The following is a 70,336-nucleotide window of genomic DNA, read 5'->3' as shown; positions in this document are numbered from 1 at the left end:
ACAGGCCCCAGATGGTGTCACTTAGACCAAGTTCCCAAAGTGGGTCTTAATACCTAATCTAACTGCAGTTTCAACCTCCCCCAGAAATGTAGTCTTAACTGGGCAGGGATTTTTCCGTCCGTGGCAAGGGGTCTGCCACACGGACGCTCTCTGTCCCCCAAAGGAAGATGAGGTAATTTCTATGATAAGACCCCTTGCTTCTCCCCCTCGGGGAAATCTTTGCCTGGAACAATCTTATTCTTCTGCTAATACCTTTCTTGCCCCTCCTCCGAAAACTTTCCATTTTGTACAACTCCTCGAGCTTCCTCTACTTGCTAGAAGGGCGGCTGCCTGATTTCATGCATCGTTTCTTTGATTACGTAGGCTTCACGCTCGGGGCAGAGCCCAACGCAGAGCCTGAACTGGTGACCCTGAGACCAGGACTAACCCTAACCCTAACCCTAACTGGGATCAAGGGTAGGACACTTAACCAACTGAGCTACCCAGGCCCCCTATGAATCATGTAATAAAGCCTGCTTGGTCTTTAAAATCTATTCAGTTGAGGTTTTGTTATTTGACACGGCTTTGTGGTTCCAAGTGTTGGGGAGACAGAGATGAGACCAGAATATGGTCCTGCCACTCTAATAATGAACAGTGGGGACGGACGCTGCGGAAATGTAGCCGAACTAACGGGAGTTCGCTCCTTGGTGAGTTCCAGGTAGAGACTACACCAGGTGAAATTGTCGTGCAAAGGACATTTTATCTGAGGCACATAAGGAGATCGTGGGGGATAACTTCCAAAGCAGTGACTCCCTGAGTAAGGGTGGGTGGGTTTCTTCTATTTAGGGTTGGGATGAATCTTCAGAAAGCGGGGTTTTGTCATCGTGTGTAAAAGCGGGTGTAAGGTTCAACAGGCGTGCTTAGAAATCATGCCTATGCACACATCCTATGTTATGTTAAAGAAGCTCGTGCTCCTTTTTGGGTGGAGATTCCCCCCCCCATTCTATTCTATTCTATTCTTTCTATTCTATTCTATTCTATTCTTTCTATTCTATTCTATTCTATTCTATTCTAGGGTGTACATGAGAGAGGGAGAGGAGGCAGAGGGAGGGATAGAGAGAATCCCAAGCAGGCTGTATGCTCAGTGTGGAACCTGACATGGGGCTCGATCTGATGACCCTGGGATCGTTACCTGAGCTGAAATCAAGAGTTAGATACTTAACTGACTGAGCCACGCAGGCGCCCTTTGGGTGGAGATTATAACATTATAATGAGGAATTGGTAACTGAGACACTCAGTCACCTGTGCAGCCGTGAGTCGGTGGTCGAGCTCAAAATGGTCCAGGCCACTGGAACCCTACTTGTTCTCCCCTAAAAGATGAGGTTAACACACACGTGAAGAAGAGGGGTCGGCGGGGGGTCTTGCTGGTGACAGGTTTGACCTCATTAACCCTACGGGGCATGGTTTCAGAAAGACTGTTACAAAGTGCAAAACTGCTCTGGAAAACAGTCTGGCCGTTCATCAAGCAGCTAAACATAAAACTGTCGTATGACCCAGCAGTTCCGCTCCTGGGTGTCTCCTGAGCTGAACTGAAAACACGCGTCCACACAAACACCCGTACGCAAATGTTCATAGCAGCTTTATTCATGGGGATCAAAAAAAAAAAAAAAAAAAGAATGGAAGTGTCCCGATTGCTCGTCCGCTGGTGAACGGACAAGCAAAGTGGGGTCTCTCCGTACAATGGAATGACAACCAAGCAGTAATAAAAACAAATGAAGTTGTGACCACACACTACAGAGCTTGGATGACTCTGGAAAACCTTGCGCTAAGTGAAAGAAGCCGGTTACAAAGGATCCCGTAGTGTATGATTCCTCCTGTATGGAATGTCCAGAAGAGGCGGATCCATTGACACGTCAAGTGGATTAGCGGTTGCCAAGGGCCAGAGGGGAGGGGAGAATGGGGAGGGGCCGAGAACGGGGAGGGGCCCCCCCTTTCTTGGGGAGATGAAACTGTTTGGCCGTGGATAGGGGTGTTGGCTGCCCAACTTTGTGAATACGCTGAAAACGTTTGCCCCGTACGCTTAACGGGTGCGATGTATTGAATTACATCTCAGGAAAGCGGGTATTACTGTTATTTTTCAAAGTGCTGAGATTGCAGTACACACAGGATGCGGAGGCGGGACCGAGGGGAGCCAATGACTCCCTTGAGGGTTCACGGAGAACTTCCTGTGCTCTTTGCACTGTTATTAGCATTGGGTGTCTGCGCGGCTTCCTGGAGGCCCTCCCAGGTTGTCATCAGCCACGGGTACGTCCTCCAGTTTCCAATAGGAACCCTCCGAGTATGAACGTTCCCTGGTTGTATTTGGCAAATGCAACCTGTTGTCCTTTCTTAAGACTGAGTTCTACACAGAATGTCTGGAAGGCTAGAAAAAGACAGGGAAAGCAGCGATTCTTGTTGAGCTGTTCTTCCGCAGTATTTGATCCTCCCTCATCATAGCTCTGTTTTTGGCGAGAGTGAAGGTATAAGCTAAATGGCGTGTCTGGTGACCGAGGCTCGAGCAAACACCAGGTGATGATGGTCGTCTCAGGATCCCGTCTTGGGAGGAAGCTTCAGAGCCAATCTTTGAGGAAAAAACAAACTTGGGGGGCACAGCAACACCTTATTCTCACATCTGCCTCTAAGGATGATCAGAGCGTTCGACGTGGCCTGAGAACGCTTGACTAAACACTGACTCTAGAGAACTCCTTGACACTGGGCTCATCTTAAACGGCCAAAGCTTAAGGATGGCTTTTAATACTAAGACAGAGTTTACCATGGGGCGCCCGGGTGGCTCAGTCGGTGAAGCGTCCGACTTCGGCTCAGGTCACGATCTCACGGTTCGTGGGTTCGAGCCCCACGTCGGGCTCTGGGCTGACAGCTCGGAGCCTGGAGCCGGTGCCTCCCTCTCCCTCTGCCCCTTCTCTACCTACTTACTCTCTGTCTCTCAAAAATAAATAAACATTGAAAAATAAGTTAAAAAACAGAGTTTGGCATTGAGGGCGTGATTCCTAACGACTTTACCGCTTCTGACTACAATACAGGCTACATTTTAGCCACAAGCAACAAACGGATGAAAAATGGGGAACGGAATGGAGCTGCTGTAAACTTCTGAGTGACTTCCGATACGCAGCTGGACGTGACCAACGACTCCGTTTAAAAGCAGTCGGGGTCCCCTGACAGAACACCACCCTCTTCTTTCACCTGGAACATTTTCACTGGTTTTGTTGGGCTCTTTGACGCGTTTTATGGCGTCTTGTTAGCCTCTTTCATGTGAGCAGAGTCAGCTCTGTTTAACCTGCGTGTTTATGACACGTGTCATTGTCACGTACTCAAGAAGGCTTCAGGTTACCACTTTTTATTCGCCATTAATTCGATAGAGGTCGCTTGGTCCGAGGCTCCGTGACGGGTGCTGGCCCAGAGACAGGGGTAACAGCCCCAGAACTGCTTCCCAGGTGACCCCTGGTGAGCCGATCAGACACCTGAAGTGGGGCTGGAGTGTGGGCCCGGGGTTAAGGTGTCGGCTTCCCAGAGATGCTCACGACCCCAGACCCCAGACGACTTCTGACCTGCCTACAAAAGCTGGGTAGTAAAAGCAAGATTAACCCTTTTGAAGGCTGGAGACCAGGAAGACAAAGGGAGGTCAGCGGGTACGCAGGTCAGCGGGTACGTAGGTCATACCGTTAAATAACAAGAACTCCACCAAGTAAATTGGAAGACCTAAGCGGTGTTATTAAATGATTCGTGAATGGTGCAGCATCCCATCTAGCGAGCAGGAGGGTGCTCTGGGGATTTTATAGAAGGAGGCGGGGCAAGACAATTATTAGCAGAAGCAAAGGACTGTTCCAGGCCAGGCTTTCCCTCAGCCGGGGGCCGGTGGGGGAGGGGGGAGAGTGGGGGGAGAGCATGGGTTCTTATCAAGCAGATTACCTCATCTTCCTTTAGGGGATGGAGAGGGCCAGGTGGCAGACTCCTTGACACTTGGTGGAAGAACTCCTGACTGACCAGTTAAGACTGCGTTTCTGGGGGAGGTTTCTGCAATTGGGTCATGTATCAAGCCCCAGCTTGGGGACTTGGCCTAGGAGACGCCATTTCGGGCCTCCTTTTGAACAGTAGTAGCATAAATGCTCTAAGGGAGCCGCTCTTCTCCATCATGGTTGCGCACTGGAATAACCCAGAGGGGAGTTTTATAAAATAGAGACGCCCGAATCCTGCCCCAGAGAGCTGGAAGTAACTGGTCAGGGCAAGGCCTGGGTATTGACATTTCTAAAGCTCTCCAGGTGGCCACAATGGGCAGCCACAGATGCCAAGAGGGGAAACAATGCCTTGGAGGCTAAGGGCAGCAGGGTAGCAGCCCCCTGAGGAAGTGCAGTGAGTTCCTTTCCCACAAGGTGGGTCTCCCAGAAAGAGCTGGCAAGGGGAGGGATGGGGGTGGGGAGGGGAAGTGGGCTGGGCTGGCTTCCCTCAGGGGAGCCTTTTCAACAAAAACAGGACACACGTTTCTGCCATAGGGTCTTAGAATTATCTTGGCCCACAAGATGATCTGATGACTCCCCTTCTGGTCTCAGACTTTTTGGACATTTTCCTCCCAAGTGGGATTCTTCCCTCCTTCCTGACTGTGAGGTTTGCAGCCTCAGCAGCCTCGGCCACATCTGCCCCAGTACAGCCGGGCTCCAGACCCTCGACAAGGCAGCAAACCCCCCCCCCCCCCGAACGACCTGCAGGGCTCGGGCCACAACCCTTTCCGCGCATCCTGGAGGAACTCCTTCTGTCACATAGTTTCAGAGGGTCCTGCTGAAGGCTCAACCACAAAGGATCCGTGAGATAATAAATCACAAAGCCTGGCACGCAGTAAGTCCTTAATACACGATGACTTGGTCAATATTATTTCTTCGTTACAAAGAAAAGAAAAAAAAAAAAAGAAGGTTCAAGTCCGTTTGAAAGGAAGACCCCTCAAACGGTTCCATCACGGGAGAAAAAGAGATTTGAACAATTCTGGGGAGAAAAGCCTCTGGGGGCCTGAGCCAACAAAAAGCAAGAACGCAAGTAAAAAGGAATCGACCAGGGGCGTCTGGGTTAAGCGCCTGACTCTTGATTTCAGCTCAGGTCATGATCTCATGGTTTGTGGGATGGAACCCCGCCTCGGGCTCCACGCTGACTGCTTGGGATTCTCTCTCTCTCCCTCTCTGCCCCTCCCCTGCTCACACTCTCTCTCTCTCAAAATAAATAAATAAAACATAAAAAAGGAGAAAGGAATCAACTGGACAGTTAGCTAGGACCGGACTCGGTTGCCCAGTGTCCACACCTGCATCCGTGTGGCGTGTGAATGTGGCGTGAATGTCAGGAGCCCCGCTGTTTTCTGGGACTCCACCAGAAAGCCCAGAAGGCTCTGCAGGGACCCCGGCTCAGCCCCTCCCCCTCACCACCAGTGTGGACCCTTCACATCTCAGGGTGTGGTATCCTCTGCTTCTCCCAGTTTGGGGGCCACCTCTCCATACAGGCAGACAGCAGCCCCTCAAGGAAGGTTCCCAGCAACACCTTCCCTGTCAAACCTTCCCTGTTACCTATCAGACAGGAAGATACTGGGACAGAGTCACTGATAAGATTAAAGCCTCCAGATTTTTTTTTTTTTTTCTGAGACAAAGACGCATTACCTCATTCTGAGCAAATTCTATGTATTTTGAACATATGTGGAAATCGAATACTTGATTTGTAAGTATTTGTATATTTATTATAATTTTCCCCAACTATGTCTCGTGAAAACTTTTAAACCTACAGAAAAGCCGAATGTCTAGGCACCCTGCATTCTATTAACACTTTGTCACATTTACTTCCTCCCTGTCTCTCTCTCTCTCCACACACGCATGCACACACACACACACAGACACTTTTTTTTAAAAATTTTTTTTAATGTTTTTATTTATTTTTTTGAGACAGAGAGAGACAGAGTGCGAGTGGGGGAGGGGCAGAGAGAGGGGGGAGACACAGAATCCGAAACAGGCTCCAGGCTCTGAGCCGTCAGCACAGAGCCCGACGCGGGGCTCGAACTCACAGACCGCGAGATCATGACCTGAGCCGAAGTCGGACGCTCAACCGACTGAGCCACTCGGGCGCCCCACACAGACGCTTTTAAAAAAATGTTTACTTATTTATTTGGAGAGTGTGTGTGCACGAGTAGGGGAGAGGCAGAGAGAGAGGGAGAGAAAGAATCCCAAGCAGGCTCCCCACTAGCCTGACACGGGGCTTGAACTCACAAACCGTGAGATCATGACCTGACCCAAAACCAAGAGTTGGATGTTTAACTGATTGAACCACCCAGGCGTCCCCCATCCTCTGACTTTTCAACTCCAACTATTATAGTTTGCATTTCTAGAGGGTCTATTTGCACGATGCCCTCCCCCCGCCCCCGCCCCCGCCCCGTCCCCCCCAATCTGGTCATTTCTCAGTTTGTAGCAGATTATAATTATTGCTCCCAATTCTCTCCCTTCCAAGAGGACTGTGAATTCCTGCTTGTTGCTCTATGACTCACAGTTCCCCTCAGGAGGAGTCCTTCCCCAGTCTCTTGACCTTGGCTTTGGCCACGTCTTTGACCAAAGGAATGTGGACAGAAGTGACATGCTACATGTCCAACCAGAAGCTCTAAGAACTATTGTAGGGTTGGCATTCCTTTCCCCATTTGGCACGTCCGTCAGCCTAGATCCTAGAATGAAGCCACTGAGATTGGAACGGACTCACAGTTGACCTCTAGCCACACATCAAATGAGTGAGAAACAAGTCGTTGCTGTTACAAGTCACTGCGGTTTGGGATTCATGTGTTACCACAATAAAGCGGAATGATCCAGCCTCTTGCGGTTCCTGATATTATCAATGCCCTCTTACTTGCATTTAACTATCCTGTAATATTCTCTGCTGTATATTCTCTGTTTATACGATGATCTGAATGGAGTCTTTGTGGGTCTGGCTCAGCTGCTTGTTTGCTGGTTCTTGCTCATGATGCTTTCCTTTTGGGTTTCGTGATTTCTAACGAGTTTTCCTTGACCACCCAGACAGTGTGATTTGGGGCTGCGAAGCTTTGGTTTGAGATGATAACCTTTCAGGGAAGAAGTGTTTTGCCCCTTCACTCAGAAAACACAACCAACACCCAAAAGGTTCCCTTGTAATCCCTCGTAGGGGTATGCGGTAGGCTGAATAATAACGCCCAAAGATGCCGGGTCCTCATCCCTGACACTTGTGAATGTGACTTTATTTGGAAATAGGGTCTTTGCAGAGGTGCTTAAATTAAGGACCTTGGGGTGGGGAAACTGTCCTGGATTATCTCTGTGGGGCTTGAAGGCAAACACAAGTGTCCTCATACGAGAGAGGCAGAGCGGGGACCCTGGGTGGCTCAGTCGGTTAAGTGTCCACTCTTGGTTTCGGCGCAGGTCACGATCTCACGGTTCTGTGAGTTCAAGCCCCACTTCAGGCTCTGCACTGCCCGTGTGGACCCTGCTTGGGATTCCTTCTCTGTCCCCCACCCCATTCTCTCTCTCTCTCTCTCTGTCCCTCCCCCCCACACTCTTTCTCTCTCTCAAAATAAATAAACTTAAAAAGAGAGAGAGAGAGAGAGAGGAGGAGGAAGACACACACAGAAAGGGGGAAGGTCATGTGGACACGGAGGCAGAGACTGGAGTAGGTCTGCCATGAACCAAGGGTCACCGGCATTTGCAAGAAGGGATGGATTGTCCCCCAAAACTCTGAAGCACGTTGAATTAGGCCTAGTGATACTGATTTTGGGTTTTTGGCCTCCGGAACTGTGAGGAAATACGTTTCCGTTAAGTCACCGAGTTTGTGGTACTTTGTCATGGCAACCCCGGGGAAACAAATATGGCGGTGGGATGGGATTCATTTGTTCCTAGTCACCCTGACACAGAAGGCCGGCTCTTTGGGATTTCAGATTCAGGGGAAGGGCTCCTTTAGACCCCACCCTGGGTAAGCCCCGATCTTTGCCTTCTGTCCCCTGAGGCTTCGTGAGGAGCTGATACCTACGGGGCTTGTCAAACGCCCTCAAAGGGAAAGGTGGCACTAGGTCAGATTCTGTGGGTTTTGGTCTCTGAATATTCCTTCCTTCCTTGTTAGGAAAACATTTGAAACGCTTTTTTAAAACATTACATCCAGGGGCGCCTGGGTGTTTCAGTCGGTTAAGCGTCTGACTCCTGATTTCGGCTCAGTTCATAATCTCACAGCTCATGAGTTCAAGCCCTGAGTCGGGCTCTGCGCTGGCAGCTGAAAGCCGGCTTGGGATTCTCTCTCTGCCTCTCTTTCTGCGCCTCCCACGCTCTGTCTTTCAAATACATAATAATCTCTAAAGCAATAAAAAGTAAATAAAGTATATTAAAAATACCCATTACATCCAGCATTTCAGTTGATTTCATCTGAGGGTCAGGGACATTGCGTAGTCAGCCATATTGCGGGAAATGGAAGTCTAAATGGGCATTCTTTATCACCAAGATTGCCAAAGGACAGATGTGTCCCCTATTTACTGTTGCAGAGACGTGAGCCAACCGCATCATTAGCGAGGTGGACAAGAGATAAACGGAGCGCTTAAGAGGATGGGGACTATGTGGGAGGACTTTTCAGCGCCAACCAAATATCGACCAGCAGTGGGGTTGGGGCGTGTGTGGAGGGTCCGGGGAGCAGACAACAGGGCTTTTCTCAGACTGCTTAGAGTCCTCGGTCCCAGAGATGCCTCTGGTTCCACCGCCACCACACAAAATACGCGGGGGGCAGGGTGGGGGGCTCACCCAGCAGCGTGGGGCAGAGGCTCCGTTGTTAGCTCTTGGCCCAGGAGAACCCCCGCTTTGCTCTCCCTTTGTCCTCCCTCCCTGTGTCTCTCTCCCATTCGAGGTAGGAGGCTGATGAGCCCCCCAGACTCCAGCTAGCCAATCTTGGGCTTCAACTCCTTCCCCTGAAGCCCTTCAGGACCTCCCACCTCTAGAGGGAAGGTGTTATTACCGTCAACTCCCTCTGCTGAGAAGCCAGACAGAGAGAGATTTCATTCCCACCTGCCCCCTGCGCTTGCTCGGTGGATTTTCAGGACTGGGAAATCGACATCCAGTCCATTTCACTCTTGGAGGTCCCCTCCGGGTCTTAGATGCGAACACTAGAAGACGATTCTGGCCGATACAAGAAGGAAAGGAATTTCTCAATATGATCTAGAGGAGCTCACAGATTCTCCGGAAGGCTTGGGGGAAACAGACTTAGTGGGGACCCAGGCAGGAACAAGGTCCAAATCAGACCCAGTCTGATGGGCACGTCGCTGCTGATGGTGTCAGCTCCCCTGGCCACTGGCTACGTCTCCCAGGAGGCCTGCCTCTTTCTGCTGCCCGTCTCCTAGGTCAAAGCTGGGCTGGAGCCGGGCTTGCGTGCCCTGTAGCCCAGCGGCGAGGGAACTAGGAAGCAAGCGTGCGGCATTTAGAGACCCCAGAAAAGGGGAGGCGTTCACATTTGCAAGGTGAGGGAGATTCAGGCGTCCGGTGGGCAAAAAGAATCCAAGTGTCCGCAGTAAGAGAGGGTCGACAACGGGGTGTCTCATTTCTTCCCTCCTGAGCCAGATGCCTCCACCCGTGCAGAACTTGGCAGTCGCCCCCTCCCCCCTACTCCACGTGTAGGGAGGAAGAACTCAACCGGGGAAGAGAATCAACGTCTCCCCTGTCATGAGACTAGCCTCACACCAGAGGAAGATCTTTGGGGGCACCGAGAACTGAGAATATATTGCTCGCTCCTTCACAAGGCTATTGAAAACAATGAAATCACACTGAAACGTCAAGTGAGAGCCAGGAAGGTCAACAATCCTCCGATCTCCCTCCGCCTCCCCCCATGATGTTTCTTTTTAAAAATGTCGAGTTATTTGAAGAGTTGTTTCTCTTGTTTGTGGCCTTCGACACAGCTGTTTATTGGGCAGTCCGGCACAGAGGAAGGGACATTTGTCACTGACCTAAGTTAGGAGTTAAAGTCATACCCATGACTGGTTATGTTGCTGGTAAGAACAGCTACCATTTCCTGAGTGCCTACTATGTGCGGGCACCGGGAGCAGCATTTTTTTTTAATTAAAAAAAATTTTTTTTAAATTGTTTTTATTTATTTTTGAAGGAGAGACAGGGCATGAGCAGGGGAGGAGCAGAGCGAGAGGGGGACACAGAATCTGAAGCAGGCTCGAGGCTCTGAGCTGTCAGCACAGAGCCCAATGCGGGGCTCGAACTCACGAACTGTGAGATCATGACCTGAGCCGAAGTGGGTCCCTCAACCGACTGAGCCACCCAGGCGCCCCCCTTAGGTCTTTTCATCTCCATGTACAGATGAGGAAACTGAGGGGTCACAGGCTAGAAGTTGCCTGAAGTAGAATTTAAAGCTTTCTAGACTGATAGCTCCCAGATGCCATTAGACCCTCACACCCGGCACAGCTCCCGGATGATGGCAGGAAGGGACGAAGGATTACCTGGCGAATGAATGGACACCAAAAATGGCAGATGAAAGCCTCATTCAATATCTGACGATTACCCAAATGTAGTACCATTAATGCAGACAGACTAAACAGAGAATAAAACTTTAATAGAGCACCAGCACTATAGAAAATGTATACAGTAGAAAAATAAATCCAGGCCAAGTATCTCTGAGAACCCAAAGTTTGCTGACCACATTTGAGTTGAGGCTGTTTTTTGGAGGCAGTCTATCGGCAGTCTGGTTGGATTTTACAGCACCTCGGTTTTTATTCCTCATTTAAAATATTTTTGTTTCTTATAATTAAAACTTATTCCTTATATTAGTGACCCTAAGAGGCTGAAAATTATACTCCCAGTGGTCAACAATTTTTTTCTTAAAGTTATTGAGGTCTTTATAAAGCAGCAAATTCCCAACGTGGAGTTATTTTTGCCAAGTGAGTCTTTAAAAATCTAGCTCTTTCATTGTTTAGATGTTGTCTCGGAATCTTCGAGATCCTGATTTGGGGTTTGCCCAGGTGGTTTCCCGCTCCATTTACCCTCAGACGCAGGCGAGAGAAGCAGGGGGGTGCTGTACTCAGCTGGGTGCACTTCCCCTTCGGGGACCAGCCTGGAGGAGCCCTGTCCCGACAGGGTCCCCGGGGTACAGCCGTTGCCTGGATTCTGCGTGCTGCTTTCAGAGACTGGTGTAATGACGCTCAGTTTGTCAAAGACTTCATTGTCATCAGAGGGCGGGAAGGAGAACAGAAGTGTATTGTGATGAGGGCAGCCCAAAAACTGCAGGGAAAAAAAAAAAAAAGATAGTTAATGATCAAATTTTCCCATTTCTTTTTCTGGGCTTACACAGATTTTATACAGAACTCCTGGCCAAAGAATGCGAGTTTAAAGGATGTGACAATCGCAGAGGGAGAGTTCCTCAAAACGTTAAAAATAGAATTATCATATGATGCAGCAATTTCATTTCTGGATACACGTCCAGAAGAACTGAAAGCAGGGTCTCAAAGAAATATCTGCACACCCATGTTCACAGCGGTATTATTCACGAGAGCCAGGGGGAGAAGCAGCCCGAGTGTCCGTCAACGGTGGAATGGATAAGATGTGGTCCGTTCATACAGTGGAACATTATTCAGCCGTAAAAAGGAATGAAGTTCCGACACATGCTACGTGGATGAACCTGGAGGGCATTACACTGGGTGGAAGAAGCCAGGCACAAAAGGACAGATGCTGTATGGTTCCACTTATGCGAAATCCCTAGAGTAGTCAAGGTCATGGACAGAAAGCAGGACGGGGGTGCCAGGGGCTGAGGAGGGGGGGATGGAGAGTTCCTGTTTAATGGGAGCAGAGACTCTGTTTGGGATCATGAAAAAGTTCTGGTGACGGATGGTGGCGATGGCTGCCCACCAATGTGACCCGCACTGTCAGAGCAGAACCTGACCCGGGGCTCGATCTCCCGAACCGTGACATCATGACCTGAGCCAAAACCAGGAGTTGGCTGCTTAACCGACTGAGCCACCCAGGTGCCCCCGATGGTTCCTCTTTTAAACTGGGATTTAGAGCAATCACAGCGCTGTGGCACTAACACAGGCCTGAGTGTCATTCCCTCTAGGAAGCAGGATGTCGCAGGCACAGGATGAACGTGTCTTGGAATAACGAAGAGAATCTCCCGTCTGTCTTCAGGCAGGGTTAGGGGCTCTCTTTGGTGTTTGCCAGTACCCGATGAGCCCCTAGTCTCAGCCCTCAGCCCTGTGCCGCCTGGCAGCCACGAGTCACATGTGGTTTCTGGCCACCTGAAATGCGGCTACTCGAATCAACACGTGAGAAATGCCAGATTTCGAAGACGCTGTATGAAAAAAGAATGCAAATATTTCCAAAATTATAAAGACCATTGATGACCGGTTGAAATGATATTTTGTAAATACTGGGTTACAGAAAGTATACTGTCAGTGTTAATTTCGTCTGCCCTTTTTTACTTAAAAACAAATAAACGACAATGTGGCTACTAGCCAATTCCAAATACACGTGGCTTGTGCTATCTTTCTGTCTAGCGCATCGAATGCACATGGCCTTGTTTATTTCTCTCTCCTAGGGCATGGGGCTAGTTACGAGCAGGAACCCTGGTCTAACCATCCGGGGCTTTCCTGCCCTTTGAAGCATGAAAGATGCCCAGGTGTTTCCTGGAATATCTGCCGACTTCACGTTTGCCGTTTTCCTCCCCGTAGGTCCACCGATGCCCTTGGATCTTCAGGATGAGGTGGAGACAGTCTCAGAGCTCTGCAGTTTCCCTCAACCCTTTGATGGGACTTGGTTTAATGCCGCAGGATTTCCACCTCCCACCTGATGGAAGGGAGGGGAGGGGCAAGAGGAATTACACCCAGATCTCAGTTTGTGCAAAGGAAGACACTGCGGAGAGGAGTAACTTCCCCAAACTCTCAGATCCAGTGGATTCGTAAGAATGGGCCAGGGCCACTCTTGATTCTCCTGGGAAAGGGGACAGGAAAGAACAGAGGAAGATGGGCTGAGTCTCAGGAGAGCACATGTCAGGCTGGTGTCCAGGCGGGACACATACAGAAACGCAACAGATTGGTGTTGGATAAGCCTCCGTGTTGCTCTAACTCCAAGTCCCTGTCCCTGCTGAGTCCCCCGAAACCCAGAATTGCTCTCTGGGCCGCGGTTGGCGAACCTTTACATCACGCATCAGGCGGCAGCATCCCATGATGCAATGATCCCAATCTTTGTAGTTTCCCGGTGCTTCCTTCGTCCCTCTCCCCGCTGGCCCCCTTCTCCAGCTCCCCTGCCCGCATTTCTCAGCCATCCCAGGGGCTGCCTCAGCAGGCAGGTGGGGCAAGTCTTTCTAGTCTTGGAGCAGGGGCTCGTTCCAGCAGATCTGGCTTTGATGTGCCTTGCGGCAGGTGGTCCCAGTTGTCCTTTCCTGTCTGACCAGTCTGTGACGACAAGCCACAAGCAAAAACAGCAGGTGAATAGTTTTGCTTCCTTCTGGGTCTCCACTTAACAAAATGCCTTCTGCCCAGAACAAAGGGCCTGCCCCTCTTTGTTCTTCCTGCTTCTCAGGAGCTCACAGAGGCCTCTTGGCTCTTTCTGGCTGAGGCGGTCTTGATGAACTGATTAACGATCTTGAGAGAAGGTTCTAACTGCTCGGAAACACTTGGTGTCTCACTTTCCCTGCACCGTGGACGGCGTGCGGCCTGGACCAGCCCTCACGGTGCTTCTTCCGCAGCTTCTGGCAACACTGGGGCTGGCCTGGCTCACAGCAGCGTCCGGAAACTGCCCTATACAGAAGGGCGCGGGACGCGAGGGACCGCGTCCTTCCCAGGGGCAGTTGCCACCAACTGACCGGGTGGTGTGGGGGCGGGGCCTGACACCAGCTATCACGACAATATGGTAACGGGACCAGAAGAGAAAGAGATGGCGAGGCCTCGGTAAGACACATGCACCTCGGAGCTTGGGAAACTCACCGCGTGGACATTCAGGGACCCGCCATATCAGTGAAGTTTTAGGGGTCCCCTGGAGTAGGACCCGCTGGACATCTTCTCTAAAGTAGAGGGCCAATGGCTGTGTCTCACCCCTCCCACCGCTAACAACTGGCACCATTGCTAAGTGGGCCTCTCTGGGTCTGGAGGCAGCACATTCCATACCTGGGAACCCAACTCCAGGGTGTTTGTAGAGGGACACAGGACGGCTGCCAAGGGCAGGAGAGGCCCCCGCAGGACGAACGGGCTATAGAGCAAGCCGCCCTGGCCGCATCTCGTGACCGGCCGACGCAGGAGCACGAAGGCCCGGCATTATCTGTCAGTGATGACGTGTTCACTGGACCCAACGAACACGAGGTGCGCGTGGCCCGGCAGATCCTTGACGGGTCTGTGGTGGGGAGCCACGCCGGGTGGGGTGGACGGCAAATCCTACAAGGAGAATCGCTACGCGGATGACTGCCGTTTGGGGGCCAGGCCCGGCCACTGCCGCAGAGAGTTATGCCCGATTTGTAAGACGGCTCCTGGACGTTACAGGGACCCAGCAGGGACACGGCCCGTGGCCAGAAGCGAGGTCGGAGGCTGCACGTACCCGGGGCCCGGCCTCCCACGCCACCCACCCCCGCTGCACCAGCGCCTCCGCCTCGGTCCGCACCACGATCGCGCGGGGGGCCGGCCGAAGGAGGAGGAAAAGGCCAAACGCGGTTCACAGGGCGGCTGGCGTGGCGCGTGGGCACACATCCAAAACGGCCTGTGGCGGCACTGCGGCCCGAACCGGGGGGCCCTGAACGGCAGTGGAGAGGAGAAAGCCCTCCGTCGGCGGAGTTTCGGCCGCGCATCTGGTCGTCCTCTCGTGTTGGAAGAAAAGCGGCCCCGAGACCGGGCTCCCCGTGGACTCGGGGGCGGAGTCGATGGCTGGTGGTCAGGGACCCAGAAGGGGCGAGCGAGCCCGCGGGAGAGGTGTGTGTCTGGGCTCAGGGGAGCGGCTCCAAGTGGCTCCGTGTCGTGTGTGGACTCTGAGACCGCCACGGGACCCCGTGCCAACCGAGCCCACGCTCTGTCAGACCTCAGCGGCGCTGACCCAGGCCCTGGCAGTCAAGGACGGCAAATCATTCCTCCCACAAGCGTCCACTACAGTCAAGTGCTTTACGGCCCCTTCTGGTGTCACCACTGCAGAATGTGACCCGATTTGGAGACGGGGTCTTCACGGAGGTATTCAAGTTAAAAAGACCTCCTCAGGGTGGGCCTCTAATCCGTATGCCTGGGGTCCTCATAAGGAGAGGCAACGTGGGCACGGGCACAGGCACACACCTGAAGGACACCACGTGACGATGAGGGCAGAGGTTGGGGTGACGCATCTACAAGTGAAGGGATGGTAACGACGGCCAGAAACCACCAGAAGCCAGAGGAGAGCTGGGAACGGGCTCCCAGTCACAGCCGCAGAAGGCACCCACCTGCCGGCGCCCCGCTGTCAGGCCTCTGGGCCCCACAACCGAGGCACAATAACCTTCCGTTGCTTAAGCCACGCAACCTGTGGGGCTTTGTTACGGACGCTCCGGCAAGTTAACACGGCCCCCGCCTAGTATCGCGTGAGACCGGGGGCCCGCTGACAGCAAAAAAGGCCTGGAGCGGGCACACGTCTAAGGGGCCCACTGGTGATACCACGCGGCACATGACCCAGCCGCGGCCAGCCCGGAGGGGCGGCGGACCGACCGGCGGAAGGGGCGGGTGACGCGCCAGCTGGGAAAACGGTGCCCTGCGAGAACGGGGCATCGTCCCGCGGCACCCGGGGTGCACCCAGAAGCAAGGACCGTTATGTGACGCTGCATCTTCGATAGAGAACAAGGGTTCAGGAACCAAGGGGGAGAAACCGGAGTGGCCGCGCTTACCATCGCTCTCAGGGACCCACTTAGGGTGCGCGCTCAGTTTTAGGCTGAGTCTGGAGCAGGATCCGCCAACTGTGGGGAAGCCCACGGATTAAGAATGGTTTCAGGGGCGCCTGGGTGGCTCAGACGGTCAAGCGTTGAACTCGTGATTTTGGCTCAGCTCACGATCTCACGGTTTGCGAGTTCGAGCCCCACATTGGACTCTGTGCTGACAGCATGGAGTTTCTGCCTGGGATTCTCCCCATCTCCTCTCTCTCTGCCCCTTCCCTGCTTGTGTGTGTGCGCATGCTCTTTCTCTCTCTCTCTCTCTCTCTCAAAAATAAATAAATAAATAAACATTAAAAAAACAAAAAGAGAGAGAGAATGGTTTAAAAGTTAAACCATTAAATGATTACCTATAAGTGGTTGTATAAATACCTGCATGCTATCTTGATTTTTGCCTCCTGGCCTACAAGGCCTGAAGCATCTGCTTATCTGGTCCTTAAAGGAAAAGTTTGCTGACCTTTGGTCTAGAGAGTTCCCAAAGGGGGAGCCTTCTTACCAGGGGACATAGTAGGACAGTCCTGGTAAACTTACATTATGGCCACCACTTCTTCATGTCAGGACCCAGCTGGCAAGGAAAGGCGACACCGGATGTCTCAGGGTGTCCCTTGCACAGTTCTTTTTTTTTTTTTTTTTTTAACATTTATTTTTGAGAGAGAGGGAGAGAGGGAGCACGAGAGCGCGGGGGAGGGGCAGAGAGACAGGGAGACACAGAATCGGAAGCAGGCTCCAGGCTCTGAGCTGTCAGCACAGAGCCCGATGTGGGACTCAAACTCATGAACCGAGAGATCATGACCTGAGCCGAAGTCGGACACTTAACTGACTCAACCACCCAGGTGCCCCATCCCCTGTGCAGTTCTAATGGCAAGTGAGTCACTGGGTGTCTCAGGGTGGTCTCTGTGCCATGATGGCAAGTGGACAAGTGCAGCCGCCCAGGCTTCTGGTGCCCCGTGACTAGAGACTCAGAACTACTCAGGGCTGAGGGCCTGGGGCACCAATGAGACAAACAGCAGTCATGGGAGGGGAGTGGGGAGAGGGTCCCACAGGGGGGCCAGCAGAGCTGTCAGACCGTGTCACCTGTGCTCCTGAGACAGGCCCAGAGTGGCTCCATTAACCTTCCTCATGTAACTTTCCCCAGGAAGAGAGTGACTTAAGTCTCGGGGGTGCTGCTCTGGTGGGTTCCTGTATAAGGGGTGGACTGTATTAGACGCTGAGGTGTGTCCCCCCCCGGATCTCCTTCTGGAAGGAGGCCCTCGCTGCCCTGGCCACCGGGGGGCACTGCTGGCAGCTGTCTCACAGCTGAGTGCCCCCCTAACGACTTGGGGCTTCAGGCAGGGAAGGTCAGAGAAGAAACAACGTCCAGGTTGGAGGGATGGTTTGCCTCCTCCCCGCGGGCTGTTCTGTGACCACAGACTGCCCTGCAGTGGTGTCCTTCTCCAGGACAGTCCGCCACGTGGGAAGAGATGGCCCTGACTTAAAAGGAAGTCCCCTTCCGGGGCACTTGGGTGGCATAGTCGGTTAAGCGTCCAAACCCTGATTTCTTGATCTCACAGTCTGTGAGTTCGAGCCCCACATCGGCCTCTGCGCTGACAGCACGCAGCCTGCCAGGGTTCTCTGTCTCCCTCTCTCTGCCCCTCCCCTGCGTGCTCTCTTTTTGTCTCAAAAATAAACATAAAAAAAAAAGAAGAGGTCCCCTTCCAGTCAGGCTCCCTCGTAGGCCTACCTCTTTCAGGTGCTGAGGCAGACAGTTCCCAGGGGAGAAGGCGTGCTTGGTCTTCTTGTATAGGCACCACAGCAGGGCGGAGCAGCCGAGGAGCAGGAAGGCCACACACACCGAGGCGGCCAGGACGACGGCGACAGTCCAGGACGGGGCGGTCTCTGCGGGGACGGGACAGAGGGCTGCGTTACCTGCTGCTCAAGTACACACGGGTCACGTGACCTCAACACCATCCCACCGTCACCATCCAGTGGAAATCCCGGCAAGCAGGGCCATCGGCTCATCTCGGAAGGGGTGAGGAGGTACCACGGGAAAGCTGCTCAAGAATCCAGGCGTTTCCAGCAAGGGTCACCCCCTCCTATCTGTTCCCAGGTTTGGTTTCTGGCAGGACTGCTGACAGGCAGGGTAAGAGTAAGCAAGAACCCTGGGCAGTGAGCCTCCCCATTCTGAGAAACCTCTTCTGCCTTGAAGTGGGAAATGGGACTCCCTGGGGCCCCAGAGCCCCAGTAAAACACACGCACTGCAGCGTTTTGTACTGAGAACAGCAAAAGGTCTTGGCATGACGTCTCCACCTGAGCCTCTGCGCCCAGAGACGCGCCCAAACTCCAACGTTGTCTCCTAGTGGCCTAAGGCCACGCTGCTGGGACGGGACGCCCCAGCATCTGCCTTGGGTTTCTGTCGGGGGAAACTCAAGGCTGCCAATACCCGGCCTTCCTTTCTTAGAGCATTTACCATAAAAAGTTTATGACTGTGAATCCTTCCTCTGCCCCTCTGAGATGCATACGTATCTCATGAAACCCAGGGGTGTCCTTCTCAAGGACCCACAGGCCATTCCTCTAAACTGCAGCCATCAGGAAGGCAGGTCCCTGTCCCCCAGCCTCCGAAGGAAGGTAGGAGCTGACCTGTTAATGCCAGTTAGCGATAGACACTGATGGCCTAACTGCATTGATGCTGACCGACCCTCTCACCTGCTTTTTGTAATTTTCCTCTTCCCTGATTCTCTCTTCTCTTCTCATTTTCCTTTAAAATTTTTAAAAATGTGTATTTGAGAGAGAGACAGAGTGTGAGCAGGAGGGGAGGGGCAGAGAGAGAGGGAGACACAGAACCCGAAGCAGGCTCCAGGCTCTGAGCTGTCATCGTAGAGCCCGAGGCGGGGCTCGAGCCCGCGAACCGTGAGATCATGACCTGAGCCGAAGTTGGGCTGAGTCACCCAGGCGCCCCCTTGTTCTTCCTTTAAAACGGCCGGGCAGCTCAGGGCGCCTGGGTGGCTCAGTCAGTTGAGCGTCTGACTCTTGATTTCCACTCAGGTCATGATCTCACGGCTTGTGAGTTCGAACCGTGCATTGGGCTCTGCGCTGACATCACGGAGCCTGCTTGGGATTCTCTCTCTCTTTCCCTCCCCTGATCACTGTCTCTCAAAAACAAACAAACAAAAAAGATAACCTGTCCAGGCAGCTCTTTCTCTCCTGCAGTCCTCACTGAATAGGTTTTTACTGCTTCAATTAATGCCCAGCTTTACCTCTGACCTGGGTATCTGTGGTCCTGGCTCCCCTCATGCAGCACCAGGAGCCTTCCTCTGTCGCCCGGGCCACCTACCCTCCCAGTGCCCAACGCCTGGCAACTGGCGCCGCCCTCCGATCAAAACCCAAAGCATCTGGTGCTGAGAGAGGAAAGCAAGTGAACCCTGCCCTCTAAGAGCAAGTCATTTTAAAGAGAGTCATTTTATTTGTCGAGAATATGCTGGCACGGGGCAGACCAAGCCTGCTGGAGCCTCATCAGCTGCTACCCTGCCCCCCCCACCCCCGCACTTAGCAGTATGAGGCCCGCAGGCACCGTCCTCAGATATCTGCGCCGGGGTGGCGCCTGCAGGGGGCGCAGGGGCTGGGCCCAGCCTGCCTTCCTCCCTCGGCCCCCTGTGTTTTCATTCACAACAGTGGCCTCATCCTCCTCCTGGCCGAGGGGAACTCCTCCCAGAATTCCCTGGTGAATTCTTGCTTCATTTGCTGGACCCAGGGGTGGTGCCTTCCAGCCCCCAGTTTCAGCGCTCAAACAGGTCCTTTCTCGGTGAACGCAGGGTCACGTGGCGATCGAGCTGGATGCGATGGTCCCGGGGCTGCACCTCAGCGAACGACAGGAGGCCGACTTGGGATCTGCTATCTCAGCTCTTAGGGAAGCCCCAGGCCCCTACTCGTCCACCTGTCCTTCCATCTAGCATTTTGGCACTCCTCTGTGTGGCGCGCAGCAGGCTTACTCGCTGAGTGCTGACTAAACACTGCTGGCCTCGACCCCAGACCCTGCGCCGTCGATGACACTGTGCTGAGCCCCCCACGCCCCCCTCCGAGGGCAGCGCCTGGGCTCCTTGTGATCCAGCCAGGATGTGCCGGCATCTCTTTGGAGAACGTTCCATGGGCACATCTGGTTGGTGGTGACAAAATTCAACAGATGCACTTGTGACTCACCCCGAGAGAGAAGGGGTAAGGACAGGTCACTGTGTCACACGGGCTGAGAATTACAGGAGGATCTGTGAGTCAAAACCCTCTGCTCTCTGACCTGCTGCGGGTCAGGAAGGACTCCCTTCCTCTGTGTTACCTGCGGGGAAGTCATGCCTGCGCTTGCCTGTGGAATTCATCTGTAGGCAGTAAAATTACAGGGAAGATAACCTGCTCCATCCCTGGTCATTCACTGGCTGAGCGACCGGCCGTGGGCAAGTTACTTCCCCTCTCTGAACCCTGATTTTCCAGTTTGTAAAAGGGGCAGGGCCCAAAGCTCTCAGGGAAAATCTGTCGTGAGGTTTAGAAGAGAAGACTGTGTTTGGGGGCACCTGGGTGGCTCAGTCGGTGAAGCGTCTGACTTCGGCCCAGGTCACGATCTCGTGGTTCGTGAGTTCAAGCCCCGCGTCGGGCTCACTGTTGTCAGTGGCAGAACCTGCTTCGGATCCTCTGTCCCCCTCTCTCTGACCCACCCACTCCTGCTTGCACTCTTTCTCTCTCAAAGATAAACATTAATTAAAAAAAAAAAAGAGAGATAACTGTGTTTAAACAAACCTAAGATGATGTTTGACAAAAGCAGGTTTTCAGTGGGTGACACTTTTCTTTTATAAAATGTTTGGATTTTGTCAGTTTGTGGGTAATCACTTACAGTCACAAAATATTTGAAATATTTCTCGTTGGTCAAATTGTAGGCTTCACACTGTGTCTCATGACATAAACCTTGAGGAGCACCTGACAATGTGATTGTAATAATGTCATTATTAGTAACCATAATATCTAACGTATTAAGGCCTCACTTTGTCCCAGGCACTGTTCAAGTCCCCCAACCCCCGCGTGTGGTGGCAACATACTGCTGTCCCTATTTTGCAGATGAGATGGCTGAGGCAGAGGGCAGTCCGGGACTTGTCCCATGGCCCATGTCATGTTAATGGGGGAAGGAAGGGACACCGGGTGATCCCGAAGTGTACTCAAGGTTTTGGGAAAGCAGATGACAGGTGTTCAGAGCAAAGGATGATTCTAGACCAGCGATTCTAGTGATTCAAGCAGGATGGGGGCTCCCAAGGTACAGAATTCTAAATCAAGTAAAAATGATTCAAGAGGGGAATAAAATGAGAAAAGACTTAGAGGAGGTCTATAGAAACAACGTGTGAGCTAGCAAATAACTTGTAGCACACAGACAGGAGGCTTTTTATTATTTAAAGGCACTGCAGAGAGGCTCAGCCAGCTCAGGCCGTGGAAGCAGGGACACAGGCAGGTGGACTTGGGCACTGACCTTGGGCCTACAGATGCGAGGCACTGAACTGGGGGCTAGAGAAAAAAACAGAGTGACAGAGAACGCCCTTCAGGGAGACCGCAAGACTTTCATTCTCTGTGTGGCTCTGTAGGCCTGAGAAAACTTCCTACTACAATTGCAGATCTTTGGATGACACCGCAAAGATCATGGACCTGGAAGACGTGAAAGAATCCTGGATTCGGGCAGAGCGCGCCTGGGTGGCTCAGTCGGTTGAGCAACTGACTCTTGATTTTGGCTCAGGTCATGATCTTGTGGCTCGTGAGTTCGAGCCCTGGATTGGGCTCCATGCTCACAGCTCGGACCCTGTTTCAGATCCTGTCTCCCTCTTTCTGCCCCTCCCCCACTTGTGCGCACGCGTGCATGCTCTCTCTCTCTCTCTCTCTCAAAAATAAATAAGTGTTAAGAAAAAAAAAAGAATCCTCGATTCAGGCAATTTGTGCATTTAGAAAACAAAGGGAACAACAATAATAAGATTCAAGACACTACAGGCCAGCAACCTTGATGCTGATCTCCAGAAAACAATAACAAACATTCCAGAATGGAAAATTAAGGGTTAGCTATCAACACTTAAAAAGGATAAGGATGGGGGCACCTGGGTGGCTCAGTCGGTTAAGCGCCGGACTTCAGTTCAGGTCATGATCTCACGGCTTGTGAGTTCGAGCGCTGCATCAGGCTCTGTGCTGATGGCTCAGAGCCTGGAGCCTGCTTCAGATTCTGTGTCTCCCTCTCTCTCTCTCTCTCTCTGCCCCTCTCCTACTCACACTCTGTCCCTTTCTCTCAGAAATAAATAAGCGCTGAAAAAAAATTAACAACAACAAAAAAGCATAAGGATGATAACTGAAAACAACATTAGGGCACCAAGAAGCAATTAGTTCAAAATGGCTGCCTTTCCTTTCTTGGGCAGGGTCACCCGTTGGTAAATTACGGCATATGATGGGCTGGTTTTTCCCAGGCTGTGTTCCTCGGAATGCTAGTCCTCAAGAAAAGGTGGTGAGAGGTCAAATACGCTAAAAGTCCTAATATACAGGGTGGCTTTTCTGACCGCGCAATCCAGCGCCCCATCGCTTCTAAGCACCCTCAAGATTACAGGGCTCTTGTTTTGAGAAACATTCATAAATAGTCCTGGAACACAGTTGATGAGGAGCAGAGATGATGAATCAATGAGACTGTTGTTGCATCGCAGTTTTGTCCGCTGCACTGTGACCCGGAAGATGAAAAGTTTTGTTCTCTCTGGAGGGAACTCTTTCTGACTCTCCTTGGTATTTCTGTAGCCCCCAGATCAGCGCCTTGCTGCCAGGAGGGCCTCGGTAAATGAAAACGGCCACGAGTGGACCTGCCTGTATTCACCCTTCCGTGGTCTGAGCTGGCTGAGCCTCCCAACGATGTCTTTGAATAATAAAAAGGCCTGCCGTTTGGGGGCAGACACGCAGCCGCAAGTTTGCATGACCCCGTGTGCAATGTGCCTGTATGTAAATGATCACAGCGTCCGGGCCAATGGTACTCTCCCCTCTCCCTCTTTTCCTCCTTCCCTCTCTCTTTCCTTTTAAGGAACAGGGAGCATGGAGGCACTGTGAGGGACGGTGTTGCGATCCTGGTAGCCAAGACAAGTAGCCTTGCTGGAGACAGTGATAAAGGTCTCCAAACTCTCCCTCATGTATCTGAAGGGACTGGAGACATGCAGCCTGGGAAGGGAAGGCTCCTGGGGGTGGGGCTTGGCCCTGCTGGGTGATCTTGTGTGTGTGGGGGGGGAGATGATGAGACTCGCACCAGGAGGCCTGAGGGCACAGAATGGACACGGTGCGGGTGGGTGCGAGGGGGCAGAGCCCAGCTCAATGAACGGAAAACGTGTCCATCCGTCCCTTTGGTCTCAGAGTGTACGAGTTGCCTCGGAAGGTGGTGTGGTCTCCTTCCGGCGGGAGGCAGATCGGTGAGAGCTGACCTGGGCTGCAGTTTGAGCTGGATGTGTTCCTGTCTAAGGAACTTTCCAACGCTAACACTCGGTGGGTGTCTATAGGCTCAGAGGAGGCAGAACTACAGACGGTGATTTTCAAGACTCACCGGCATTGGTTGTTGGCTCACAGACAGGCTCGCTCCATTCCCCGGTTTTGTTCCGATCAGGAAGAAACCCTTGAACTTGAACACAGTAAGTTGTCCGTGGCTCAAGATCTCTGAGGACCTCAAAGTCATACTGACAAGTAATCGGCCACTAGGAACGAAGACAAAAGTGAAAACATGTCTCCGCAGTGAAAGGACACCAGCTCTTTTTCCTCCCCTATTTGCCAGTTATAATCTTTACTTTGGGCTCAAAGCAGGCAGGTGAAGGAAGTGGGCGTTCCTCCCAGTTCATGTCAGGGGCCCCGAGAGCATTTTAAGGCACGGGGCAAGGATGGACTGTGGTCCCGATGGAACCGCTTCATTTCCTGAGTTCTCTAGTTTAGATGCCATCTAAACCATCCTACTCCTTTTTTAAAAAGAATTAAGTTGTAGGGGTTGAATATGTGTAACCAACACATTCATATGCTGAACGGCTAACTTTCAGTACCTTGGAAAGTGACTTAGTGGGAGCCTGGGTCTTTCCAGAGGTGATTAAGTTAAAATGAGCTCATTAGGATGGGCCCTAATCCGGTATGACCAGCGTCCTTACAAGAGGAAATTTGGACACAGACATGCACATGCCACAGAAGGACGGAGGCACAGATTGGGCTGTCACTTCTACAAGCTAAGGAACCAAAGAGAGCCAGCAAGCTGGAAGCTAGGAGACAGGCATGGAACAGAGGCTCCCTCACTTTCCTCGGAAGGACTGGCCACCACTGCTGACACCTTGATCTCACACGTCTGGCCTCCAGAACCTTGAGCCGACGCCTTCCTGTTCAGTCTGTGGTACTTTGGTATAGCTGCCACCGGTCATGTACAGTGAAACTCCGTGTGGTTTTCCTTCTAAGTCAAGGGCAGGTGGCCGACCCTTAGCTGCCCAGCCTTCTCCTTCGAATCGCTTCTCTACTGGAGCCCCTGGGATGCTCTCGTCCAGCGGCGGCCTGCCTCCCCTGCAGGGCACACATCACAGCCTGCCTCTGCAGGCACATCCCTGACTCAGCTTAGTTTGAATAGAAGGTATCATAATTGATATATTCCTGAATTTGGGAAACCAAGACAGTTGCCGGCAAAAGAAAGGAAACAAGAAGAGCATCTACCAGCCACACCTCCATCACGGTTATCGTTTCTGGATAGAAGGCTCCTACTTAAAACGCGTTCCAGGCACAGGAACTTCCACAGAAAGTGAGCACAGACTCTTCTTTTGCTTTAGTAATTGGTTATTTTTCTTTTAGGGTTGGGCTTGTTGAAAACTTGTCTCTATTCCTTTATTGTACGAGAAAGTTAAGCTCACTGAGGACAAGAACCGGATTATACCATCGACTGATGAAAAGCATGGTGTCACTTCCAATAATTAAATTTATTTTTTTTAATGTTTCTATTTATTTTTGAGACAGAGAGAGACAGAGCATGAGCAGGGGAGGGGCAGAGAGAGAGGGAGACACAGAATCGGAAGCAGGCTCCAGGCTCCGATCTGTCAGCACAGAACCCGACGCGGGGCTCGAACTCACAGACCGTGACATCGTGACCTGAGCCGAAGTCAGACGCTCAACCGATTGAGCCACCCAGGAACCCCGTAACTTCCAATAACTAAAAATAAGAAAACCCTGACTTTCATTTCTAGAACTCCAATACCCCTAAGACCTTACGGTGCCCTTTTTTTTCAAAGACTAAACTCAGGGCTCACTCACAGTGGCAGGCAGGGAAGGACAGATAGGGAGGGCCCTGTTCAAGTCCCCTCTGACTGCTTTTTTCCAGTTGTCTTTCACACCTGGGCAACTTCTCACTTTATCTGCCCACTCTCTCCCAGCAGGAAGAAACAGAATTTCCCGAAGCCTTTTAGGCGATTTGCTTAGGGATCTAACATGGCAGCCTTTTAAGCCTGCATTCGAGAAGGGAACCACACTGTCCTATTCCTTGCAGGCTGCTGTAACAGAACAGGTGGCTTATAAACAAGAAACATTTATTTCTAACATGGCAGCCTTTTAAGCCTGCATTCGAGAAGGGAACCACACTGTCCTATTCCTTGCAGGCTGCTGTAACAGAACAGGTGGCTTATAAACAAGAAACATTTATTTCTCGCGGTACTCGAGGCGGAAGAGTCCCAGATCGAGGCACGGGCAGATCTGGTGTCCGGGGAGGGCTGCTTCCTGATTCACGGCCAGCCATCTGCACGCTGGGTCCTCACATGGCAGAGGGGGAGAAGGGGCTCTCTGAGGTCTCTTTTATAGGGGCACGAATCCCAAGCCTCCTAAAGGCCCCACCTCCTAATACCTTCACTTTGGGGGTTAGGTTTCAACACATGAGTCTGGTGGGGGACACAAACACTGAGTCTACAGCACGTATAAACCAGTAATGGTGACAGGGTAGACACCAGCGAGGGAGGAGCGGGGGAGCAGGCAGCCTCCCCAACACTCGGCATGTCACAACAACAACAACAACAGGCAGAAGTGACAGACAAACGTGCAGCCAGACGCCTATCCTGTGGGCACATCCTGGATGAGAAGCTAAAGATAAACGAGGTGTTGCATTTCATGCCTGGTGCAGGAGGCACTCAGGCACGACAGCGGTGGAAACTGATCCTTAATAAAGGTTCGCTAACTCCTGTCTTATCTTTGCATCCCAGAGCTTAACAGAGACGCCTGCACTTGATAAGTGGCTATAAAACTCATTATTCTGGGGGAGTTTGGGTGGTCCAGTCGGTTAAGTGCCCAATCCTTGGTTTCGGCTCAGGACATGATCTCCCAGTTGGTAGGATCAAGCCCTACATTGGGCTCTGTGCTGATAGCATGGGGCCTGCTTGGGGTTCTCTCTCTTTCTCTCTCTCTGTTTCTCCCTTGCTTGCGCATGGGTTTTTCTTTTCCCTCTCTCTCAAAATAAATAAATAACCTTAAAAAAAAAAGCCCTTATTATTCTGTATTGCTTTCTAGGCATACATTTCCTGGGATCTTGACTATAAGCAAAATCATCTATTCTGTGAAGAAGGCTGATATCCTGCGCCATTTAATGGAGCACTTTTTGAGGGAAAAATTAACTTGAGATTCTGGGGGGGCCGAGCAGTATGTACCTATAAATTTAATTACACAATTCCTAAAACAATACACATAGGTGACTCTTTCCTCCCAGACGCTTGAGAATTAAGTGATAAAAGCACCATTTAATATAGAAGGGATAACACATACATAATCTAACTTATATGACATATACATATGTCAGTTTAGGACCACGAATGGCATTCAGCTTGGAAGCAGTAAGTATAAGAACAAAAGCTGACCAAGGATGAATGAAAATAGCCTTAGTGCATCTACAGAAGGGGAAGGGAACCCCATGTATTGACCATATCATTGTTCAGGTAACGGGACAAGTTTATTTTTTTTTTCATTATGCCATTAAGCTCCCCCAAATCCTGTGAAGGAGGTTATTAGTCCCACTGTATTAATGACGTGGGTTTTCATGCCCATTCTGCAGACAGGAAGGAGCTGAGGTACAAAATGTGACCGGAGTCACAATGGCAGGAGCCACATCCAACCAGGTCAAACTCCTAGCTCCTTTTTTTTTGTTTTTTAAATGTTTATTTTAATTTTGAGACACAGAGAGAGAGAGAGAGAGGGGGGGGGGCGGGGCACAAGCAGGGGAGGGGCAGAGAGAGAGAGAGAAGGAGACAGAGAATCCGAATCAGGCTCCAGGCTCCAAGCTGTCATCGCAGAGCCTGACGTGGGGCTCGAACCCACAAACCGTGAGATCATGATCCGAGCCGAAGTCGGACGCTTAACTGATGAGCCACCCAGGCGCCCCCTCCTAGCTCATGTTTTTAAAGGAACCATCCCCTGGAGAGGAGGAGAGTGATGGGGAAAAGTGGGGTCAGATGGGTAAAATGTGACACTCTTCATCTAGCATCCAGGGGTGGGGCTGCCGTGACCACGGCCTTGACTGTTCTGTGGTGTACATGGGGCACAGGGGTTCATACCGTGGAACAGCAGTTATGTAGCACGTCACCCTATTCAGCTGACTCCAACTTCTGTCAGGTGACTGCTGAGTCAGTTCTATATTTTCCTACAACTTCCCTTCAGGGAGAGGAAGGTTTCCTCTCATTGAGCTAGTACCCTGGAAGTCATTTCCCTTGGGGCCCGGGAAGCACGAGCCAGATACTAGGCATCCTTCAGACTGGGAAGCTTCTGGCACTCAGAGGAACTGGCCTTAAACCCTTTGGTCCATAAGGTGCTACCACCTTGCAAGACCCTGACCTGGATGGCCTCCTAGCTCCCTTTCTCCATAATCACGGCCTCAGACTAATACTAGGCAAAGAGGGGAGGCTGCACATAAAATGCATATGATTTGCTGAGCTTACCTTTTCGTCAGAGCCATTTTTCCAATATTGCACATTATAAGCCCACGAGTTATAAATATTCCTCATGGTCCATGTTTCAGGTTCATTCTCTATTTTGGGGGCTAAGAAACGCATATGTAAAGAATTAGCAAGTGCTTCTACTTGCATTCCAGGTGGTCCAATCATGGCTAAGGAAGAGAACAAATTAAAATGGCTGTCAAAAATCCCATTTAAAAACGTCAACGTTTCTTTTTCATAACGGTGCAGACCAATGGTCTACTGAAGGGCTCTGCTCTTGGATGTAAGATGGCTATGACATTGACTGAGGTGGCCAAGGAGGGTGGTCGGATTTTGTTTGCTCCACGGTCAAAGCTGTCATAAAATACGTGTCTATTTATTGTCTGATTTCCCTCATTAGAGTGTATACTCCACGAGGGCAGGGATTTTGTCTTGTTAACTGTTACAGCTTCTGCACTAAGAATGTGCCTGACACACAGTAGGTGCCCATTAACAACTGTACCGTGAATAATAAATATCTCTCGGTGACTGTGCTATTTGAGTCATATCCTGTATTCTTCTCTGGCTGTTGTTACTTCTTTTGAGGCTGTTAGTGGGCCTGCTTCCAGCATTCTACTCTTGTTTTTAATCTGCTGGTAGCTGAAAACCAGATAAGAAAATTTATTATTTGCTTTCAAAGCAAAATGTGTAAATAGATTCGACGTGACATCTTGCAGCACTTTCCTGTCATATCAACTTCAAGAGGCAAATACCCAGAGAAGGGCGGCTGTTGCTAAGAGTGTGAAGAGAGCAGCCTGGTTCTCAATCCTTGCTGGGCCACTCCTTACTTGCATGACCTTTGGGCAAGCTGCTCAGCTATTGTGTATCAGTTTCTAAAGGGAATTTCCACAGATGGGTCCCCAAATGGGAACTGGAACCCGTCAGGACCCGGTCAGTCCCTTAGCAATTACAGGAGCAGAAGACTGGACTATGTTTTGAAAACTTGACTACTGTTAAGCTGCTTGTTATTTTTGTTAAAATAAAGAGAGAGGGGGAAGGGAAGGGAAGGGAAGGGAAGGGAAGGGAAGGGAAGGGAAGGGAAGGGAAGGGAGAATGAGCAGGGAGAGGCAGAGAAAAGAGGGAGATGGGGAATCCCAAGCAGGCTCCATGCTGCCAGCACAAGCCCAATTCAGGGCTCAATCTCACAGACCAAGAGATCATGACCTGAGCTGAAATCAAGAGGTGGACACTTAACCGACTGAGCCACCCGGGCACCCCAAGCTGCTTGTATTCCTCAATGTTTCTTTTTCTTAACTTTCATAAAGATAACCTTTAGAAAAGATAATACAACTTTGATGACTTCTGACTCCAGAAATAAGAGTTCTGTTGTCCAAGGCTGGGACAGAACTGGGAAAGAGTGGAAGGGTGTCCTAGCTGCATTCCCCACCGGGGGTGGGGGGGGGTGAAGGGGGCGAGGGGGGGGCAAAGTTGTGGGAGCCCCGGGGGTCCAGAGCAGGGAGCAGAATAAAGGCCCCACCCCACACAGACACAAGCCTTCCAATGCTTCTCTCCAGGACTCCTCGGAAGACTGCACTTGAGTCTTGTTAGTGAGGGTACCCGGCCCCTCCTGTCCTCTTACTCTCTCTATTGCTATAAGGTGGTTTAATTAGTTTTCAATTCCTGATGTTCTAATTATGTTCATCTTGTGACCTCTGGTGAGTCCCCACGACCCCCCAGATCTAACCTGGGAACATTCTTTTTGATGCTTACCAGCCTGCCTGACTCAATGTACCGGACATGCACCGAATCCGTTGCTCTGTCCTTCATTCTGCGCAAGCTGGCTCTCTGCATCCGGTCAGCCTGTCTGCACACCTGCCTTGAATAACCTTTATTCTTCTGCCTGCCATGTCACATTTCCTTACGTCCTAACTTCTAACTGATTTCCTCCCAGAAAATGCACTACATTAATCTTTCCAGTTCTTTTCATTAACAACACTGGCCTCAACTCCTTCTTTACCCACAAGCCTTGACATTCTTAGATTTATATTTAATTATCGTGTTGACTTTGTGACTATGCCTTCCTGTCTCTCTCATAAACTTCTTTTTTTTTTTTTTTTTTAAATTTTTTTTTTTCAACGTTTATTTATTTTTGGGACAGAGAGAGACAGAGCATGAACGGGGGAGGGGCAGAGAGAGAGGGAGACACAGAATCGGAAACAGGCTCCAGGCTCTGAGCCATCAGCCCAGAGCCCGACGCGGGGCTCGAACTCACGGACCGCGAGATCGTGACCTGGCTGAAGTCGGACGTTTAACCGACTGCGCCACCCAGGCGCCCCTCTCATAAACTTCTTTACGACCATAGCCCTTCTTATATTCCCTAAGCTCCTTGTGCAAGGCCACCCACTTTGTGGGAGCTCAAAGAATTCTTGCTGATGGGCTACCCCATGGGGAAAAAAACCCAAGGCATGATGATGGCATTGTAATGAAATGGAAAACAAAGCGACTTACTGTCATCCACAGGACAGAAGGTGATGTTCACCCAGTCTGAGTGCTCATCTGCAAATTCAGCCCTGACTCTCAAGGTGTGATCACCATACTTGGAAAGACTTGAGAAATCACATTCCATCAAGACAGTACTTGTGCACATATCTTGGAATTTCTTATAACTGTAAAATCAGAAAAATAAAATCATGAAAGTTCTCACTCTGGTCTGAGTCTGACTGTTACTTTATTAATCCCCACTACCGAAGGATAACGGAGAATAACGTGAGAAAAATACACCAAATTCGAAATCATCAGTTTGGATGAGTAGCCTGCCTCGTCTATAAGAGCATTTCCCAAACTGTGCTCCATGGGACTTGGGTGATCCTTGAGATATCATAAGTTGTTTCAAAAATAATCTGTCCAAAGTCAAACGACTTGGGGCAGAAACTAGGTTAAACATAAAGAGGCATCTGTCTTCATAACAGAACTTCTCAGTGACCTTTGTATCTTAATGAGCACGTACCTCTCCAAAACAGGGTTGAGTATTCAATACATTTGAGGAAGAAAGCTTCCCTCCTTGATTATGTGGGACACAGTCTGTGAATACTGATATACCCAGAGTAGCCAAAATAAGTATGTTACAATAATTTCAAACAATGTCCTACAAATGACTCTTGCTGCAATTCCTCTGGAAAAACCATAAAACAATTCATTTTTATACAGACGTCTTTTTTTTATTAATTTTTTTTAATGTTTGTTTATTTTTGAGCAAGAGAGAAAGAGCGTGAGGGGGGAAAGAGCAGAGAGAGAGAGAGGGAGACACAGAATCCGAAGCAGGCTCCGGCCCCGAGCTGTCAGCACAGAGCCCGACGCGGGGCTCGGACTCACGAACCACGAGATCATGACCTGAGCTGAAGTCGGACAGTTAACCAACTGAGTCACCCAGGCGCCCCACTCCTATTTTATAGATGAGGCACAGGTATGGAGGACCTAAGAAACTCGCCCGACGGAACTCAGATCTGTTGGACTTCAGAGCCCACAGTCTTAGGAGCCACACTACATCTCGCCACAGTCTTGGCGACGGGGCCCAGAACAATTTCCTACTAAAAGTAGGCAGAGATCATTGGGATCATACTATTCTACAATCTGCTCTTTTCACTTAATATAGCACAAATCTTTGGTCAATTGAGTCTTCGCGGTTGCCTGACATCCCACCATTTGGAAACTCCAGGGGTCACTGCATTAAGGGGGCTTTCTCATATGTGGCCACTTCCTTCACTTAAACTAACGCATCGAGATGCCTGGGTGGCTCAGTCAGTTAAGCATCTGACACTTGATTTCAGCTCAGGTCAGGATCTCACGATCTGTGAGTTGGAGCCCCACTTAGCGCTCTGCGCTGACAGCGTGGAGCCTCCTTGGGATTCTCCTTCTCTCCCTCTCTCTCTGCCCTTCCTTCCTTCCTTCCTTCAATCTTTCCTTCTCTGTCTCAAAATAAATACATAAACTTTAAGAAAATATTAAAAAAAATAAACTAACTGGACTGGAATAAATCAACTGACTGGAACACAGGGTATTTCAAAAGCTGTTCTGCAACAATTTCTCCTTCACAAGTCATTTTTATTGCACTTAAAAAACATTTTTCTCGGGGCGCCTGGGTGGCTCAGTCGGTTAAGCATCCGACTTCGGCTCAGGTCATGATCTCGCGGTTCATGAGTTCAAGCCCCGCGTCAGGCTCTGTGCTGACAGCTCAGAGCCTGGAGCCTGCTTCCGATTCTGTGTCTCCCTCTTTCTCTCTCTGACCCTCCCCCGTTCATGCTCTGTCTCTCTCTGTCTCAAAAATAAATAAACGTTTAAAAAAAAATATTTTTCTCCCCGTTAAACAGGTAATATGACCCATTCCCCATATTTACATCTAGTTTTCAAAGACGATTCCATATTCGAATCACCCATACATCCTCTGAAAGTGCCCCTCCTCTGGTCACCCCTACCCAGCGCACATATATGAGAGAGTCTGTGCTATCTAACCCCTCAGGCTAAGTTCGAACCAACCTTTCACAAGCCATGGAACAGTCATCAGATTTTTCAGGATCAAATTTCTTCCCCAAGGGCACCCCCAGCACATGTTGTGTTTTCCTCAGCACATCCCGTGCTCGGTCTACACTTCCATGCTAAGGACACCTGGAGCCCAGGGACTGACCTTTGTTTACTGGGAAGTCACTGGGAATTCGCACCTAAAAGAGGAACATCGAAACCAAACGCCTCTACCACAAGGGCACAGAACAGAACGCCAAATAACAAACTATGGGGGAGAGAGACAGAGGGAGAGGGAGGGTGATTTTTCCACAGTGAAATCTCTACCGCTGTCACCACCACAGAAACAGACATGAAATTATCAAACCAATGTCAGTGGGAGAAAATACACAGCAGGGAAAAAGGAGACACAGGACGACCCTTCCTAAATCCTTGAGAAGATGGACAAAGCTGGACTACAGACTGGAGGTCAGAGGGAAGTACCCACATTAAAGCTGTCAACCTTGACAGCTGCCCTGTGGTGATGTAAAAGATTATCCTTGCTCTTAGGAAGTTCACCGTGGAACATTAAGGGGCAAAAGGGCATGATGTACGAGAGAGAGAGGGAGAAACCTTAAAGGAAGGCAAGCCTTAAAAAACGGTGAACTGGATGTAGGCTATTCGGGAGTCCTTTGTACTGAACTCAAAATCTTAAAATGTTCTGTGAGCTGGGAGTTACTTGGGATTCACAAGTTACAAGACAAGTAAAGACTGTCTATCCATCTTCCTACTTCTTCTCTGACTTAGCAGGCCTGGGATAGGTTTGCAAAACAGAGCCGGACGAGAAGCGTGGGATGAATGGGGTCTGGGACCTGGGTTTCCTCCTGCTTCGCCGAAGGCGCTGTCTCCGTATGTTTCTGAGTCACACTGGAGGCAGGTGTGCCGGCTCATCACCCTTTGGCCTCTCGCGGTTATTTGCACTTGGCATAAAGGTGCGTCACCTGCAGTCCAGACTGTGGTGCGTGACGGCAGGCTGCTGAGGGAGGGCTGGCAGAGGGAAAAATCGGCGGGCAGGGCAGGTGCTGGGAAGTCAGAGCCCCACTGAGATAATAGTCTTGGTGAAACTCACCCTTCCTTCATAAGCCTCTGTGCTGTTTTCAGAGGCCAGAGCTTTTCACAGTCAGTAGGTGGCTGACTTTCAATTTGGGGACACAGCCAGAGTAACTGAGCACCCACTGTGCAAATGATCGGCACCCCATAGCACGGGAGTGTTCTGTTATAATCTGCTGGAGGGCGTGGGTGGCCGGATGGCCAGGGCTTTCCTGTTCCGCATACCTCAGTTTTCCTGGATGGCTTCCTCCTCCAAATGGCCGACTTCTAGCAATGCTACTCTAGTAAGTGGAGATGGTATCGGTGACGTTTTTCTCTTAAAAAGCATCAAATGTGACAAACCTGATACATTCGCATGGCAACTGCTACCACTGTGGCCAGTGACATCCATAGCCGTGTGATATAAGGTTATCATCTACCGGTGGCCCCGCGATTGTCAAGCTATGGACCAACACGACAAGAAAAAGTAAAAAGGGCTTTCCCTGTCTTTTCTCAGAGAACAGAACTTTCACGAGAATTTCCCGGACAGAATGAAGGCCAGCCGGGAGGCTCCCTGTGGGATATCACGGTCATGCAGGTGACAGCAGTCAGACCCTCTCCTGTCGTCCAGCCCAGTGACCAGCTCAGGGCCTTCCTGCCCAAGAATGCCCCAGACTCACCTTTGGTACTGAGCTGTGAAAGTCAGATTCCCTTTGGGAAAAGCAGGCACCTCCCACTGCAGAACGTTCTTGAAATTCACTGAGTTCATTCTCACGTTTTCGGGAGGTGGCACCATTCCTAAGGCTGGAAAAATAAAAGGAAAAGCTTTGCAACTTGGTTCCTCAAGAGTTGCACAAGTAAATAACCACGTCCAACATGCAGGTCTCCCTTATGGCTTCATGCCTTCAAATGGGCACACGGGCGAGGAGAAAAGACCCACATCAGCTGTGCCGAGGAGTCTGGATTTTATCTGGGAGGTTGGGGGTGGGGTGGGGCAGAGAGTGAGCACGAAGAAGGGACAGATGGGGGTGACCTGGATTTGGGTGGTGGGAAAACGGTGTAAGGGGGGGTGGGTACACGGGTTTTTTTAGATATATTTCCAGAGGTATAGACTTGAGATGTTCTGATCCGTTTGGTGTGGAGACATTAATATTCATTCCCGGCTTAAGCACCTGATGCCCTGACTGGGGCTGGGGACAAGGACACCGAGAGTCCCATTTTTAGCTGCATTAGGTTTGAGATGCTGGAGAGCTATGCGAGCAGGGACGTTCAGGACAGCTGGAGGAAGGGGCCTGGTGCACAGAGGAGAGAGCTGGGCTAGAGACAGAAATCATTTTTTTTTTTTAACGTTTATTTATTTTTGAGACAGAGAGAGACAGAGCATGAACGAGGGAGGGGCAGAGAGAGAGGGAGACACAGAATCGGAAACAGGCTCCAGGCTCTGAGCCATCAGCCCAGAGCCTGACGCGGGGCTCGAACTCACGGACCGCGAGATCGTGACCTGGCTGAAGTCGGACGCTTAACCGACTGAGCCACCCAGGCGAGCCTAAAAGAGAGTTTTTATTTTTTTTTATTTAAAAAAAATTTTTTTTTTCAACGTTTATTTATTTTTGGGACAGAGAGAGACAGAGCATGAACGGGGGAGGGGCAGAGAGAGAGGGAGACACAGAATCGGAAACAGGCTCCAGGCTCTGAGCCATCAGCCCAGAGCCCGACGCGGGGCTTGAACTCACGGACCGTGAGATAGTGACCTGAGCCGAAGTCGGACGCTCAACCGACTGAGCCACCCAGGCGCCCCAGAGACAGAAAACATTTTTACAGGTGCTTAGGTGGCTCAGTCGGTGGAGAGACCACTCTTGATTTCGGCTCAGGTCATGATCCCTGGGTCGTGAGATTGGGCTCCTGGCTGAGCGTGGAGCCTGCTTACAATTCTCTCCCTCTCTCTCGCTCTGTCCCTCTCCCCCCACCCAAAAGAAAGAAACCATTTTTAAACTTTTTAATAGAAAATAGCAAACATACACAAAAGCAGAGGGAAGGGTATGATAAACCACCACGGGCCCACCACCCAGCTGGTGCCAATAGAGATACATGTTTGCATCACAGGCCGGATAGCTGGTATGGAACGCCAGACTTCTGCTGGTATCCCCTACAGGGATAGTGCGGGGGAAGGGGGTAGAGGGCCTGGTTAAGAACTTGACCCCGACAGGGATCTGGCAGAGGGGCAGGATCCTAGGTAGAAACAGCCTGCGAGGCAGGAGGAAAACCGGGACACTGTGGTATCCTGGAAGTCCGGGGATGAGTTCATCAGAAAGGAAGCGGGGTGTGGGGGGGGGGTGGTCCATGGTTATCGCAACCCGGGCAAGAAATCTAGGGGCGGGCACAAAAGGTTTCAGTGGATTTTGAACTCAGAAGCCCCGCAGCTGTGGAGGTGAGGAGCAGAGCTCAGGTGCTGGGGTGCTGAGGACTGAATGGGAGACCCTGGCGGCCGGACCGGGCACTCGGTCACTTCCAGGGCGCCCATGGGGTCCGCTCAGGGTTGGCCCTGGGGCCATCGCTGCCGGCGTCGCGGCCCGGCCTCCGGGTCCCCAGCGGACGTCGGGCCGCGCGGCGGCCGGGAGCCCCGGAGGGCGCGGCGCAGGGACCGGCCCGCGCCCCCTCCCCGCGGACCCCTCACCTGACACCAGGAGGCAGCCGCCCAGCCAGCTCCGCAGGCCCCGCGCCATGGCCGCGCCGGGAGCCGGGAGGGCGCTCGGGGGGCCGCGGCAGCCGCCGGGCCAGCGCCCCGGTGCCCGCACCCCGAAGCGCCCGTAGCTCCTCCTCCGCCCCCGCCGCGGCCGCTTCCGGGGGCTGGTGGGGCGGGGCGAACCGAGGCCCCGCCCCCGGCCCGGGTGCCGCCCTCGCCCGCCCGGCGTCCTGTGCACCCGGGCGCCCCGGGCAGAGAGAGATACTGGTGGGGCCTGGCGACGGGAGACGCGGAGGGAAGGGGACTTGCTACCCCCAACTCGTGGGTGGAAAACACCGGTAGTAAACCGTTTGCAAAACTGTACGTAAGGTACCCGGATTGGGGGAGACACCCCGCCAGCATGAAAGGCGTGCTCTTCCAAGTTAGATAAGTAGCTTACAACGCCCACCCAGAGGTTCTATCTGGGGTCATGGGTGGTGGTGGGTTTTCTTGACACCATTCCGTATCCCCCCAAGTTTTCTCCAGTGAAAACTGCCTCCAGGGTTTCTCTAGAACCCCCTTTCCCTGAAAGTAAGCTGATTTTAAGGCGCTCTATTAGCAAAGACGGTTTAAAAGAGTTTACGTCACCCCCTCCCACCTAGGGGTAAACGACAGAGAACCAAGTTATTTATTGGGCAAAAACTGGTTTCTCTCACGAGATTGCTGAGAAACGTTTAATTTCCTCTTTCAAGGCTTGGGCAGTGGTGAGGTTGGAAAGTTCAGAGCAGGGTATAAAGTACGTGGTGATGTAAGGCACTGCTTGACGTCTGACCCTAGAATGCTCCACCATGAGCACAGCAAGGAGCGAGGAATGTTCCCTTGGTCCCTACAGGCCACCGCACACAGAGGGACTTCCGTGCAACCCTAGAGATGCCGGCAGAGCCACAAATCATCTGTGTATTTACCCCCTCTAATGAGAAATAACTCCGAAGGCACTACCCAGTTTTATTAAAAAGTATTTATTATCCTTCACCAACTTATGACAATTATACAAAACTGAAGCACACACACATACATAAACACAGCCATAAAAAGTTTATCCCAAAAGATCACTCTGGAAATCTTTCAAAATATGATAGTTGCTTTAAGAGGACGGAGAAATGGGCACTTTCCATCATAAAGTTCCTTTCCTAGGTGATTTCATTAGGTTATTAAATAACCCCTTCCCCTCTCACATCCCTCTCCTTTGAATTACTTTTGTTTTTGAGAAAGGGAGAGAGAGAGAGAGAGAGAGAGAGAGAGAGAGGGCGAGCACGCATGAGAGGAGGGGAGGGGCAGAGAGAAGGAAGAGAGAGAGAATCCTAAGGAGGCTCCCTGGCCAGCAATGGAACCAGACACCAGGCTCTATCCCTTAAAACATGAGATCATGACCTGAACCGAAATCAAGAGTTGGATGCTTAACTGACCAGGCTCCCCTCTGAGTTACTTTTGAGCAGTTACAAAAATAATCTCTTCAAAGTCCTTGAACTAGGACTCATAGTTGTTGTTTTCCCCCTTTTGGATGGACCTAGCAGATCTGAGAAGCCTGCTCTTGGGGTGAGGGGAGTGGGATAGGAGGCCCCGCACAATTTATTCACCTTGGGGGCCTCTCAGGGTTGCAGAACCTTCACCGGAGTCTTCAATTCCTGCGTATTTTCTAATTTCTAAAAAATGTTTATTTTTGAGAGGGGGGGCAGGGAGGGAGAAGAGAGAGGGAGACACAGAATCTGAAGCAGGCTCCAGGCTCTGAGCTGTCAGCACAGAGCCCGATGTGGAGCTCAAACCCACGAACCGGGAGATCATGACCTGAGCTGAAGTCGGATGCCCAACTGACTGAGCCACCCCAGGTGCCCCAATTCTTGTGTATTTTCTATTTCTCCTAGCACCACAGGATCTTGGAGATTACCTAGTCCAATCCCCTTATTTCCTAAATGAAGAAACTGAGGCTCAGAGAGGCTCAGCAAAGTACCTGGGGTCACACAGTGAAATAGCAGAGTCAGACCTCTGAGTCCTAGTTCTTGTACTGTTTGCTACATGATGTTCTAGAACTTCTCTTCCCCTGCCCCCCCCCCACCTCCTTCCACAGGAACTGTGGTCACACATAGGACAGTTGGAATCCGTGCACACAGCTCTTCTTAAATTGCTAAGTAGGACCTCCAGGAATTTTATTTCATACCTTATTTCCTCTGAAGACCTTGAAACGATTTTGCATTTGTTCTCTCGCTTTTTTTTTTTTAATCTTAAAATTTGGCACTGAGATTCTATCCCTCTCCCTCAAGCAGATATTTCCTAGTAGTCACCTGCCTGACACTAGAGTTATTTCTGTGTGCGAATGTGTCCTCCTCATTCAAATTGAGGAGAGCTGAATTCTGCGTGTAGGTGACAGAATGTGACATCGGGGAGGAGCCCAAGACTGGGCTCCACTTTCCGCACTTCCAACTCGGAACCTGTGCTTCTGTTTCTTTGTGGGTCCCCTTTCTTTCCTTCTGGTGGCCTTCCCTTCCTGCTTTTTCCCTCCTGGCCCCTTCCTTAAGCCTGCTGGACCCACCACTGCTGACTGTACCTGCTAGGAACCCTGCTGAGTGTCTTCCTTTTCACTCTCCACTCCCACCCTGGCTAATTTCATTAACTTGCAGGGTCTTGGACCACCCAGGAAAGATGCAGGGGACCCTGCTCCTTACTCTGGGAGACAGGATGCAGAACCATTATAAATGCGGGGAAGGAAATGGACAGGACACTTTCCCTTCAAAGTGCATCCCTTGGGACATGTAAACAATACACTGCAGGATAGGAGGGTCCCATGTGGCCGTCCTGGGAATCTGCATAGATGACGTCACCAGGAATCACCCAGCAGACCGCGGTCTCCAGCACCTTCCCTCCGACATCGCTGGCAGGCCCCGGAGGGGCTGGTGACCGTACGCGGAGGGAGAACCTCATCGGTCCTTGTTAATTAACTATCCTTGGGAGTCATCTCATTATATAACCATCCCTGATGTCCGCATCTGCCTCGGAACTGTCACTCTTGTCAGAAAGAGCGTCTTCAGGCCACGGGCACTCTGCAGAGGGGCTGGCGAAGGGTGGCTGTGTTCCTTCCCCACTGGCTGCCAGAAAGCTTATTTCTGTTTCATCTGAATCCTCTAGGTTGGCTGTCTCTTCTAGAAAAGATGGTGACGTCGGGGGTACTTCTGAGTCGTCATCGGGGATCCTCACAAACACAGAGTTTAAATTTACATTGAAGGTAATTTTGTCCCCAGACTCCTCGGTGGCGCTGTCATCATCCTCGGAGACGGGGTCCTGTGGCAGCCTCCCTCTCTCCTTGTAGGCCCCACTCTTGCAGCATTCCGGCTGCCCGGGGCTGGGCCATGCTGCCATCAGGGGCTCGGCGTCAGCCTCAGGTTCGGATTGATCCGGTTCCTCGGCGTCCGGCTGGTTGCAGTCTTCCAAGGTGGCCGAGGAGGCGGAGGCCGGACCCAGAAGCCTGCCCGTTAGCCCGTGCATAGTATAACCACCTCCGCTTATTGGAGGGGCCACCTCATCATTGCTGTCGCTGTCATCGTCGTAACTATAATCCCACACTTTCTTCTTCCTGTTAACGTGAATCACCTCCACGAAAGCCACTGTTTCCAAGGGTGGCCTCTCGAGAAAGACCCAGGATGACAAGTTATTAAAATTCTTAAAAACAAAAGAGAGAGAGAGAGAATCAATTCTGAGTGTTTGCTCTTTATTTTTTGACATAATAAAACTCAGTGAGATGAACTGTTCAGTGATGAGGATGAGGACAGTGAGGCCAACGGCAACAACAACAACGGCTAACAGTTACACAGTGTTTCCCACCTGCCGGGCACTGGTCTCTGTGCCTCACTCGTGTCATCATTCGTTTTACCCTCACGGCCCTGCCCCGAAGCAGGCTTACTATTCTTATCCCCACTTCACAGATGACAAAAATGAGGCAGAGAGGTTAAGAAACGTGCCCAGGGGGCACGAACACTGAGCGGCGGAGGCTATGTTCTGGCCTCCACTCCTTCCCGCGGGGCTCCCCTCATCGCTTCCTGCTGCTCAGGGGACTCCGGCCACTTAGATTCTGGATTGCCATCTAAATCTGTCCACTGAGATTCTCCTAGGGCGTGTCAGGGAACCGTGGGTGAGGAGAGACTCTGGAGAGCCCATTGTATCCGGGTCACAGCCCCTGGACTGGAGGATCTTCAGGATGAAGAGGGGATCCTAAAAGAGTTGGGAGGGTTAGAGGAATGGCAAGACTGGAGCTCACTCTATTCCAGCTCTCGGAAGAAAGCACCACCAGGACACCAGCCGAGCAGAGAGCTGGGGAGAACACAGGAGAACAAGGCTGAGTCTTGCCCCGTCGGTGGGTCTGTCTCTAGGTTAACTACGGTGGGGCGAACGAGGAGGTGGTCAGGAGACTCCTTTCAGAGACCTGGAATCGTCATCAGCACCATCTTCCTATTTTCCTAAGGCCTACTTGGGCTGCCCACTTGGGCAAACCTGCTCTTCCCCTACTCTACCCAAGCCAGGCGTAGGGACAATTTTTCTGTTGGGTTGTTCGTCTTTTTTCCCACAGGATTCCTAGGGGCGCTTCAGATCACCTGGATGCTAATTGTTTGCCGATTATTTATGTCACATGTGTTTTCCCCTAGCCCGTGGTTCACCATTTTACTCTCTTTGTGAGGACATTCGATGACAAGAAATTCTTAGTTTTAACGTAAGAAAATGTATGGATGTCGAGCCTTTATGGTGTCTGCTTTTTGCGTCTGAGAGAATCTTCCTTACCCCAAGGTCACATAGAATCTCCTACAGTGCCTTTCATAGGACAACCTTTAATATACTGGAACTGGTATTTGTGTGGGGCGTGAGGTAAAGTTCCAACTGCATTTTCTCCCATATAGATACACTTATTGACCCAGCCAATCCTGTCCCCATGGCAATAGCTACTCATCATTAAACATGTTTCCATACGTGTGGGTCTGTTTCTGGGCTCCCTATTTGACCAAATCTTTGTTAATGTCTCTCAAGAAGCCATTTTCTCCATAAACGACCTGTAACATCCTCTATTAGATTCATTCTTTAATGTTTAAAAAATATTTTTTTATTACTATTGCAATGGTATTTAAAATCAACTATATGATTCCACTTAACTGTACGATTTCAAGTTCAAAACCAGATAAAACTAATCTATGCTGTTAGTAATCAGGAAAGTGGTTATCCTCGGTGGGGGTTAGTTACTCGAAGGTGGCAGGAGAGAGACTTCTGGAGAGGCTGATTATGTATTCTCTTTCTTGATTTAGGCATGAATTACATGGGTGCATTGAGTTTGCGAAAATTCACAGGGCTTTATACTACGAATTGTGTACCTACTTAATTTCTTGGAGGTTGAAAAGCAGCTTCATGTTTGTTTTCTGATTATTGCTAGTGTATAAAAACGCAAGCATTTTTTATATTGATTATTTTGTATGTACCAACGTCACTAAACTTATTAATCCTAATCATTTATCTCTAGATTCGTGTGAATTTTTTACTTTGCCAGTTATATCATCTATAAATTGTCACAGTCCCTACCCTTAGTCCTCAGACTTTAAGATCTAGGAAGTTTTTGTTTGTTTTGTTCTTTTCTATATCCCCAGCACCTAGAACATGTAAACACATGGTAGGTACTCGGTAAATATTTGTTAAATGCAAAAAAAAAAAAAAAAGAAAAAGAAAACTTTAACATCTGTTCTTGATGAAACACATATACACACAAATACACGAGGCCTAGAGTGTTCTGCTTTGCCATTCCTAGAGTTTTTACTTAAACACAGAGCAACAATTTTTCATGAAGAAGTATGAGAAAGACACAATAACAACACGTCCTCTCAGTACTTGGGGTCAACACAATAACAGGCGTATTTATAATTGGTGTATAATTTGGACGCGCCTTAGGGATGGGAGGAACCCCAGGGAGACCTGGCGGGGGGATTAGTAACCATTTTAGGTAAGTCAGGCAGAGAATTTATCTAGAAGGGAGTAGGTGTGGTCATAAGGACCTTTATATCTCAAGGCTACAGTGAGACATATCGGGGTAGGATTTGTCTAAGACCTCAAGGCCAAAGGAATAAATACTTGGCAGACAGGAAGAAGTGGATTAAGGCAGCGATAAGGCCGCAACTGACGGCTAACATAAAAGACTGAAAGATACGTTTACACTGAAGGATCAAAACTGTCTGTACTTGAAAGGCAGGGATCACAGTGTGGATGAAACCCAATACAGAGTCCTCTACGTCTAAGGCGTCTAAGGCGGGGCCAAATGCAGGCTGGGTTCAAATACCCATTGTAATTAAAATCTCCCCAAGCACACTCACCACCCCCTAAACAGCCCCCAAACCCAACCCGAAGGAGTAAAAACACAAAGAAAAAGAATAGTACAATTTTATCAACTGGGGAGGAATATTTAAATGTGCAGTTGTTTATAAAAATGAGAAGAAAAAGATGAAATGAGTTTAGAGAAAAATAAGATACCTCTGAATGGAAACTGATAAAATGAATATAGGAAGACAGCAATGGGATGGAGAAAATGACAAATGAGGGGCAGATTAATTCTTTTATCTTTTTATAAGATAAATCCAGGGGTGCCTGGGTGGCTCAGTCGGTTGAGCGTCTGACTTCGGCTCAGGTCATGATATCGCTGGGTTTGTGAGTTCGAGCCCTGCGTCGGGCTCTGTGCTAACAGCTCAGAGCCTGGAGCCTCCTTCAGATTCTCTGTCTCCTCCTCTCTCTGCTCCCGCCCCCCCGCGCCCCCCATGCTCATGCTCTATCTCTTTCTGTCTCTCAATAATAAATAAACGTTAAAAGAAAATTAAAAAAAAAAAGATAAATCCACCTTGTGTATATGTTCCGCTGAAGTAATCCAAATTGAAAGAAAATCTTTATAAAATGTTAATGAAACATACCGCATTTTTCATAAAGGCCAAAGAATAAAAAGGAAGGAAAAGAAAGGAAAAAGAAGTCAATTCGGATGGCCTACAGCTGGCAAATGATTAAGGGGAAAATAAGACATTAATAACAATGGGATACTATGTGACCATTAAAAGTAACACGTGGGCCAAGTGTTTCTGTAAACAGAAAGCATCAAATGTAAATATATATTTATAGGGATGGAAAAGTCACCCAGAGTGATAATACATCTTAGTGTTTTTAGAAAACGTTTTTTTTTTCCTTCTGTGAAAATAGTTAAGAATATAATAAAAATTCTTAAGTTATAAAATAAAGATAGAAATTAAAAAAAAAGACTACATACCAAAACTTTGGGGAAATCATTTCTTAAGCATATATAACCAACCCGTTTCAGTATTAATATGGTGCTTATGAAGACAGCTGCTATTAAAAACATAATAATTATTCCTCCTATTTTGGCGGATTCTGATGACTCTGTTGATGAAAAATGAAATGACTTTATTTCAAAATAAATTCAATAAATTATCACAGGTAAGTGGAATAAGATATCAGAGAACAACAAACATGGGAAAACTATTGTTACAGACAAAAGAGTGAAAGGAATCCAAGCATACATATTCTTAAATGATGAAAATGGCAGATTTATTTTTAAAAGTGAAATTTCTTCCAGTTTATAATGATGTTTTATGACTGCCCCATGCGATACAGTAGCCATCAGCCATATGTGACTACTTAAATTTAAATCATCAAAATCGAAAAAAAACCCGTTTCTCATTCATACTGGCCATATCTCAAAGGCTCAACAGCCACCTGTTAATACGGTTAAAAAGAAAACTCAAGGCCCAAAAAGGAGTCATTTTATGCCTGGCCCACATCACCAAACTGTAATCTTCACTGGTCATTCTGGAATTTCCAACTCAGCACCATGAGGTAATCCACCTAACAGAATAAGATCCTTTTGTCCCTCAAAGGGAGGTGACCTCACCTGAAAATAATCCTATTTTTGGTCTGACTTCCTCGTTCGGCCTTTAAAAGCATTTCTCTTTCTGCAGCCCTTTGGAGCTCCTTTATACTTGCTAGATGGGATGCTGCTCAACGCACAAATCGTTCAATAAAGCTAATTAGATCTTCAAAAGGGACTCGAAAGTTTGTGATTGAACAGTAGACATGACGGGCAGAAAGAAGTGGAAGCGGGGAGTTTGTCTGAGAAAAACAACTGGGTTATTCTGAGGCTGGACTTTGGCCACACCAGGGCTCTACAGAGACCACTTTGTCCTACTGAGTGCCCCTCAAGTTTCTTGTCAAAATTCCTTTTGGAGAATTGCAACCCTCTGACTGCAAGTAGCTTTTTAAATTTTGTTTTTCTGTCTCTCTATTGCAATGTAAGTTCCACGTGGTCAGGAAGTGTTATTTTTATTTGTTTTGTTCACTGCTGTTTCCCCAGCATCTACAAGAGGATCCAGCAGACAGTGGGGCCCCAATAAATATTTGTCAAATGGGCGGGCACAGCTTTCCCTCAGGGCCTTAGCAAAAGAACCAACCGGTTAATTTGGGACTTGACCAAAGGGGAGACATTTCTCTCAATCTCTGGACTAAACTCCCCCCATACGAGTGATGCCCTAAGCTAGTGGTATTCACCACTGAGTCTGAGGAAGTTAACACTGGGCTGTTTAGGGGGTGGTGAGTGTGCTTGGGGAGATTTTATGGGTATTGTACCCATAACACTGGTCCCAGGTTGTCTTCGTTTGTTCGTAAGATCGTTGTCTAATAATAATAATAACAATATAAATATAGTAACAACAATAAGAAAAATAAAATAATAATAATAAAAATCTGGTCTTTGCCCCTGGTTCTTGGCGCAGACCATTAAAAACCCTTGGAATTTCCTGCGCGACAGGAGTGTCTTTGGGGGACCATACCTGAGTTTATGCTAATGAACCAAGGGAGGGTGCTGGATAGCTCCAGGAAGGGGGCTGGTCACCAGAAAAACCAACCTGGTGTTTAGAGAGTGGAACGGCTGGCCCCTGACTGTTGGGGAGGGGGGAGCGCTGGGGATGGGAGTTCAATCACTAGTGGATGACGATTTCATCAATCATGCCTACGTAATAAAACCCAGTATAAACTCTTGGACGGCAAGGCTTGGGGAGATTCGGGGTCAGGGAACACACGGACGTATTGGGAGGGTGGTGCACCCTGACTCCATGGGGACAGAAGCTCCTGCACTCGGGACCCTTCCAGACTCTGTGCCTCTGCATCTGGCCGTTCATTGTATTCTTATGATAAAACAATAATCCTGGGGCACCTGGGTGGCTCAGCCAGTTAAGTGTCAGACTGGCTCAGGCCATGATCTCATGGCTTATGATTTCAAGCCCCACCTTGGGCTGTCTGCTGTTAGTGCAGAGCCTGCTTGGGATTCTCCCTCTCTCTCTGCTCCTCCCTTGCTCACGCTCTGTCTTTCTGTCTCTCTCTCAAAAATAAATAAACATTAAAAAAAAAAAAAGTAATCCTAAGTATAGTGCTTCCTGAGTCCCATGAGTCCTGGTGAGTTATTAATCTGAAGGGGGAGTGTGGGACCCTCTGAATTTGTAGTTAGAGTGCACAGAAGTTTGGACGGCCAGACTTGCAGCTGGTACCCGAAGAGGGGGCAGTCTTGAGTCTGAGCCCCTTAACCTGTGGGGCCTGCTAACTCCAGAGAGTGTCAGAAAGGAATCGAATCACTGGACACCCGGCTGGTGTTGGAGAATTGGTATTAGGGCATAGGTATGTAGATTTGTTTGGGGTTCCCATTTTCCTAAGAGCTACAGGCATAAGGAATTTATAGGCAAGTTCAGGTTTGCCCATATTTGACTGACCCTATACTAATGATTCAAGCTAATGCCTTTTTCCTTTAAAGGTACTTTAGGGGCGCCTGGGTGGCGCAGTCGGTTAAGCGTCCAACTTCAGCCAGGTCACGATCTCGCGGTCCGTGAGTTTGAGCCCCGCATCGGGCTCTGGGCTGATGGCTCAGAGCCTGGAGCCTGCTTCCGATTCTGTGTCTCCCTCTCTCTGCCCCTCCCCTGTTCATGCTCTGTCTCTCTCTGTCCCAAAAATAAATAAACGTTGAAAAAAAAAATTAAAAAAAAAAAAAGGTACTTGAAAGGAGCTACTTTTTCCTTTAAAATCGCTCCGGGCGTCGTTGGACCCTGCGGAACATGGGAGAGTCAAATCACACTGAGCATCTCCAAGCACTAGGTGCCAGGCCTGTGTCCACTGAATCCCCAAGGAAGCCATACCATTGCGGTTGCTTTCTTCTGTCCCACCTGATCTTGTCTGTACTCTGGTAAGTCAGACCATTAAAGAAACTCTCGTCAGGGTTGGGAAATTCAGAAAGGCTTCTTTGGTGGAGACTTTCACTTTTGGCAAAACAATTAGGGGCCTCGTTACTTCCCAAGCAAATAATCAGCAACGAACGTCCCTAAGCCTGACTGTTCTCACTGCAGATTTCTCCACTCAGAGGAAGGTTCGGGGACTAGGCTGTTTCCCGTTCTGATGCCTTCGCAACAGAAGGACTTTTTAGTCTTCATGAGGGACTATGTCATACGCACTGGTGAGCTTCCCTTCCATCTACAAGCTATAGCGAACTTTCCTGCAAGCCGGCCACGTCCGTGGGCCACACCCAGCCTCCACAGTTTGACCCTCTGATACCTGTGCGTGCAATTGGTCCCGGTAACCCTGCCTCCTCCAGCAGCTAGCTTGAATAATGGCCAACCCAAGGGCACCCAGAACTGAATTCGATCCCGACTCCCTGAGCTAAACTAGAAGCGTTGCCACTTCAGAGGAGCTGACTTTACAAAGACAGACACCTGATTGTCCCTCTGCTATGGCAACTTAAAAGTGACTTCACCGCATAGTAGAGACTGACCAACAGAAAGCGTCTCTGTGATGGGCTTTTCGTGGAAGGAATACCTTCAGGGCTCCACGACTTTCAGATTCTTTTCATTAACCAGGTTTTCCCTCGGAGTGAAAGCAGAACATGAGTTTTCAAACACTTATACCTGTATCCTGTCCAGGTTGAAGGAAGGTACATTTGACTGGAGATCTATTTATTGCTCCCATATCTTTAGACTTAAAATAAACAGATACACAGTAGTTTGCGTTTGGAATCAGCTTGTCGATGACATAAGTGACATTTCCGATGATGTTTCCATTTAGCTTGGGGTGATGCTGTAAAAAAGAAGCAAAAAAATCAGGAAGGCTTTGAGTGAGAATTTCATTTGGAGGCAGGCCCTTCGAGCCTCCTTGGGGATTTGTCTTCAGATCTCAAATGGGGATAGAAAGATCTCAGGCTTGAAAAGAAAAAGTATTTTTAAGTCATTTGGGGCCAGCAATTTAGCACAACACTAGATGCACATTTTTAAACCATGAAATCTAGTCTAGCAACTGCACTTTATAATGAGTAGAAAAAGTTTCAACGAGGAATAAAAGTTTCCATGATGTTTGGGCACCTGGGTGGCTCAGTTGGTTAAAGGGTTGAGAGATCCACACTGAGCATGGAGTCTCCTGGAGATTCTCTCTCTCTCTCTCTCTCTCTCTCTCTCTCTCTCTCTCTCTCTCTCCCTCTGCCCCTCTCTCCCACTTGTGCTCTCTCTCTCAGGCAAATAAAATGAAAAAAAGAAAAAGAAAATGTTTCCATGATGTCATTTTTACAAGATTATTTTGTCATGCATTAAGATAATCTTGCAAAACTAAGAACATAAAAAAATGAGATTATCTTTTTTCATTAATGACATGTGTCTACTCTTCAGGAAGTGCCCTCATACATATTAACGAATGTGATTATGAAAACAGTCCACAGAGTTGCAACGATCTCCATTCTCCAGATGAGGAAACTACCACTCAGAGTGGTTAAGTAACTTTCCAAGGCCACACAGCATGGTGTGGCAGAACTGTGGCTGATGTCTAATTCCTCATCTTCTCCCTTTAGACACCTTGCCCCTTCTGTTCCTAGGTAGTTCTGTTCCATTTTGGAATTAGAGAGATGATATGAAGTTTCTTTCAAGAAAAACAACTTCAGGGCACCTGGGTGGCTCAGTCGGTTGAGCGTCCGACTTTGGCTCAGGTCACGATCTCGCAGTTTGTGAGTTCGAGCCCCGTGTCGGGCTCCGTGCTGACAGCTCAGGGCCTGGAGCCCTGCTTCGGATTCTGTGTCTCCCTCCCCTCAGCTCTTCCCCTGCTCACACTCTGTCTCTCTCTCAAAATAAATAAAGATTAAAAAAAAATTAAAAAAAAAAAAAGAAAAACAACTTCTGCGTGAAGTTTTATGGTTTTCAAAATACTAACAGTTCTACGAATCAGGATGTTCCAGAAGTTCACATACGGCCTTCTGTAATAACGTTTTTCTGCAAATTTCTATTTGGAAGGAGGAAGAATTGAAAGAAAGAAAGAAAGAAAGAAAGAAAGCAAGCAAGCTCTAACAAACTAAACTCTCATGCAGTGCCAATAAGCAGTGAAGAAGAAAAAGGGGCAGAAGTAGAAACAGTGTCACGGAGGGAGGGCTCTTGCCTCCAGGAGAAATAGCCAAAAGTAGCTGAGAATCAGACTATCTGGGTTTCACACCTGGTGTTGCCATTGTGTGATCCTGATGAAGTCTGCCACACTTACTTCCTGTTTCACCAGGCAAACAGAAGCTGGCCTGAGTATTTTGCCCCCCGCCCCTGCACTCGCCTTGGATGCACAGTCCCTGCTCTGCACCAAGGTCAATCCCTTCTTGTGCTTATGAGATTCCATCCCTCCTCACTTCCTCAAGCACATGGTCCAGCAATCCCTTTGGAACATCCCATCTGCATATGAACATGCTGTAACTTCTTCCATTTTCTTTTTCTTTATTTTATTTTGAGAGAGAGAGAGAGAGAGAGAGAGAGAGAGGATCTTAAGCAGGCTCCACACCCAGCATGAGACCCGATACGGGGTTCGAACTCACGACTGTGAGATCATGATCTGAGCTGAAATCAAGAGTCGAATCACCCAGGCACCCCATAAGTTCTTCCATTTTAAAATGTCCCTCTTATGGGGCACCTGGGTGACTCAGTTGGTGAAATGTCTGACTCTTGATTTTTTTGGTTCGGGCCATGATCTCATGGTTCATGTTCCAGCCCCGACTCAGGCTTTGATAGTGCAGAGCCTGCTTGGGATTCTCCCTGTCCCCTGCTCTCTGCCCTTCCCTCATTCCCTCTCTCTCTCTCTCTCTCAAAATAAATAAACTTAAAAATAATAAAATAAAATAAAATAAAATAAAATAAAATAAAATAAAATAAAATAAAATAAAATAAAATCCCTCTCTCTTGACCCCAGCTTCCCATAGCTACCACAGAGTATCTCTCCTCTTTACAGAAAAACTCCTTAGAAGAATTAGTTCTCCTCACTGTCTCTAATTTCTCTCTTCCTTCTCTTTCTGGAATCCGTTCTTACCAGGTCCTTACCCCATCACTCCACTGAAATCACTCTTATCAAGGTCACCAGGACTTCCATGTTGCTAAATCCAATACCCAATCCATAGTCCTCATCTAACGTGTCCCATTTATAGCATTTGATTCAGTAGATCACTTTCTCCTTCTGGAACTTTCTTCTCTCAGCTACCAGGACATCATTTTCACTTAGTTGTTCTCCTACCATGCTGGTTGCTCCTTCCCAGTCTCTCTCTCTCTCTCTCTCTTTTAAGGTTTTATTTTTAAGTAACTTCCACACCCAACGTGGGGCTTGAACTCACAACAACCCCTAGATCAAGAGTTGCACACTGTACTGACTGAGCCAGCCAGGCACCCCTCTAGTCTCTTTTGCTGGTTCCTCATTTGCCAGATCTCTCTATTTTGGGCCTCTGGGGCTCTGACTTTGGACGTCCTCTTTCCTCTCTGCATATCCACTTCCAGGTGATCTCACCTTGTCTCAAGGTATCAATACGCACCAAGAAGCCAACGACTCCCCGGGACGTCTCTCCAGCGAGGAGCTCTCCCCTGAACTCCAGACTCAGAGCATCCAACTCCTGCTCACTATATCCTCCTGGATGGCTTATTGGCACCTCAAACTTAATATATCCAGATCCAAGCTACTGATACCCAATTATCCACCTCCTCCATCCGTAATCTTCCCCATTTAAATTTTTTTTAAATTTATTTTTGAGACCGAGAGAAAGAGAGAGAGAGAGAGAGAGAGACAGAGTGTGAATGGGGGAGGAGCAGGGGGAGAGGGAGTCGAAGTTGGACGCTCAACCGAGACACCCAGGTGCCCCTGTAATCTTCCCCATTTTAATTAATGGAAACTCCATCCATCCAGGCGCTCTTGTCTCTTTCTTCACCCCATGGCACATCCAACCCATCCAAAAATACTGTCAGCTCCACTTGCAAGATATATGCAGAATTTAACCACTTCTCATTACTGCCAAGTGGTCCAAGCCACCACCATCTGTCACCTGGATTACACCAGTAGTCTCTTCTTTTTTTCTCGGTCTAATTTAATCAAAAGATTACTTTTCTTGGGGCGCCTGGGTGGCTCAGTCGGTTGAGCTTCCGATTTCGGCTCAGGTCATGATCTCACAGTCCGTGAGTTTGAGCCCCGCGTCGGGCTCTGTGCTGACAATTCAGAGCCCGGAGCCTGCTTCGGATTCTGGGTCTCCCTCTCTCTCTGACCCTCCCCCGTTCATGCTCTGTCTCTCTCGGTCTCAAAAATCAATAAACATTAAAAAAATAAATAAATAAAGATTACTTTTCTTTAATGAAGAAGATGCTTATTAACCGTCATTTTCCTCTCATGGTGTTGTCAATATCCTAATACCCATAGCTTTCTTATTTTAAAAATAATAATCTCAAACAGAGTTAGTAGCTCACGGGTTGAATACCAATGAGATGTGACTAGTTTATGATATTTAAAGAAGCTTCGTACAGTCTCTGAGCTACATAAGCTGATTTTTTTCCCTCTGTTATTTCCATTTTGTTTTGATTAGGGCGTTGATTATATCCAGGTAGATATTACAGCGAAAATTGTAATTTGCCATTTCCTACTAAGCAATTACCATCTCCACAGCCTCTTAACTGGTCTCCCAACCTCCACCTTTGGCTCCTGTGGTTTATTCTCAATACACCAGCCAGGATGCCCTGTTAAAGCCTCCGGACCTCCAGCAGCTTCATGATACTTCAAAGCCTTAGACCCACAAAGCCCAACAAGATTGGGCCCCACTGCCTCCCTGATCTCACCTCCTTCTAGTCTCCTGTCCCGGTTACTCCAATCCAGCTCCCTGCCCTGATTCTCAAATCTACTGGGTCCACTCCAGCCTCAGGACCTCTGCTTCCTGTGCCCTCTGCCTGACATGCCCCTGGCCCTGGTGACTTGTGGGCTGGTACTTGCAAGGGTTTCTAATTGGCAAAGGGCTATGCACATGTCAGCTGCTGTTCTGGGAGGGCCCACTTCCACTCATCCCAGCACCCCGGAATTTCGCCCTAGTGTGCTGAAATTAGCCTGTTCTCTTTGTCCACACCACATCCCTTTCCTGTGTGCCCCTCGATGTTGCGCATGTGGCCTCTTCTTTGAAAGAAGACCACACTGCTAGGCTAAGTCAACATATTTCCACAACGAATGAACTATAGAGACTTCTTTGCTTAAAGTCAGACCCCGTGGATTCAGACCCTTTAGGCTCAATTGCTCAAATCATTACAAATGTCTTTTTCCTTGTTTTTTTTTTTTTTTTTTTTTTAAGAAGACGGTCAAATATATTCACTGCCAGCTCAGAACTGTTTTAGCCACTTACCTTCTTAACAATCTTCCCTGACTGTTCTTCGATGACGAGCGGCAAGTAATACTGTAAGATCTCGCCATTTAGTATCTTGGGAATGACTGGTGGAAATTTCACTATTACGTTGATGTGGTTGGTAGAGCCAACAATATCAAAGTCTGGTGGTTCCAAAGACACTGTGGAGAAAACGAAACCAGAAACAGACCCCAATGATGTCAGCCAATGACTGCATCGCAGCAACGCTCCCGTGGCTGTAATACAACCTGACCTCTTGACAACCATCTTCTCTCTAACCTACGGTCTTAGGTGAGGCATGGGTTGTATTCTTTTTTTTTTTATTATTGGTGAAAAACTGAGACTAAAAGTGATGTGATTTGCTTACTATTACCACAAGAAACGGAAGGTTCCAGGATGGAAGTCAGTCCTTTCGGAATTTTCAGCCTGTATTCTAAACAAAATGACTTCTTATCGTATCACAGTAACAATGATACCCAACCATTGCAGAAATATCAGAAAATACAGTAGGCAAGTGTCCCTGAATGTGGTTAATCGTGTTTTGTCTATATCGTATCAGTGTAAATATATACACACACGTATATAAACTGAACTAGTGCATACACACACACACACACACACACACATATCTCATCTAAAATTAAATCATTCTTACCTATAGCTTTCCATGGTATATATTTCACTTAATTCACAAACATATCCATGCATATTTGTCTATATCAAAGGGTGGAAAATGGCCTGTGGGTTGGAGTTTTGCACAGCCTGCCAGTTCAGAATGGTTTTTATATTTTAAAGAGTTGTGGGGCACCTGGGTGGCTTCGTTGGTTAAGCCTAACTCTTGATTTTGGCTCAGGTCATGATCTCATGAGCCATGAGTTTGGGAGCCCCAGCATTGGGCTCCATGCTGACGGCATGGAGCCTACTGGGGATTCTCTCTCTCCCCCTTTCTCTCTTCCCATCAGCTGCTTGCTCTCTCTCTCTCTCTCTCTCTCAAAATAAATAAATAAATAAATAAATAAATAAACTTACAAAATAATAAAAGGGTTGTAAAACAACTGAAGAAGGACAGGTGATATGGTGTATGATATGTGGCCCATAAAGTCTAAAGTATTTCTTTTCTGGCCTTTACAGAAAGTTGGCTGACCCTGGATCTTCATCGTTAACTTTTTAGGGGTGACTCTATTCCACTAAGCGTCTGGCTGCACTATAATTTAACTATCTGTTGCTTTGATTAATTTTTCTTTTAACGTTTATTTATTTTTGAGACAGAGAGAGACAGAGCATGAACGGGGGAGGGTCAGAGAGAGGGAGACACAGAATCTGAAACAGGCTCCAGGCTCTGAGCAGTCAGCACAGAGCCCGACGCGGGGCTCGAACCCACGGACCGCGAGATCATGGCCTGAGCCGAAGTCAGCCGCTTAACCGACTGAGCCACCCAGGCGCCCGGATCTGTTGCTTTGAATATTTAGATTGTCTCCCATCCAAGTACTAACCAGGCCCGACCCTGCTTAGCTTCCGAGATCAGACGAGATCGGGCGCGTTCAGGGTGGTATGGCCGTAGACCGAATATTTAGATTGTCTCTACATTTTCTGAATAGACCCACCGTGTCAATGAGCATTCTTAGAGCTAAATCATTACATTTGTCCACAATTATTTCTGTAGGACAAACCATTAAAGAGGAATTCTGGATGAGAGCAGGGACACGGCAAGATTTGAATACATCCTGCTGCAGATTTTCAGATGTTCAAAGTACACTCTCCGCATTTCCCCTAAGCCTGGGTATTTACATGTGTTTGACATTTACCATTTTGAGTCTTGACAAATGACGTCTCATCCTTACTGTAATGTACTTTCTGTAATCGTCTGAGCGCCACGATCTATAAGTTGTGCTTTTCTTTCTTTTCTTTTCTGGACGCACACATAAACATACACACACACAAACCCAGGGAATCTCGTCTGCGACAGTGGGATTCGGTTATTGTCACTTTGCTAAGCACGAATGTGTGAACGCACATCCACACAGCCTTTAACAGGGAGCTGAAACCAAATCTTTCTCTTGGAAACAAGGTGCAAATGAGGACCTCGAAGAAGAGCTGGAGTCTGGCCGAGGGCCACCAGCAGCCGCCCTGGAGCTGTTTAACACAAGTGCCACAGGGAGCTGCCTCCAGTCATAGGGAAAGAAAGACAGGCAGACCACTCTCGGGCTCCAGTCTCCGAGTGCCCCGGGTGCACATGTGTTTTGGGAACTAACATAGATAAGAACTATTGGCTTATGATCTGGGGGAGGGGGTACCGTATTAAGGAAAACATTGGCCCAAAGAGTTGGGACAGCTCAGATACAGGCCTTCTGGACCTCCCGACCTACTTCCTGTCAGGTTGTGACAGGAAATGAACCGGAACAAACCAACCATTGCTGCCGGAACGCCTGCCTTAGACAGGCAGTGAGGAATCGCCGGCAAAGGACAGATTATCGTCCCACTTTTTGGATAAGAAAACCAAGGCTCCGAGAGGCAAACACTTCACAGGTCCAGAGCCGCGAAGGGGCAAGGCCAGCTGGTAAACATAGCCCTGAGTTTCAGACACCTCTGCAGACCTGCCTATGTCACGGGAAAGCAAATAATGATGATCTTGATGATGATGATGAAAATGATAAGCAGAGATGAACTCACCGTGTGTTGCCAGGAAGAAATCGCTGATACAGCTGACCAGCATTGTGTTTCCCCTGAATCCATCAACTCTGGGGATGTATGTCTCTGGCAGGACTTCCCACACATCGGTTAGGTCGCAAAATGATGCTGTGATATTTGAACAGTGCTCCACGATCTTCATATCGTCTGGTTTGCTTTGAAAGGAAAAGACATGAGAAAAGGCAAACTTTAGTATTTATGTGACGGAGATTCCGTTAACTGCATGCCTCACTTCCTCATTTCTTTACGTCTCTGCTCAAGCATCACCGTATCAGGTCGCCTGCCCTAACCACCTTATTTAAAATGCAACACCTTGGAAGATGCCTGGGTAGTTCAGTCGGTTAAGCGTCCGCCTTCCCCTCAGGTCATGATCTCGCGGGTTCTTGGGTTCGAGCCCTGCGTCAGGCTCTGTGCTGACAGCTCAGAGCCTGGAGCCTGCTTCAGACTCTGTGTCTTCCTCTCCCTCTGCCCCTCCCCTGCTTGTACTCTGTCTTTCTCCCCCTCTCTCTCTCTCTCCAAGATAAACATTAAAAAAATTAAAATAAAAAAAATATCTATATATAAAATAAAATGGAACACCTAGGGGCGCCTGGGTGGCTCAGTCAGTTGAGTATCTGACTCTTGGTTTCAGCTCAGGTAATGATCTCACAGTTCATGAGTTCAAGCCCCGCATCAGGCTCTGCACTGACAGCACGGAGACTGCTTGGGATTCTCTCTCTCCCTCTCTCTGTTTTTCCCCTGCTTGTGCCACTCGCTCTCTCAAAATAAATAAATAAGCTTAAAAAAAAAAAAAAAAAGGAACACCTTACCCCATCATGTCCACCCCCTCTCTCGCTTGTCTTCATGTTCCTGCATTCCTTTACCATCACCTACCACATTATATCTTTATTTGTTTTTTTGGTATTTCTGTCTACTTTCCGAATGTCTGCTCTAGGCTCCAGGAGACCAAGGGCTTTGGTTCATGGTTGGTCCCCTGGCAATGTAGTCGGTGCTCAGTAAATATTTGCTGGGTGAATAAATGAGCAAACGTTACACTTTCATGACAGAAGTCCCAGATCTCTCTGCCCCTACAAGACCATCAGGAGCGTCCTCCCTGAGACACATTCTCTCTCCAGCTGAAGATCACATGGTCCAGGCCTAAATCAGCCTGTTCTATAGGGATAACACAGATGTCTGATGTCTTGAGCCTCAGAAAGGTAAGTAGGTGATACACGTGACCACCTAACGCAGAGAGAAACTAAGACTTTGGCAGGCACCAGAGAAACTCACAAGAGGCCTTCCGTGGGCCAGTCAGTGGTAGTAACAGCTGTTAGCCAGATAAACAGCAAACAAAAGAACGCAGCTACTAGATCAAAGTGACAACTTATAAGGGTGATGTCAGACGTCGGAAAAAGAGAGCCATAGAAGGCTCCCTCCATTATGCCATTAATCTCTGCGGCAACCTATAAGTAGGATACTGAGCTCAGAGAAGCCGAGCTCTGTGCCTGAAGGTCACGGCTGATTAGTGATTAAGCCAGACCGTGGACCTGGTCTGGGCCAGGCAGCTCTCTGATGTGCCACCGCTCCCCCCCCCCCGCCCCCACCGAGTAAAGAAAAGTGACCACGACATCGATATGGTCACCAGATCTTTAGACTCCTGTCCTCAGAAAACAGTGTTTTTAAACATTCAGACTTACTGAGTCAGAGAAATAATTATAAAAACCATACGCCGTAATTATTGTGCGTCTGAGGCTTTGACCTGTAGAAATGGTTATAAATACAAGTTTTGTTAGAAGTGGTTTTGGAATATGACATTATTCAGCTTAATTAAAAATGGACTTGTGTCTTGTCTTTGGACTTTTAAAGCTCTGAATACAAACCAGAGAGAGAAGGAGGAGAGAGAGGCTTTATCACAAGTAAGATGACGACTCTTCCCCACCCCCCAATTAGTAGAAAGATAAGACCTTTAGCAAGAAAAAAATTAAGCGTCAAACCAACCTCATGACTGTGTACCATAACGTATAGTGAGTTGGTGCAATCGAATGGTTTTTTAATTCCCATGACAAGATAAGCCGGAAACTGCGAAATGTCACCTTTAAAGTACAAGATTCGTCTGACAAATCTAAAGGAAACAGGAGAAAAAAAAAAAAAAAGAAAAAGAAATGCTGAATGTGGAACTCAAGGTATAGCATGGCTCCTATCCCATCTGTTCCTTGGGATTTGGAGCCCACACTCCCAGCACAGAAGCCCCAGGGGCCTTGGAACCACAGGAAGGAAATGGTTCTGGTGGACATGAAAAATGAAGTCATATAACTAATTGATGAACAACACATTGTTAGGGCAGGCAAGCTTAGGATGCAGGAACTCGGCACTGTGTAAACAGAATTTCGGCTCACGCTTAATTATCATGGACTCTCAGTGGCCCGCTGAATCAAAATGATCTATGTTATCCTGTCCTGGGCCACCTCATTCTCTCAACTCCACTCCACCTCTTTCTGGAGTCCCCTACGCAGCTCGCTCAGCCCTCTGCCTGCCTTCCCTCCACTGAATCTCCCACCGCACTTGTCCCCCAGTCATGGAAGGAAGGGACAGATAAATGTATGCCTAGACTGGCCCTTTCCAGGCATTGAATCCGGGCAGCAATGCTGAAGCGGGTGCTGTTAAGAGACTCATTCTACAAACTGTAAGGCTGAGAGTTGGGTTATACAATATTATGCAGCTGGCAAGAGGCAGCGGTAAATGAGACTCTGAAGCTATACCTGTCGGGCACCTGGGTGGCTCAGTCGGGTTAAGTGTCCAACTTCGGCTCAGGTCAAGATCTCACAGTGTGTGAATTCGAGCCCCATATTGGGCTCTCTGCTGTCAGTACCTGCTTTGGATCCTCTCTCCCCCTCCCCCGCTCTCCCGTCCCCACTCCCGCTTGTTCTCTCTCTCTCTCAAAAATAAATAAAAACATTAAAAAAAAAAAGCTATAGTTGTCAAATCCTGTTTAAATGCAAGTCTTTTTTTTTTTTCCAAATTCACTTTTTATGATTCTTGAAGCTTCCAGTAGTTAGGACCTAAGGCCTTTGCTTCTTGACTTTGAACTCTTCGTCCTCTGTGCTCATCACAAGGTTGGATATATAGTTAATGCACAGTGAGATTATGGGGGCGGATTTCTATATGTAGGCAAGGTGTTTAGTTCAAAAAAATTATTTTCCTTTACCTGGCACCAGATAACAGGTGTAAGAATGCAAGTTAAAGGGAAATTATGGGGGCGCCTGGGTGGCGCAGTCGGTTAAGCGTGCGACTTCAGCTCAGGTCACGATCTCACAGTCCATGAGTTCGAGCCCCGCGTCGGGCTCTGGGCTGATGGCTCAGAGCCTGGAGCCTGCTTCCGATTCTGTGTCTCCCTCTCTCTCTGCCCCTCCCCCGTTCATGCTCTGTCTCTCTCTGTCTCAAAAATAAATAAACGTGAAAAAAAAAATTAAAAAAAAAAAATAAAGGGAAATTATGTCCAGGTTGTTTTTTGTTTGGCATAGTCTGTCTCCTCAACCTTCGATGAAGGGGCTTTAAGTTGAAAATTCCTTTAAAAATGTTTTTAAAGATTTTATTAAAGATTTTATTCTTAAGTAATCTACACACCCAACATGGAGCTCGAACTCACAACCCTGAGATCCAGAGTCACACGCTCTGCCGACTGAGTCAGCCAGGCACCCCTGAAAATTCTTTTAAGGAGTTTCAAAATGATCTCTGGTGTGGGGCACGTGGGTGGCTCAGTCGGTTACCGGTCTGACTCTTGATGTCGGCTCAGGTTGTGACCTTGCAGGTCACGGTCCCCTGGGTGGTGATCTCGCGGTTCGTGGGTGGGTTTGAGCCCTGAGTGGGGTTCTGTGCTGACAGGGTGGAGTCTGCTTGGGATTCTCTTTCTCTTCCTCTCTTTCTGCCCCTCCCCTGCTCACAGGCACTCTCTCTTCCACTGAACGTAAATAAACAAACATTAAGGAAAATAAGTAAAATGATCTCTGGTGTTAATTTCTTGTAAGAGTTTTGAGAGACAAATGAGAAAATGTGGCTACTGTTGGCTCCTTTGACAGAGAAAAGGAGAGTATTTGAGAAAATCTGGGAAAAAGGATTCAGACAAAAATGGGCAACAGATCTGGGATCAGAAATCAAGCTCCCCGCATTTTAGACTTCTGAATGGTCACCCCAATCCTCTGTCCCTTACACGAAATTCAGCCAAGCCAAGAAAATCTCTTACCAGGCCACGCCGATACCACACCAACCATGAGGCCGATATACACTAGGAAGAAGAAAAAAATATTAGACCAGCAAAAATACTCTCTCCAGGCTCAATTTGTAATTATTGCTCTGGGTCTGGCATTCTTTTGTACACATGGCTTAATTAACGTTGGATTGCGACATCCATGTGTTAAAAAAAAAAAAAAAAAGCTCCAGTAAAGGGTTCTTAGAAGGTCACTGTCTGTATCAGCAGCACATGGCCCAAGGCTTTCAACCTGAGTGAATCCAAAATAAGCTCTGTTTGGGAGCTGATGCTAATACCAGGGCTGGTTGGTTGAGAGAATGTCCCGAGAAGCATTTACCTGCCTGGAAAAAGTCTCAGAATATGAATACACAGGCATGTTGTTGGTTAAGAAACGTTAAAGGTAAAGGTGTTTGCCAAGGGTGGTGTAGGAGGTGTAGGAAGAAAACTGATGGGATTTGGGGGCCCTCATTTGTTTTCGGGATGACACAGTGACTTGGGAGGGGAGGGGTTGCAGGCATTTTTAGGACGCGGAGGCCAAGGAGGTTACACGCCCCCGTGCCTAGGCGGTCTGTTCAGGGGAGAAGTATACCGCCCATGGAGCTATGGAACAGACGACACGGTGATAGTGAAATACAATCAAAAGAAAGGTAGAGAAAAAGTGGACCAGGATGACAGAGTGAGAAAAAAAAAATCAATGATAGATACACGGAAGCCAAAGCTCAGGAATGACTTCTCAGTCTGGTGACATGGTTAGGAGATAAGGGGTTTGGCCTCCTCCTAAGTATGGGAGTCGAGTGATAAAGTCCTCCCTGGATTAGAATGAGGGTATTAAGAGAAATGGCTCTTCAGGTTGCTCACGAGGATATTCTCCATCACTGTGGAGCCTGAAGTCATTCTTATTTAGTTGTTTGTTTTCCTAAAATTAATAGTAGGGCAGGTGCTCCTACTGAATCCAGACCATCAATCAGCACAGGCTTCCTATCTACGTTCCATTTGGCTCTTGGCACCGGATGGGCTGACACTGGGCCCCTCATCACGGAAAGCCGTTTGCTACCCCCAACAGGGCTCCGGGTGGTGGGGTGACTGCTGGCTTGGTCCTAGGAGCACTGGGACAAAAGTGACGCTTACCCACGGGATACAAATCATGAGGTCTAATCCAGGAAGTATTCTGGCTCCAAAGCATCTTTGGTATCAAGTCTTTTCTTTACTTTCACATCTGAAAGGAAATAGGTATCAGGTGATCCAAATGCTGAAGTGTTTACTTAAATTACAAAAGATAAAAAAGGACAAAGACAGGACAACGTGGGAGGAACAGGAATTTTCCTGTTCCAGGCTTCCTCTGCCTTCCCAGGAGCTGGACCTGGGACCAGTTCCCTATCTAGCTCCGGGAGAAGTTTTAAATTTAATTTTTGAATAGGCGACAGAGTTACTCGCTTCCAAAAATACACAAAAGCAAAGAGCAAAAGGTCTTGATTCCTTCAGAAAACTACTTCTATTAATTTTTTGGTGAGTCCTTCACAACATCTTTATGTATAAGCAAAACCAAATATATATTATTTCTCCTTCTTGTTTAAAAATGTTTTATTTTTGAGAGAGAGAGAGAGAAGAGGGAGAAACAGAGCGTGCGCGGGAGGGAGGGGCAGGGGGGGAGGCAGAGAGAGAGGGAGACAGAGTCTGAGGCAGGCTCCAGGCTCTGAGATGTCAGACAGAGAGAGCTAGCGGGGAGAGGGGCAGAGAGAGAAGGAGAGAGAACCCCAAGCAGGTTCCATGCTGTCAGCATGAAGCCTGATGGGGGGGCTCAAACTCACAAACAGTTGAGATCACGACCTGAGCCAAAACCAAGAGTCGGATGCCTAACTGACTGAGCCACCCAGGCGCCCCTAGGTGTTCCATTTTATTTTATTTTATTTTAAATTTTTTAATGTTTACTTTTGAGAGAGAGAGAAAGACGGAGTGCAAGCAGGGGAGGGGCAGAGGGAGAGGAAGACACAGAATCCCAAGTTCACTCATTAGTTTCATGCATTCGTTTCTGAGTTGTCTGTTTTCAGATTTAAAGGTATTTTGTTTCTTGGCATCTGCATTGTGAGTCCTAGTTACCTTCTCTGCCTCAGGGCTTTTGTCTCCATCCAAGCAACTGCGCCCCATAGGTTCTGGGTGTCCTGTCCTCCCAACACTTGTAGCAGGCATCAAGCCCCCGCGCTGAAACTGGAAAAGGGCCACAGGGCGGCAGACCTGAGCTCAAGCTCAAAACATGAAAAAGTCCTCTCGACTATGAGGTAACAGGTCCCATCCGGGTATTCTACAGGAATCCGAGAGACTCCAAGTCAAAGATGCCTTCCCTGCTGCAGACTCCCCCACCCATGAGCTATCTAGGCTCCTTTGCTTACAACCTGTCCCACAAGACTGCACCCATTTAGAGTGTCTACAGGGATCTTTGAGACACATGACGTCATCTCCCACCATTACTCCCCGAAGGAGGGCCTGCAGAGCTGTGGATACTCCCTAGAAGCTGGCCGCAGCTAGAGTGTAGAATGCCACAGGGGCGTTGGGGGGAATGGGACTCCCTTACACTTGAACATCTGCCCTGCGGCTTCTCAACCCTCTGTCTTTGCCTGACAGTACGTCTTCACCTTTGTTCTACATCTGTGGAACATTCGGGTTTATTCAATGGCTGAGACACACACACACACACACACACACACACACACACACACACACACACAATTACACAATTAGAAGTCCTCACCCCCTGTGGGCCAGGGGATGTCGCCTCCCCTTTATTCCTGATGACCCATACTCTACTTCCAATCCAATGACTAGTAACTAGATTTCCTGCTTGCTTGGAAAATCTCATTTCCTGTCTTGGCATCCTGTCTGGGGTTGTTAATGAGGTGCCTTAAACCTCTCCCTGACTACAAATCAGCTTTCTAGGGCAAAGCTGTTGCCATTAGGAAGGGCTGGCTTTGCTCTTCCCCCATCTCTGTGCCCAGGTCCTACACGAAAAAGGGTCCACCCTCGGTTTACTGCTCTCCAATGGCTGCCTTGAAATTCTTAATAATTGTACCGTTGAACTTCTGTTTTGGTAGTGAAGTCTGATGGGGCATTGGACACATGGTGAGTTTGTAGTCTCACTCACGCTTGGTCTCACCCCCCGCCCCCTGCCGCCTCTGGACGCTGGGCACCATTGATGCCCTTCGTGTGGGGTGGCAGCTGGGTCACATTGTTGGAAAGTCCCACGTTGCACTGACGCCCTCCTGGTGTGTAAGCAGACAGAGAAGGGGCCAGGCAGAATGGAATTTGCTCCTGTGCCAGGCTGGCAGGGCCCTGCTTTGCCCGGGTGGGGGGGCGACTAGCTGGACTGGGGGTGGTAAGCATCTAGGTCAGCCTTGATCAGGTACCTAGCATGTCCAGGGGCAGAGGTTTAAAGACCTTTGGGCATTGCCAGTGAGCTATGGGTTGAGATAGCAGGTCCTTGGGAAGGAGAGATTCAGGGCTGGACTTCCCAGAGCCCACCCCAGGCTGGAGTGCAGGGCGGGTAGCAGAGAGCGATCCTGGCAACTTTCAGGCCCAAGTGCATGTGGGCCCAGGGTCGCAAGGGGCAGAGTGGCATCGGGCACCTGCAGGGAGCCTCACTGGCCCTGACGGTAACCCAGGGAATGCTTCTTGGGCTGTGTGCCTGGAGGGGACCTCTCTTCTCCTTGCCACCCTCCCTCGTCTGGCTTGAGTTTGCTTCTCCTGGCTAGTTCGAGGTACCCTCTCAAAATGTGCTTGAGATGCCAATTGTGTAATTCGGTGACTCCCCACATGAACTAAATGCGCTTACGTTTGCATTTAGATCTGTGCGTTTGCACCCTACAAAGCAGAAAGGTTGAAGCTCCTGCTGATAATTTCAAATTTTATTTATTTTTTTACTCAGGACGACATTTAAATGGCAAATACCAAAGTGACCAGGGGAGAGACAGAGAAGGTGGAAGAAAAGAAAAAGCTTTGTATTTTAATGCCTTCGGTGATGCCTTCTTGCTTTTTAAACACGTGGGCCCTGCATTTTTATTTTGCTCTGGCCCCTGCAAATTCTGTGGCAGCCCCGTCTGTAGCTCACTGTCACCTAACAAGGCATCAAGCAAGTGTCGCAGGTTGAATTCAAGGCTGTCATCAGCCTTTCTAGGTTTCCCTGGAAATCACTGTCCCCTGCAAGCCAGCTCTGGGTGCGGCTCGCCCAGAGCAACCCTTGCCTCTGGCATGTCAACAAACACTGCTGATGTCCAGGGCCCCTTCTCTGAATTCCAGCTCCTCCTAGGCAGAGACAGACAGACAGACAGACAGCTCTCATGGAACTTGCTGCCTCAGTCTCCTGGGGGAGAACATAACGGTCTTTTCTTCTATCTGGCCTGACGCCTGGTATATCATTGGTCGTCAGGGAGTCATGAATGAACTGAATTCAGAAATGCTACGCAAACACAATTACATAATTTTTTCCTGGAAATTAGGGGAAAAAAAACCCAAAAAAAGCACAAAGAAGAAATTAACAATCATCCTTATTTCCACCACCCAGCATCAACCACTGGTAGCATCTTGGCATGTTGGTTTCCAGTTTATTTTTCAAACGTCTCTCTTGTTTCTGTAAAATTTCTTTTCTGTGCTCATTAAGAAACATTAAAAATAATGTATGAAAGTACAAATTCCAGCATCCAGATGTTTCCATCATTAACTTTAGGTGAACATAATCCCAGACATCTTTCTATGCGCATGTGCGTGTGTGGGCGCGCACACACACACACACACACACACACACACACACACCTGTCTAAATTTAATTGTACTTGGAACAAAACTGAAGGAAAGACCGAAGGGATGGTTGAAATTTAAATTATTTTCTTCTGTAAGACAGAGTAATTTCCTAAAATATTCTTCTAAGGTTTAGAAAAAACGGTTATGGAAGACATTGGGAAGTTAGGATATCCTATGTTCCCAGCACTGCTTACTATGTTTACTTTTAAAAAATCCTTATTTATTTTTGAGAGAGACAGAGCGTGAGCAGGCAAGGGCAGAGAGAGAAGACACAGAATCCAAAGCAGGCTCCAGGCTCTGAGCTGTCAGCACAGAGCCTGACGTGGGGCTTGAACTCACAAACCGTGAGATCATGACCTGCGCTGAAGTCAGATGCTTAACTGAGTCACCCAGGCGCCCCCAGCACTGTTTACTATTAAACCGTATTTACTGATCTGTGCTTTCAAAGATGAGAATGTTGCTACTCTCCTTTTTCCTCCCATCTGCCTCCCCTATTTCCTTATTCCTATTGTTATTATTTTTTTGCTTTATTGTTTTTTGTGTCTAGATTTATATAATGATCACATTTTTTTCTACCTACAATTTCCAAACATGTCTGGTATTAATTCTACATTTAGATCAATACTCATCAACAGTCCTTTTGAGCGTGAGTTCTCTACGTCTGGGGTCTTTAGTTTGATTTATTTCTTAACTTGTTATTTGCTGGATTTTTCTAATCCAGTAGTCCCTCCCTCCCCCAAAGAGAGCTCACTGGGTCTTGAATTCCCTTTGCTCTTCTATATTTGAGAAGGCCTGCCTATTGATTATCTTGAGTGACATCTAAGCTGGATGAAAATACCCTCCTGGGGACAGTGTCCTCCATTTAGAATATTTCTCTCAGAACCATCATATTCTGGAATTTAGCACTAGAACTTCTGAGGCCAGCTTGATTTGGCTTGACCTTCTTTTATTTACTTTTTCTTCCTGGATTCCTAAAAGAATTCTTCTTTTTAAAAAAAAAAAAATGAAATCACTAAAGATATCTTGGGGCTCAGCATTCCCATATGAATATTTGGAAAATGGCAATTTCCCGAAAAAATGTTCTTTTGACCTACAGGCCATTTTTTTCTTCATTTCAAAAGTTCTTTAATCTTACTTTTATTTGCATCTTCTGTCCCATTTGCTGGTTTCTGTGTGGCAGGGATCCCAATTATCCTAATGTTTGACTGTGCTTTTTTTAAATTTCCACATGGAGATTCTTCCTAATTGACTTGATCTTTTTTTTTTTCTTTTCATTTGCATTCATTGGGCTTAAATCAAACCTTTCCTCTATTAAAAATGTCTTTATTTTCAAAAGTATCCTGTTCTTTCTTCTTATTTCTTCTGCAATTATGTTTCTAGGGTGCTCAAATTATCTGCTTAAGTTTGCAACTCCGTCTCCATCACATTTTAAAATATTCTAACCTTTGAGTTTACTTTACTGAATTCGTATTTTTACCAAGTCGTAGGATATAAGGCTATTGGAAACAATTTTCTACTAATCTAGGAGTAATATTATTTTTTTAGTAAGACTCCTTGCAGACTATGTTTTTGTTTTTGTTTTTCCCTTCCTTTTTATCCAGCCACCACACCCCACTTCTGTTCACCTTGCTGGTACTTAGATGGCTTTGTCATCGGTTACTGTGATAGAGTGGACTGAAATTTTAACCTCCTTGCCTTCCACACCAGATTCGAGTTTGTTCTGTAAAGACGGGGCAGTTTCTAGAGCCCCAAGGCCTGACGCTGGGATGGTGAAGGTGAGGTAGGGCCTCCCTCTGGTGGGGGTGGGGGGAGGGGGAGGTGAGGCAGGGCCAACCACAGGGTCCTCGGAATGGTTTTGCCTCTGCCACTGCCTTTCTCCGCGACCCCCTCCCCTAGCTGACAATCCCCATCTCACTGCCTCTGACCACTGCCCCTTGCTCAGAAGGCCCTGTTTGCTTCCTTCCTGTGTATTAGGGAGCCTTTTTAAGATTGTTGTTGACTTACCAGGAAAGTTTCTGGTGGATGGGTACATTCAAATTAAAAAAAATTTTTTTAAAACCCTCAGCATTAGAACAAGAATGATGCTTAAGCATCTCTCGCCTATGTACCCTGGCTTATGGGGAAACTAAGTGCCCTCGTTTTCCTCCTGGCTCCAGAGACAATGTTCAGTGGCTCTCAACTGCTCCCTTCTACATTTCTCTCTCTTTTTTCTCTTCTTTGGACTTCTCATGACTGTCACTAAAGCCCACCTGCTCTCCCAGGGAACTATTGTTCTCTTATTCTTCCCAGATCGCGTGCCATTTAGAACATGCAGACAGACAGACAGACAGCCCTCAAGGAACTTGCTGCCTCCAGTCCCCTGGTGGAGAACCTAACGGTCTTTTCTTCTATCTGGCCTGACGCCTGGCATATCATTGGTCGTCAGGGAGTCATGAATGTCGTCAGGGAGTCATGAATGTCTCCGAGGTTTCATTCTCGTTAGGAATGAAGAGTCCTCAGGGAAAGTACTGTCAGGCTCTGCTTTCGTGCAGATTACCTTTTACAGATTATAAAATGTGCATTTCTTTCTGACATCCAAACCCCTCCGAAATCAGAATGCATGTTTGTTTTTTTTTTTTTCTTACTTGGTTACATAAAAGCGCATCCTATACTCAGTGGCATTTAGTTTTAGTAAAATAGGATGACTGGTAGCCAAGAATATATATGCCACTGGTTCTTTAATAGGTAGAGGGTTTATCAATATAATGGGAAAATGAGTTCACCAAGGCTCTGTGTGCAAGTAGGAGGGATGAGGTAAGTTTCACTTCTAGGGGCATCTGGGTGGCTCAGTTGGTTAAGCCCAACTTGGGCTCAGGTCATGATCTCACGGTTGGTGAGTTCGGGCCTCGCGTGGGGCTCTCTGCTGACGGCTCAGAGCCTGAAGCCTGCTTTGGATTCTGTGTCTCCCTCTCTCTCTCCCCCTCCCCCACTTGTGCCCGCGTGCGCGCTCTCTCTAAAAACGAACAACAATTAAAAAAAAAAAAGTTTCACTTCTAAGACTACTTCTGGGGCTGTGCTTCTCCTAAAATGTTTTTAGACAAAGCACCAGGAACCCAATTTCGGGCACATTTTAACTTTTTTAAAATAAATACAGGAGGAATTTGAGAGGAAATACAGCTAAGACCAAAAGGGCCGTGCAGATTTTTGATACTTTAAAATGAAAAACCAGCTTGTGCACTACAGGACTTAAAAAGTTCAAGCCATTTCCTGGAACAAACGGGTCTAACTTTATCAACGTGCGCATATTACTAGGAAATTTTAAAAGATGTTTTCTTCAGAGCCCATCTTGGCGTGGCTTCCCCTTCTGAACCCCTTTGCTCCCCAAACCCGAACAGTTCGGGGCGGGGGGGGGCGGGGGAGGGTGCTTAGAAACCTCGCCAAGGGGTGGGGCAGGGGGCGGCCTGAGGGTGTTAGTCCCCGGAGGACAGTCAGTAGGACGCCTCCAGGGCTCCCGGAGTCTGCACCTCCCGGCGGGCTCGTCTGGCTCTGATCCGAGCCCTCTGGCGCGTTATACTAGCTTCCAAGACCTCTTCCCAAACAAAAGCAAGGACATCAAACAAATACTAAAAGAAAAAAAAAAAATGAGGCGGGGTGTCTAGAGCCTTTCAACAACGCCGCCGCTCACCTCCTAAGCGTGTTGAGGAATCGAACTCCTAACTGCACAGAACCGGCTGATCTCTCCGGGGTGAACTCCAGTATCGATTCGCACCGGGTTCCCCTGATTCCCCGGCCCCTCCCCACCCCCCGCAGCGAACCCGCTCCTCTGTCTCCCCGCCCTCTCCTCCTCCCAGCTTCCAAGCGGTGAGTCTGGAAGGGCGCCGGACACGCCACCCCCGTCGCCCCTCGGTGACCCTCTCCCGCTAGGCCACAAAAGCTGGTTAATTCCAGGGGTTCTCTTGGCGGGGTGGGGGATGGAACTCGAGGCCCGAGAGGGTAGCCCAGTTTCGCAAGGCCGGTGGATCTTGAGGCGTGTGACCCTCACACTTCACCACGGCTCACATCTTGCAGCCGCGAGTGCCCGGGTGTCCCCGGCGCCGCTGGTGGGAAAGTGGGGCGCAGGGCCGGGTGCAAAGAAAGAAGGCTCCCGGGGGCGGCGAGGAACAGACGACGCGGGGCACAGCGGCCGGGGCCTGGCACGCCCTGCGCGGCGGCGGGGGGCTGGGGGGGGGGCGCCGGGAACCGGGCGGGGGGAGGAGGAGCAGGAGGAGGAGCCGGGGCAGGCGAGGAGCGTGCAGGGATTCCGGGAAGCGGCTGCAGGGTGGCGGCGTTTGCCGGGAAGCGGCTGCCGGGTGGCGGCTGCCGGGTGGCGGGCGCACCCGCTGTCCCCATCCCCCGACCCCGCCAGCCCGTTTACCTCGGCAGGGTCGCCTCGCCGCTCCCCGCGGGGGTGCCGGCCTCCGAGCCACCCCCTGCGGCCGGCGCCCTCGCACCTCCGGACCGGGCTCGGGAGCCCCGCGGCTCGGATGCGCGCTGCGGGCGGCCCCGGCGGCAGTGACGGCGGGCGCCGGCGGGCCGAGGGGCTGCCCGCAGACTCCGCCGGGGGAAGACACCGGGGTCGATCCGCGGGGTGGCGAAAGTCCCCGCTGTGGGTGCGCGCGCCGAGCGCCGGCCTCCGGCCGCTAGGGGAGGTGGAGCGCGCGGGCCGGGGGCGGAGCCAGCTCTTGCCACTCCCCCCAGCGCCCTCCCCTCGCGGGCTGCGTGGGGCCCGGGGGCAAGGGGTGTGCGCTTCGGTTTCCTGCGGGATCCTCAGGGGCTAGAGCGGTGCTTGGCCCTGGGAACAAAGCCTCGCTAGCACCTTTTATTCACTCAGTAAAAGTGGGATGAATGAATGAGTGTACGAATGAAGGAGTGGATGGGTTCTCTCCTGGCTCCCGCACCTGCCGGTTCTCTAAGCCACTCCGGTCACAGTGCTCCCGTCGATGAAACAGGGATAAAAGTAGCCACCATCGAGCTGCAAAGGCTTGGTGTAGTTCCAGGTTGGAGCAGGCCTTTGCCGATATTGTCAATTAGCTTCCCTCCTCATCGGTGAGTCCTCCCCTCTGCGTTCCTGTTTCCCCAGTCCCCCACGGATCAAAGTGTTCAGGGTAGGAGAGGAAAGATAGTCCCCCGTTATTTTGCGTATCTGTGGTTTATATTGGCGATTTTCAAAATAGAATATAAGGTAACTTTCAGGAAAATGTATGTATGCTTGGAACATTAAAGCTACTCCTATGGAAATGTTGAAAATCCCCTCGAAGGAGAAGGAAAAGAAATACACGAACCCCGTAAGTTCTCATCGAGCATCCAATCTGACTTTCGGCTTTCTGGACTCTGAGGAAAGGGGGAGGAGGAGGTTTCATAGTTTTTGTAGCTGAAAAAGGGGACATTTGCACCCGTCCAGTCAACTAATGTTTGCTGACCCTCCTCCCTACAATAGGCACCGAGGTGATCATGAGAGAATGTCAGTCTGCTTCATGTGTGACCCTCAGTCTTCAAGAGGAGAATTGTCACCAGCCCCATAAGACCTGAAGGGAACTCGCCACCGGGTCAGGGTCCCCACAGAAGACATTCAACATTGGAAATATGTTCAGCAGCAGTTTTAGAGAAGCTTCAGAAATAGTCCCTGACAGTGGGGGAAAGACAATACAGAACTCCATCCTTTTATAAAAACATAGTTATGAATATAAATATGCCCACAAATAGAAACATGACAAATAGAAATATATAAAAATGTTAACAATGATTAATTATAGACTGGGCGGCTCAAGGTGATTTTTAGGTTCTTCTTTTCACTTTCCAAATGTCTAATTTCCAAATATTTTTACTTATATAATCAGAAAAAAGATTTTATTAAACATTTTTTTAATGTTCATTTTATTATTTTTGAGAGAGAGAGAGAGAGAGAGACAGCATGAGTGGGGGAGGGGCAGAGAGAGAGGGAGACACAATCTGAAGCAGACTCCAGGCCCTGAGCTGTCAGCACAGAGCCCGACACGGGGCTCGAACCCACAAACTGTGAGATCATGACCTGAGCCGAAGTTGGACCCTTAACCGGCGGAGCCACCCAGGTTTCCCATGGAAAGAGATTTTAAAAAACAAACACAGTCTGTTCCAAGATGTAAAGTGCTTAGAAATTGTCACTCCACATTTCACAAGAGAAAAGCTGAGCCAACTGGAAATCTTTTTTTTTTTTTTTTAATTTTTTTTTTCAACGTTTATTTATTTTTGGGACAGAGAGAGACAGAGCATGAACGGGGGAGGGGCAGAGAGAGAGGGAGACACAGAATCAGAAACAGGCTCCAGGCTCTGAGCCATCAGCCCAGAGCCCGACGCGGGGCTCGAACCCACAGACTGCGAGATCGTGACCTGGCTGAAGTCGGACGCTTAACCGACTGCGCCACCCAGGCGCCCCTGGAAATCTCTTCGATCCAGTAGTGAATCTCTTCTTTGATCACAGCACAAACTGCAGCCGGAAACCCGGAGAGGCAGACCAATGTAGAGAGAGAATTGGTGTGCAGGGAGCAGGAGTCTTGGAAACCGTAGGAAAAGTTAAACTGCACTTGACTCCTGCTGTTCCAAGGTTGTATCCTGTACAGTAAGCCAGCAATGGTAACTAAAGCACTTTGGTGAGTTTTGTGAGTCAGTTTAGCGAATTTTCAAACCTGGCAGGGTGGTCATGGGAACCCCTGACTCTGTAGTCAAGTCGGAAAGAAGGGTGGGTGGACCGGGAACGCAAAACTTGTGACTGGTATCTGAAGTGAGGGCAGTCTTAGAGGACTGAGCCTTACACCTGC

The 70,336-nt window shown here is 49.0% G+C and overlaps 2 protein-coding genes across 6 annotated transcripts; both read right to left on the bottom strand.

Annotated features, from left to right (window-relative positions):
* Positions 1–10,581: 10,581 nt before the first annotated feature.
* On the bottom strand, positions 10,582–36,182 carry IL10RB (interleukin 10 receptor subunit beta). Its single transcript, XM_047099246.1, has 7 exons — positions 36,076–36,182; positions 34,082–34,205; positions 30,327–30,484; positions 27,843–28,009; positions 23,462–23,609; positions 17,627–17,781; positions 10,582–11,267 (listed from the first exon to the last, which is right to left on the bottom strand). Exons 1-7 carry the CDS (start codon positions 36,122–36,124, stop codon positions 10,953–10,955), a joined length of 1,116 nt encoding a protein of 371 aa, XP_046955202.1. The 5' UTR covers positions 36,125–36,182; the 3' UTR covers positions 10,582–10,952.
* A 2,205-nt stretch (positions 36,183–38,387) lies between these two features.
* Positions 38,388–68,130, bottom strand: IFNAR2 (interferon alpha and beta receptor subunit 2). 5 transcript variants are annotated; one of them, XM_047098598.1, is made up of 10 exons: positions 67,918–68,130; positions 60,834–60,941; positions 59,865–59,952; positions 58,731–58,772; positions 56,489–56,612; positions 54,494–54,666; positions 51,824–51,984; positions 47,082–47,250; positions 43,391–43,521; positions 38,388–39,774 (listed from the first exon to the last, which is right to left on the bottom strand). In XM_047098598.1, exons 3-10 carry the CDS (start codon positions 59,917–59,919, stop codon positions 39,070–39,072), a joined length of 1,560 nt encoding a protein of 519 aa, XP_046954554.1. In that variant the 5' UTR covers positions 59,920–59,952; positions 60,834–60,941; positions 67,918–68,130; the 3' UTR covers positions 38,388–39,069. The 5 variants fall into 5 exon arrangements, with proteins under 5 accessions (XP_046954554.1, XP_046954553.1, XP_046954556.1 ...); XM_047098597.1 differs by lacking the exon at positions 60,834–60,941; XM_047098600.1 differs by lacking the exons at positions 56,489–56,612; positions 60,834–60,941; positions 67,918–68,130 and having other exon boundaries at positions 59,865–59,885.
* Between the last annotated feature and the right edge of the window lie 2,206 nt (positions 68,131–70,336).

The sequence above is a fragment of the Lynx rufus genome, unplaced genomic scaffold, assembly GCF_022079265.1.
Source record: "Lynx rufus isolate CCGP_SWC_20201006 ecotype Redwood Valley unplaced genomic scaffold, mLynRuf1.p SCAF_5, whole genome shotgun sequence".
In the NCBI taxonomy this organism is placed as follows: Eukaryota; Metazoa; Chordata; class Mammalia; order Carnivora; family Felidae; genus Lynx; species Lynx rufus.
This window is presented reverse-complemented; position numbering and strand designations above follow the sequence as displayed.

Bases quoted from the DNA above. Each gene is read 5' to 3' on its own strand.
- IL10RB (XM_047099246.1), bottom strand. From the start codon at position 36,124: ATGGCGCGGGGCCTGCGGAGCTGGCTGGGCGGCTGCCTCCTGGTGTCA. The intron at 30,485-34,081 runs GTGAGTCTGGGG...CTGATTTTACAG, and splicing joins TTCACAGCTCAGTACCAAAG to TTATAAGAAATTCCAAGATA. The intron at 11,268-17,626 runs GTAGGCCTACGA...TTTTCCCTGCAG, and splicing joins TGCCTCAGCACCTGAAAGAG to TTTTTGGGCTGCCCTCATCA.
- IFNAR2 (XM_047098598.1), bottom strand. From the start codon at position 59,919: ATGCTTTGGAGCCAGAATACTTCCTGGATTAGACCTCATGATTTGTAT. The intron at 47,251-51,823 runs GTAAGTGGCTAA...TCTTTTTTACAG, and splicing joins CAGGGAAGATTGTTAAGAAG to CATCACCCCAAGCTAAATGG. The intron at 43,522-47,081 runs GTATAAGTGTTT...TTTCATCAACAG, and splicing joins TCAACCTGGACAGGATACAG to AGTCATCAGAATCCGCCAAA.